General features: G+C 33.5%; 4 protein-coding genes across 5 annotated transcripts; 2 read left to right on the forward strand and 2 right to left on the reverse strand.

The window, feature by feature from the left end:
* Positions 1-20,000: 20,000 nt before the first annotated feature.
* Positions 20,001-23,317, forward strand: LOC144997059 (Pectin lyase-like superfamily protein). Its single transcript, XM_078956883.1, has 5 exons — positions 20,001-20,338; positions 21,402-21,564; positions 21,641-21,847; positions 21,943-22,190; positions 22,966-23,317. The coding sequence occupies exons 1-5, from the start codon at positions 20,052-20,054 to the stop codon at positions 23,123-23,125; spliced, it is 1,065 nt and encodes a 354-aa protein (XP_078813009.1). The 5' UTR covers positions 20,001-20,051; the 3' UTR covers positions 23,126-23,317.
* Positions 23,318-31,186: 7,869 nt separating this feature from the next.
* Positions 31,187-32,549, forward strand: LOC145031888 (DNA-binding enhancer protein-like protein). Its single transcript, XM_078980547.1, has 4 exons — positions 31,187-31,414; positions 31,512-31,567; positions 32,127-32,193; positions 32,344-32,549. The coding sequence occupies exons 1-4, from the start codon at positions 31,286-31,288 to the stop codon at positions 32,434-32,436; spliced, it is 345 nt and encodes a 114-aa protein (XP_078836673.1). The 5' UTR covers positions 31,187-31,285; the 3' UTR covers positions 32,437-32,549.
* A 1,745-nt stretch (positions 32,550-34,294) lies between these two features.
* On the reverse strand, positions 34,295-38,095 carry LOC145004594 (serine/threonine/tyrosine-protein kinase HT1-like). Its single transcript, XM_078963545.1, has 12 exons — positions 37,824-38,095; positions 37,149-37,729; positions 37,025-37,065; positions 36,613-36,681; positions 36,136-36,236; positions 35,859-35,937; positions 35,644-35,742; positions 35,460-35,528; positions 35,119-35,168; positions 34,946-35,027; positions 34,699-34,793; positions 34,295-34,573 (listed from the first exon to the last, which is right to left on the reverse strand). Exons 1-12 carry the CDS (start codon positions 38,093-38,095, stop codon positions 34,447-34,449), a joined length of 1,665 nt encoding a protein of 554 aa, XP_078819671.1. The 3' UTR covers positions 34,295-34,446.
* A 9,248-nt stretch (positions 38,096-47,343) lies between these two features.
* On the reverse strand, positions 47,344-51,475 carry LOC145031898 (uncharacterized). 2 transcript variants are annotated; one of them, XM_078980558.1, is made up of 13 exons: positions 50,739-51,469; positions 50,266-50,653; positions 49,653-50,157; positions 49,536-49,576; positions 49,379-49,447; positions 49,194-49,294; positions 48,992-49,070; positions 48,801-48,899; positions 48,632-48,700; positions 48,487-48,536; positions 48,312-48,393; positions 48,044-48,138; positions 47,344-47,909 (listed from the first exon to the last, which is right to left on the reverse strand). In XM_078980558.1, the coding sequence occupies exons 1-13, from the start codon at positions 51,098-51,100 to the stop codon at positions 47,789-47,791; spliced, it is 2,061 nt and encodes a 686-aa protein (XP_078836684.1). In that variant the 5' UTR covers positions 51,101-51,469; the 3' UTR covers positions 47,344-47,788. The 2 variants fall into 2 exon arrangements, 1 of the variants encoding a protein (XP_078836684.1); XR_013677051.1 differs by having other exon boundaries at positions 47,870-47,909; positions 48,312-48,401; positions 50,739-51,475.
* Between the last annotated feature and the right edge of the window lie 20,614 nt (positions 51,476-72,089).

Here is a 72,089-nt window from a genome sequence, read left to right on the forward strand (position 1 = left end):
TCAAAAAGTAAAAGTTTTCTTATTTGGAATCTTGATCAAAATTGATTGAAGTGTTCTTGATTCGAAGCAGACAAAATTTCGATACTGATAATGATTTAGAATCGAAAGTGAAAAAGGGTTGTATGGTTAGAGTCAAAACTGAAGGTTTGATGATGAACCAAAAGTTTCGATTGTATTTGATAACGAGTGATGGGTCTATTGCATTTGAACTATAATGTTTTTTATGCGAATGTTGACTTTTGATTGGATTTGTGGTAACGAAATTTTTGGAGAAACAAAAACGGGTTAAGATCGATAGGATATGGAAATCGAAGGGCGTAGCTGTTTGAGAGTTGAAAGATTGGTCAAGTGTTGATTTTTTATGGTTAATTGGTTCACACATAAGGCTTTTTGAGGTCGAACCTTGGATTTAGAGTCGATATTTAGTTGTTTCTAATCAAATGTGAGTTGCGTTTGAAGTTGGGTTATTTGTAGGAACGAAACTCAAAATTCGTGATCCATGGTCAAAAGATGGGAAGTAAATGTGATCATAATCAAAAAGCAAAAGTAATTGTTATCGGATCTTGGATTTCGATTGTGAAGTAGGAAGAAAAACAATCAAAAGTTGAGATTTAATTGTTGATGGTCGAAAGTTGTGGACTAAGCCTTAATAGTCGAAAGTTTTTGAGTCGAAAGTTGGATTTTTGTTTCGAGTCGAAAGAATATGAAGTTTCGACCGTTGTTATGTGTTGCGTTCGTTATTTCACTATATCTTGCATTTGATTACATTTGCGGAAGAAGATAACTAAATTTTCACATTTGTTCCATAAATTTTCAGAAAATTTACACTTTCTACCCATAAACTTAATTTTTTTTCTCCAAATTTTAGAGATTTTTTAGGGGATTTCAAGAATATTATTTTTGCAAGATGTTTTTTAGCAACATGAATAGAATTTGTTCATTTTTTGGTCCAAGGCAATCCGAGAAGTTCATTATTCGACTAGAAGTGAAAATTTTGTCGATTTTTTGGATTTGAAGTGAAACGTTTATGCCACATGTCAATGGGGAGGATTATATTGCATATTACACATTGAGCACTTTCTCATTCCCATTAGGGTTTTATAATCATATTTCGACTATAAAAAGGGAAAGAGATTTTAATATGGGAATTTGAAGTTGAAAATTTTGGATTTTTCATATTAGGCGAATTTGAAGACCAATGTGACCTTGAGGGGGAGTAAATCATGAAGTGAATCGAATTGGAAATTCTAAAGTGATATGGGTTTTACGTTCATATGAAGGGTAATGTTAGGTATAAAGTTCTCCATTAGATGCCTTGTGAAGGCTTGGCTTAAGAAGACCCGCTTGCATGTGTGTTGACATGAGATAGATAGATAAATAGATAGATAGATAGATAGATAGATACACACACACACACACACACAGAGAGAGAGAGAGAGAGAGAGAGAGAGAGAGAGACTAGTTGTAGCACCACTATAAACAGTGGTTTGCATATCACTATTAGAGTGTGCTTGAGAGATGTAACATTAAGAGTGTGAGTGTGAGTTATTTATTTGTCTAGATCTAGCTTATACTTTTTTGTAACTCCTTACATAATTGAGTACATCTCTTCAACACCCAAATCACCATGTTCATTGTGTTCTTTACAATTATGCTTGTCAAAACAAATGCTCATAACTTCTCATCTATCATGCAATTCCGCAGGATCCCTAGCCTACAAACTAGCATGCAATTCTATCGTAATCATGATAATCAAATAACAATGTGGGTATCTTGGGGTATACTTTCTTGCTCCCGCTGATCGTACACATCTCATCATTCTTTGGTTACCTTTGAAAAAAATTGAAAACTTTTACAGATCGTTAGTTTGAGTCTTGATTCATACGAATGCACAACCAATTCACTCAAACCAGGGATCTAATACTAACTTGTAACATCCAAAAAATCGACGTAAAATTTTCATTTTTCAAAAACAAACTAAAAACCAAAAATGTTTACAAACATAGTTTCCAAAGTGTCAAAGTCACAAATCAGAGTATCCCAAAATCAAATCTCATAAAACTGAAGGATGTGCACGATCAAGCCTTCGTCTTGTCCCGATCATTTGAAGTACCTGAAACATAAAACTTAAACTGTAAGCCAAAGCTTAACTAGTTCCCCCAAATTACCATACATAACAGAACATATATAAATAATACATATTGGGTCCACAACCTTCTGTTTGGATTACCCCGGGCCCATAACCTTTTGGTTGGATTACCCTAGCCCACAACCTTATGGTTGGATTAACCTTTTCTGGACCACAACCTCACGGTTGGATTGCCACCGGCCCACAACCTTTCAGTTGGATTTCCTAGGTTTGTTGACCGGCAGCACAAAGCATTACAGTATCAACCCAACCACACTATGTCGACATCTAAAACAAATAAAAACACAACAATAACCACATAATCATACCAATCTTAATAGTTCACTAAAGTATAGCAACATTCCAAACCAGAATACACAATCTACTAGGTCGACATTGGTTCCTTCGACCCATAACTACAGTGAGGAAAACCTACCTCACACCATGAACATATATTAGAAAAGAACGTTGCTCTAACTGCTGCCTCTATCGGTCACCTATACAAATAACAGTGACCTAAACTCAATCTACCACTCAAAATACCCAAAAATGACCCTAGGTCAACTTTGTCAAACCCCAGGTCAAATTCAACAAGTCAAGTAAATTCAAGTTTGACTGAGTATGCCTAGTGTATTCAGCCATTACACTGAGAGTAATCAAGATTTCATCTAATAATATGGGACACTAACCACGTATGCACAACGTACCACTTGATACGCCGTCTAAACTCATTCCTTCTCATTAAGTTCTTACTCCTCAATGACTTTCCATCCAAATCATATCTAGTCCCAAAACATTGTCTTAAGTTGTAACATTCCGAATTTCAGAAGTATGATTTAAGGGTTTAAAGTGTAATTTTGAAGAAGGGACTCGACGAGTAGGTACGCTTACTCACTGAGTCGGAGCAGGTTTGGGTCGCGAATTAAGTGACCAATTCACCGAATCGGAAGCTAGACTCGACGAGTTGGTGCTGGAATGAGAAAAACCCTAATCTTAGGGTTTGCACCCTATTTAAAGGACCTTATGTCCTCTCCTCAGCCCCCTTGTCGACCAGAAGCTTCTATAAGCGATTCCAAAACCCTAATTTGAGTAAGAGGTGGAAGAAAATGAGCTTGGGGCTTTTGCAAGAGGAAGATTTGGAGGTATCGACCACTAGGGAGCTAGAGGATTCAACTCTGTGGTTGTGAGCAACAGTTGAAGGTAACAATCTATCACTTTGCCTTTGTTACTTCTAGATCTTTCCTTGGATGATGTTTTGGGGCCATTTTAGCATGTTAAGAAGCCATTTCGAGTTAGAAGTACAGATCTGAGGTTTCTACTTCAGATCTAGTTTTTTTTGGTCCAAAAACCTATAAAGTATCAGCCTTTGGTGTGTTGGTGAGGCACGTTTGTCATAAACCCTAGCCCTAGGGTATTTTAAACCTATAGCTCCTTGGTTTCACATAAAGTTTGCAACTTTACGTGAAGGGTGGGCCTTAGAAGAGTGGATTTACAATTTGAAGCCCCTGCATGGCTCGAAAATCCACTGTATGGATTAAGAACTGAAGCGAATCGGCAAGTCACATGGGTGGACTCGACGAGTTGTATGACGATGGGCAGGAACTCGACGAGTTGGAAGAACAACTTGGTGAGTCTGTTGAAGATTGCCTTGGACTTGGCGAATCAGATAGCAGAACCCCCAACCTGTTTTGGTTAAGCCTTGGATTAGTGAGTAGGTTAGCGACTCAGTGAGTTGGGCAGGATGGGACTCAGAGATTGTTGGACTCAGCGAGTCTTGGGGCAACTCAACAAGTTAAGTGTGTTATGTGAGTTTTTTGGGTAAGGGAGCTCGGCGAGTCGATGGGGTGACTCGGTGAGTAAGGTTAACCAGGAAGGTTGACTTTGACTTTGACTTCGACCAAGAGTTGACTAGTTTGACTTTCAAGGGTATTTTGGTAATTTTGGTATTTATAGAATTGGTTCTTTGGTAGTGATTATGTGGTGAAGTTCATGTCGGTGGTTGGAGCAGTGTGGTCTCATCTCCTCAATCGGCAATTGTAGGTGAGTTATCCTCACTATATCGACAGGGTCTACGGCACCAAGGTCAGCCCTTTATCGGATGGAAATTCGGGTATTGCTTGTTATGTTATTGCTTTGCTAGATCTGCATCCTGGTATTTAGGGTAATGCTATGTTAGTGACCTGGTTAAAGTCGGTACCCGGTATATAGGGTAATGTTATGCTAGTGATCGGTTAGGTCAGTATCCTGGTTAGGATGTTGATATGTTATGTGATCTGTTAGACTGTTTGTCTGGTTAAGGATTTGTTATGTGATTAATTGTTTTATGTGCACATGGTTGTTTGATGGGGGTTTGGGTTGAGTTGGGTCCTGCTTTGTGCTGTAGGCCAACATACCCAGGGTGGACCAGATATTACGAAGGCCCAGCGAATGGTTCGGATAGGCTGAAGGCCCAAGAGGGCGGACCAGACGTGCCGAGGCTCGAAGAGTGGACCATGCCGACTGAAGGCCCGGTGTGGGCGGACCAGTCATACTGTAGACTCATAGAGTGGACCAGGTGAATTGAAGGCCCGGTGCAGGCAGACCAATTACACTGTAGACTTGATGTACATGGCTAGACTCAGAGGGTGGACCAGGTGGACTGAAGGCCCGGTGCGGGCGGACCAGTCACACAGTAGACCCGATGTGCATGGTTGTTCTATTTGTGATATGTTATGAGTATGTTTATGTGTGGTTGGTATTTTGGGGGTAACTCACTAAGCTTTTGGGCTTACAGTTCGGTGTTTTGTTTCAGGTACTTCAAGAGATCGTGGCAAGGCGAAGGTGTGATCGTACTGCTCCTCATGTTTTATGATTTATGTGATATGGTTCTGGGGAAATACTCTGATGTTTAAACTATTTTTAAAACAAATGTATGAACTTAATGGTTTTGAATGAATTAAAATGTTTTAATTTGGCTCAAATTTTATGGGTGTTACATAAGTCATAAAGTTTCCACATTTATGACTTTCCATGGCTAGAAAAGGTCCAAAAGCTAAAACCTTAACTTAATACTCCATTAAGACATCATAACTCTTGTATGGAAGGGATAGAAGAACCAATATCACATTTTTATGGTTCCTAATAGCTCCATAATGGATAAAGTTTCAAATTTTATCCATTAGGATGGTCCAAACAACCAAGATCTAGTCTTTAAGTCTTAAAGGGACCAAAAATGTATCTTTCTCAACTTAATCCATTAAGTCCAAGTCTCCAACCTTCAGATATGAATCAATATGATGTTTAGATGGATAAAGCTTCCAACTTTATCCATAACAAGGTTACAAACTTTTAAGTTCTACACTTTATGCACTAAAGTGACCAAAAAGCTCATAACACCCAAAACTAGCTAGATCTAACAAATGCATCATCAAGATTCGAGCTTTATACCTTATGGATTTGAGAAAAGCATTGTAGGTGTAACATCCCAAAAATCAGAGTAAAATTTTTGTCTTTCCAAAATAACACCAAGACAATAATTGTTTACAAAAACATTGTTTCAAAAGTATAATTCATAAATCAGAGTATCCCAGATTCCAATAAAATAAAATCTGAAGGATGTACAAGATCATGCCTTTGCCTTGCCCCGATCATCTGAAGTACCCGAAACAATAAACTAAAACTATAAGCACGAAGCTTAGTGAGTATCCCCAAAATACCACCACACAAACATATAACAATATAAATACTGGGTCCACAACTAACATACTGGATTACCTTCGAGCCCACAACATGAGTATGGATTGCCTTCCGGTCTACAACTCATGTCTGACTTGCTCCCGAGCCCACAACATAAGTATGGATTGCCTTACTGGCCCACAACTTATGTATGGCTTGCTCCAGATCCCACATCATAAGTCTAGCTTGCTTTACTGGCCCACATCTTATGTCTGGCTTGCTACCAGGTTTGATAGATTCCGCACAAATCAGGATTTCCTCAACCCAACCATACAATGTTGACATATACATAACATATAACATGTATCCAACAAACAGATAATTATATAACCAGTCAGATAAATAGGTATATCTACATATCACTAGATAAATAGGTATATCTACATATCACTACCGCATAGCAACATCCTATATACTAGGACATAGAGCTAACAAATCACTACAACAAGGTAACATCCTCTATATCAGGATACATAACCTGGTGGGATGAAATTGGTGCCTTCAACCCACAAGTACACTGAGCAAAACTCACCTCTTAGACCGAACATATAACTAAATAGGTCTCTGCTCTGAAACTCAGCGCTATCCGTCACCTATTCATCAGTTAGTGACCAATATAAAATAAAAATAAAAATACCCGAAATACCCGTAGGTCAAACATGGACAAAGTTAACGGTCAAGAGTCAAAGTCAACTATAGCAGATCGCCATTACATGTCTGTCCTTGGGAACACCGTGACGACTAAATAACAAAGCAAACGGGCCTCGACCCAGTCGCAACGTCGTAGTGACCTGATCCATGTCGTGGGGACTAGTCTCGACATCTTAAACCATTAAATCACTTCAAATTCAAGTTCAAGGGATCCAAAACTCATATTTGGTCCTTTCGAAGGTCCAAGTGGATAATGTTTCCAAATTTATCACTTTAGACCCTCTGAGAGATATAGATCTCATTCCAAGGTCTAAATAGAGCAAAAACATGACATGGCTTAATCAATAAGCATTTAACCTAAAATATCTATTGACCAACAACTCTAGAAGGGTTTCTAGCACCATTTCTATCATAAAAATTCGTGCTTTTCAGGCATGCATGTCCAATGCATGCCTTCAACTCTTATTAGGTCAAAGAAAGGGTAAAAAGGGAAAAGATTCCATGCATGGCCTCAACACTCAATTCTACTTCAGATCCAAAGAGCCAAATACTCAAAATAGATTGGGGATTCATAACGTTGCAAACTTTATGAGATCCTATCCTCTAAAATCCATAAGATATGAAGAAAAGGGACCAAAATACATTATGTACCAACTTAGCAAGGAAAAGATTCAGTATTGAACACTCTCCCAAGTCCAAAAGATGTTCTAGAAGATGTATATGTTGCTTACAAGGTGATAAACCACACCAACGACTTCCCTCACCTTCAAAGAATACTAAAAAAGCACCAAAAATGAACCTTCAAGAGTGATGGAGGCTAAGGTTTCGAGATGGGGAGGTGAAAGTTGAATTACATAACCTAGAGAGGGAGTTAAGGCATTTATATATAAAGGAAACCCTAAAAATCCCAGATTTAAGCTGCAACAGCTGCCACAATGTGGCCTCTTAATGCCACATCATGGAACATCCCAAGACACACGTTTATTAAATTCCACGCCATGTCGTGGGCACCATGCCCCACGCCTTGGATGAGCATCTCCTCCAAATCCTTATTATGATTTCTTAAGTATTTCCCAACCCTCTTAGGTCACAAGTGTTACAGTAGGCTCTGCATCCACAAGCTTGAGCTTCAACAATCAACAAGCTTGAACTTTTCTTTCATCCAAAATGCACTCAAAACACATGGAAAGGCTCAAGATTTGTTCTAGGGGGCAAGGGTTTCGAGTTGGAGGCTTAAGAGGTGGAGGTTGATGTTAAGAAGGAACTAAAGAGGTTAGAGTCCTTAAATAGGGCTCAAAAACCACAAAAATAGGGTTTTTTTACACTGCGGAGGTAAGCCCAACGTACTTAAAGTTACGCCCATCGTAACACCCTAAACTCACGATTACATATGCTAGTATGCCCAACATACTGCCAGACTCTTGTTTTCCAACTTAACTTCCAATATCCATAACTTATTCTTTCCAACTCCGTTTTTGACAAACTTTATATCCACGGAAATATATCGACGAGCTCTACAATTCTATCTTGATACTTATGACTAAAAACATCTCAAACTAAAATCCTTAATTATGAAATAATCTTGAAACATAACCCTTCCCATTTATCCCTCAACTTCCATTGAACAATCCAAGGTTTAAATCACTTATCCGACATCATACACATCCAAAAGAGTCTAAAATCCATTCCCTTGAAAACCAAGGCCTTACTTGGTCGAATTACGCCCCACAAACCTTGAATTAAGAAACGTACCTAAACAGGATGTTACACTCACAAGATGGATAGGGTTTCGAGTTAGAGGCTCAAAAGGGTGGATGTTGATGATAAGAAGGACCTCAAGGGGTTAGAGTCCTTAAATAGGGCTTAAAACCCTAAAATTAAGGTTTTTACTCTGTGCAATTTTGCCTTGTGTAACATAGGCTATGCCCTGTGTAGCCCAATAAAAATGTGTCCCATTCATCAGCCACTATGCCCTGCGTAGTGCAAAACTCCTATTTCCAGCCTAACTTCAACTACATTTCCAACGTTCTTTATATGCACATAAAGGTATTGAAGATCCCCAATATCCTATCAAATTAGTTTTGTCTTAACACATGTCGAACTAAAACCCTAGTCCATGCAAGAAACCTGACATATAACTTTTACCTTTCTACCATTCGGTCTAACACACAAATAAAGGTTTTATATCTCACAACCAGCATTATCAACCTTTAATAAGATCAAAATTTTACTTCCTTAAGGCCTAAAGCCTTTATATTATTGACATTCGGTCCACAACCCTGAATTAAGAAATGACCCAAAACCGGGTGTTACAAAGCCACTCACTTATATTCTTTAGAAGGACTCCTTACACCCATAAGAATCATAAAAATCTTTGCTTGATGGAAACTCATGTCTAATGGATGTCTTAAACTCTAGTTAGGTCAAATGGTAAAAAGGGGGTCAAAATCCCCATGCATGGAACCAAAACTCTATATAACTTCATATTTGGATCACTTGACTAAAAAAAGTACACAAGGATCCATAAAATTGCAAACTTTTTAAAATCAATCCACTTAAACCATAATAAACATGGAGAAAAGTGCTTAAAAAGTCTAGATCTATAAGGATTTCACACAAAAGGTATGAACTTGAGGACTTATAGGGGTTTAAAATATGTGTGAGAAGGTGTTGGATAGACTTACTAGCTGAATCTTTAGACAAAGTACAACTTCTTCTTCTTCAACACCACAAAACATTGTAACGTCACACCTTATGATATAATTTGTCAAACACTATATGCTATCTGTCAGCATCAACGTCTACAACATCGATAGTGCCAGCATATCAAGCTTATCAGCGTCAGTGTATAGCGTTTTTATTCTATGTAATCTTTTGTATATTAGGTAATAATATAGATAAGTATAATATAGATCACAAATTTGGTATCTTTGTGATAAGATCGGTTCTTAGTATAGATTACTTGCAATCCCTTTAATTAAGGGATATAGTTGTATAGATTAGTATATATACAACATTAGGGTAAACCCTAATGTTGTAAAACACGGCTTGGTGTCGTAATTGTGTTTGTGACAACCCGTCTTATTGGTGAAGACAAAACCCTTTCTTGGTGAAAGAAGAATTTGGAGAACTCTCTGTGTCATTTAATTTATGTTCTTTATTTTATTAGATTAAGCTTTACTTTCGTAATTATACTTGAAGTGTATCATATCGATAAAAACCTTCAATGGGTATCAGAGTGGGTTTGTGATACACTCAAGTAATGATGTCAACCTCCGTCACTCCAAAATGAAATGTCTGCAACAAGATCCCTCTGTTCGATAAAAAAAAAACTTTTCTACTTGGAAATCAAAGGCTATGGAAGCTCTCGAGTTCATGGAATTTGACGTGCTCGATGTCATCAATAAAGGTCCTATCACAGCTATGCATAAATCAACCAATGATGGTACATCTGGTAGTAAGTTGAAAGGGAAATTTGTCCTCGGATATAACAAGGAAGAGAAAAGGGTACCGAATCTTTACGTAAAGGCAAGAACTACTATTGGAAAATCACTTCCTTTTTTGTCTATCGTTTGGTCCAAAACTACTTAACTGCTTAAGAGGTGATGATCACTTTATCATCAACTTTTGAAAAGGAAAACTCCTCAAATGATGAATGTAAGTGTCTCATGGCTAAGATTGTTGAATCTCATGCTAACGATTCACATGACAATGTTGTAACCCTTGATGCTAATCTTCCACACAGTAATAAGGATCTCAAGTCAAAATGGGATGACACCTCAATGTATCAGGTAAAGAATCTTGTTGAATTTTCTTCTATTGATCATATCGACAAGGATGACACGGTTGATCTCTTGCATTTTTATTTATTTGTCTTAAATAAACAAAAATATTCTCTTAGTCTTGAGTTAAATAAACTCAAGGAAAAACTCTATTTTCTTAAAAAATCTATTTCTATATTTAAAAGGGAAAACACATGTATCTCCCTGACAAATGATTTTTTTCACATTGAAAAAGTAAAGGTTGTTGATCATTCTAAAATCATTCAATTTATTTTAAAAAATTAGGCATCTTCTCACTTTAATGTCACAAGAATTATTAATTCTCAGATTCCATATCAGTGTGAGAAAATTCTTGGAGGTGATATAGAATGTACTGTTTCCTTAAACAAAGTTGTTGAGACTAAGCAAATCTTTTATAAATCTGACTATTTGAAAGAAGATTTTAATAGAAGATTTGTGAGTTCTTTTTTTATAAATCAAACTTTAATTGATACTCACTGCTTTACTGATTATAATGTCATTACTGAATGTGTTTCTAAATTATCTGCTCTTGATCCTTCTCACTAACCTTTTCATCGTAAGTATGTTCTTCCCTCCATTAAGATTTTGATAAAGTTTCCTATATGTAATGGGGAAGTTCATTTTATGAACAAAATTCTTAGCATGTTTCCTCAGTGCTCAGTTAGCAATTCAGAACCTAAAGATTAATCACAATCTTCTACTTCTGATGATTCTTTAATTCATTATGAGCCTCATGAAAAAGTAATATCTGAGCCTAAAATCGTTGGAATTACTTCTTCCAAACCTAAATAAAAAACTCTTAAATCAAAAAATCAAAGTTCTTCAGATTCACCAGTTGAAAAGAAATCAATATCTAATGTTAAAGGATAGAAATCTGGAATCAAAGTTTGTTGTAGTTATGGTGATGCCTCTCATAAAGTCAGTGAGTGCACATTTGAAAAGAACTTCGTTCACGCCGACAACATCATGACTCGCAATGATAAGTGGATTAAAAAGGAAACTCGTTGAAATGTCTCCCTGATGACTGTTATAATATATTTTCTTGAGTGACTCTTTGCAAATGGATCAGTGTATATTGTGTACATTTTTCCAGGGCTTATTGTGTATTGTAGTTTCGGGGTAAAGAGCATATTTGGTATTTAGACAATGGATGCTCAAGACAAATGACCGAATTCAAGTCACTTTTGGAAGACTTTATATAGAAAGATGGTCTGAATGTTACGTATGGAGATAATGGCAAGGGAGCTATAAAGGGCTTTAGATCTATCAAGTGCAACTCTGTTGTTTTCAAGAATGTTGTAGTTCTCTTTAACAAGAGAGAAGGAAATGTTGGTGATCAAAAGAGTGTCATTGTTCTTACTGCAAATCGACAAATCGATATATATGTTCTGGATATGTTTTTTGCTGACAACTCTCTTCGTTTTTTCTTCTTTTATCGTGCTCAATCTCATATGAATTGGCTTTGGCACAAGAGACTATTGCATCTGAACTTCAAGAACATTTCGAAGGTTGCAAAGAATCAGCTTGTAATAGGGATTCCTAAAGTGCAGTTTTTCAAGGAAAAGTTGTGCTCAACATGTGAAAAGGGAAGAAAACCAAGTCGTTCTTCACGCCAAAGTCTTGCTCTTATATTGTCAAACCTCTTCAACTTCATCACACAGATCTATTTGGAACAGTTCCGGTTAATTCAAGGGTTCGAAAGAAATACACTCTTATCATTGTGGATGAATTTTCAAGGTTTACATGGGTTGCCTTTTTAAGAAATAAGAGTCATGTTGCTGATGAAATCATTTCGCTCATTAAATAGTTGGAAGTCCTCTATGATCAAAAAGTGAGTCAATTATGAAGTGATCATGGAACTGAATTCCAAAACTCCTATTTAGAAGATTTTTGCTCAATCTTAGGAAATTCTTAGAACTTTTAGGTAGTTAGAACTCCTCAATAAAATGGTATTACAGAGAGAATAAGTATAACTCCCATTGAAGCTTGAAGAACTATGGTTGTTGAAGTTGGTATTTCCTTGTCATTTTGGGCTGAAGTTGTCAATACAACTTGCTACACCCAAAATCGATATATCATTGTTAAGTGTCATGGGAAAACTACTTATGAGCTACTGAAAGGAAGGAAACCAGACATCTCTTATTTTCACGTGTTTGGATGTGTTTGTTACATCTTGAATCAAATAGATCAGCGTTCAAAGTTCGATGCAAAAGCCGATGAAAGAGTGTTTCTAGGTTACTGCAACATATCCAAGGCTTTCAGGGTATTCAATCTTTCAAGGAAAATTGTTAAAGAAAAAATTCATGTTACCTTTGATGAAGACTCATTCATTCATGATCGAGTAGATCACCCCTCATCAATTTTGAATAAACTTACTTACAGTCCCCATGATCTCCTAAGCTTTTTCCAAGTGACGCCGAGCCTATTGTACCAAAGGTTGAATAATTAATCAGTTCACAACCTATCTCTGAAGATCAAGCTGCCATCCAAGAAGAATCTAAACCATCAAATCAGGATGACTCTACTCAAAGTAATACAAACGAAAGTTCAAATCCAATAATTCTTCGAGATCATGCTGTATCTCAATCATTGGATATGTAAATTCTTGAATTCTCACCCGTTGTAGAGTCAACAACAACTTCTGCATGTTTTTTTAATTCCATCTCAATGATTGAACCAAAAAATGTCGCTAATACATTGAAAGAAGCAAACGAGATCAAGGCTATGCAGGATGAGCTGAATGAATTTCAAAGACATTGTGTGTGAACTCTTGTTCCAAAACCTCAAGGGAAGACTATCATTGGCACTCGTTGGGTTTTGAGGAACAAAATAGATGAGGATGGGATTGTTATTAGAAACAAAGCTAGACTTGTAGCTCAAGGTTTCTATCAGCTTGAAGGGTTGGACTATGACGAAACTTTTGCTCATGTTGCTAGACTTGAAGCAACTCGTTTGTTTCTTGCTTTTGCTTCTTTCAAGAACTTCAAAGTTTATTAGATGGACGTCAAGATTGCCTTTCTACATGGTGATCTTCAAGAAGAAGTTTTTATAAAGCAACCTTCATGGTTCGAAAGTGAAGAGTTTCCAAATCATGTGTATCGTCTTGATAAAGTTGTATATCGTTTAAAGCAGGAACCCAGAGCATGGTATGATACATTGGCAAGTTATCTTCTTTCAATCGATACAATTAAGAAAAGATTGACTATACTTTGTTCATAAAGAATTCAGGATCTCATATCATTTTTGCTCAAATATATGTGGATGATATCATCTTCGGTTCCACTGATGAGAAGCTAAGTTCAGAATTCGTAGAGATCATGTCCAAAAAGTTCAAGATGAGCACGATATGTGAGCTAACTTTCTTATTGGGTTTGAAGTCAAATAACTAACTGATGGTATTTTCGTTTGCCAAGCGAAATATATTGCAAATATGCTGATGAAGTATGAATTCTCTGATTGCAAGTCGTTCAAGACTCCAATGTCCTCATCAATGTCTATTGGCGTTGATCTTAATGGAGACGATGTGAATGCAACCCTATTTAAAGGAATGATAGGCGCTCTACTTTATCTTACCGTCAGTCGCCCTGACATTATTTTTGCTACTATATTGTGTGCTCGTTATTAAGCCAATCCTAAGGAATCTGATCTACTCATTGTGAAAATAATCTTTTAGTATTTAAAGCATACACCCACTCTTGGGTTATGATATCCTTGTGATTCTGAGTTCAAGCTGGTGGGATACACTAACTCTGATCATGGTGGATGTGGCATCGATTGAAAAAGTACTTTAGGTGGAACTCAAATGCTTAGAAATTGATTGGTAATTTGGTCCAACAAAAAGTAAAGATCAGTGGCTAGTTCTACCGCTGAAGCTGAATATATTGCCGCTAGAAGGTGTTATGCCCAAATTCTTTGGATTCAGAATCAACTCTTAGACTATGGTCTAAATTTCTCGAAGACTCCCATTTATTGTGACAACACCAGTGCTATTTAGATGGTACATAACCCAATGCGGCATTCCAAGACCAAGGATATTGACATCCGTCATCATTTCATCATGTAAATAGTTCAAAAGGGAAAATTGGAGTTGTTCTACATTCCATCCACTGATCAGCTGGCTGACATTTTCACTAAGTCATTGGATGAAAATACTTTGAACAAATTGATTGCAGATCTTGGAATGCTTTCAATGACTTAATTGCTCTCTAACTTTTAATTTAACATTGCTTCTGTTTGCTTGCTGAAAAACACAAAAAACAAATACTACTTTTATTATTTATAGACGTTTACATAGTATGTTTAAGCTTTGTTTATAATATTTACAAGTCTTCTTTTCTCTTTTATACATATTTCTGGCCTATCTAAGATTTATCTACATCTCCTTTCTTCAGATTTTGCAAGAGCTGAAAGATCTCAATGCTCTTGGTGTTGAGAAAAAGAGTGGCCTCATGTCCTTTTATTCTTGAGGATACCCTCTTTCTCCTCCACTCATTATTATGGATGCAAAGAGAAACCATTAATGAAGTAAGTCTTGTTTTCATCTACTGACTCATAATCTGATAAAACCTTGTATTCCCTCATGTTGGTCTTGATGACACAATGGTTTCATGGATTTGAGTCAGTTAACTCGTTGGTTATAAATAATGGTTCATGTTCTTCCTTTGTTCTTGGTGAGCATGAAGCTTGGAATCAATCTGCATAATCTCAATGATTAAAGGCATTCTCTCTCTTTGGTTTCTATGAATTGTGTTGTTTTTGTGTGATATGGTTGATCTTGTTTGTTCTCTTTTATATCTAAAATTTCCAGTGGTAGATATCTCGGAAAATGGAAGTGCATTTATGACCATTCAAATCCAAAGATTTGATGGATCAAGCCTTTATCACCCTTCTGAAAAAGTTGCACATATTTCGTTTTTTAAAACCATTTTCTTGTTTGACTAACTCTTTTGTCTGCATTCTTACATTGTTTATTCTTTTGTACCATTTTTTAAAGGAATCTGATGGTTGTGACTGTAATCCTAGTATGCAACTGTTAACACATCATCATCCCTATAAGCATGTTGTTGTATGTGACTAAATCTCTCTAAGTTATCATCAACGAGACCATTTGCTGAGAACATTGAGTCACCCACTCACCCTGATTGTCTAGCATTATCTAAACTTTCAAAGTGAGATCGTTTGGTCCTAATCAATAAAATTATTATAAGGCTTGGTTGTTTATCTTCTTGGTTAATCATCTCTCACCTAACCCTGTCCCTAGAAGCATGCTTTCCGTATGTCTAAGTCTCATGTTCTGCTGAAAAATTGAGCAAAACCCAATGGCTTACCCTGATTTCATAGTCATCAGCGTAAGAGATACTTGCCTGGTCCTTAAATGACAAAGGGTTGTTCATGTCCCTGACCTCCTAGTGTGAGGTATGACATGGTACCATTATGAATTAATGGTGAATCTTTGATTCTAGATCTCAACTTACTCTATGATACGAAAGTTTAAACCACTTCTTGTTGATGAGTTATACTGTTAATGATTCATGTTGATTTCACCTCAACGTGACTAAAACAATCCATTATCTCCACGGTTCTTCTAATATAGAACTTAATGATTCATTGTGTAAAACCACACATTGATAAAAGTTCGAAAGTCCGTGTCGATGGTTAGACTATGTGCCGTAGGCTATCACACACACCAATCCATTCTTGCCCTTATATTCTTATTTAAAGTTTTATGATTCATTGTAATGTACCATACGCTAATGAGATCTTGACAAATTTGTGTCGATGAGTATATCATTGTCCGTGATATATTACACGCACCTATCTAATCTTGCCATTTTTCTTCTAATAAAAGTGATTTATGATTCAACGTATGAAACCATACGCTGATAAGATCTCGCAATACTATGTCAATGAATAATAGTTTAAACCCACACTATCAGTAGACATCACAATCCTATGCTAGACTACAAAGCTGCATCACTGATATTCTCCTCTAGTTTTGTTCTTCTGCTTATGTCAAAAAGGAATAATCTTTCCTATGCTGAAGAACCTATTGGATGTTAAACCAAGCATAATCTAAGGGGGGAGTTAAGCTGATTTAAACATTCTCTGCTCATATTCCTCCTTAGCTCAACATTTCTTCGTCCGTCCACTGCAATTCATAACCGAGTTGGATCAGCTGTCTTAACTACTTGAAAATCAAAAAATAGGAAGTCATTCTTATTCTCAGGAGGAGCATTCATTATAGTTGAAGAGTTAAAAATTCATTCTTATTATCAAAGGGACCACAAGCTAAAAAATTCATTGAAGATTAGTTTTGACATCATCAGATAAGGGGAGATTGTAAGGCACACCTTATGATCTGATGAGTCAAACACTCTACACTATCTGTCAGGGTCAGCGTCTACAACATCGACAATGCCAACTTATCAAGCTTATCAATGTTAGCGTATAACGTTGTTATTCCATGTAATCTTTTGTATATTAGGTAATGATATAGATAAGTATAGAATAGATCGCAGATCCTGTATCTTTGTGATAAGATCGGTTCTTAGTATAGATTAGTCGCAATCCCTTTAATTAAAGGATATACTTGTATAGATTAGTGTGTGTGTGTGTGTGTATACACACACACACACAACATTAGGTAAACCCTAATTTTATAGAACACGACTTAATGTCATAATTGTCTTTGTGACAACCCGTCTTCTTGGTGTAGACAAAACCCTTTCATGGTGAAAGAACAATGTGGAGAACTCTCTATGTCATTTAATGTCTGTTCTTTATTTTCTTAGATTAAGCTTTACTTTCGTGCGATCGATACAAACCTTCAAACACTACAAAAAGCTTCAAGATATTAACAAGGGGGATAAGATTCGTTCTAGGTCAAGAGGGAGTGATGAAGGTTGAGGATGAGCAAATCCTAGCCATCACATTTACTTAAACAAGATTCTAAACCCAGAAAATTAAGGTTTTGCATATTGGTCGCTGCCACGTCGAGGATAGAACCTTGCCACGTTGTGGTGTCAAAAAGATGGCACGTTTCTTATCGTGTGAAACCATGTCGTGGTGTCTTCACCACCACGTCCTCAACACCTATTATTCCATATTTGAAACCTTAATTATTATGAACCCAAAGAAGTACATACCTAGAACTGGTGTTACAATATAGCTTGAAACAAATACTTTGTATAATAATGTGTCACAAGTAGTGTTGTGTTTACTACACTTTGTCGCAAAATAGCATAACCATTATATATATATATATATATATATATATATATATATATATATATATATATATATATATATATATATATATATATATATATATATATATATATATATATATATAGTACATGAATTATTATAATATGTGGTTGGATAAATGATGTCCCATTATAATCTATAAAATGTGATTATAAATAGAAGCATAAAACTTGGAATGAACAAAAAAAATTATAGTTAAAAGTTTATCTCATGGACCATGATTAAAGCTATGAAGTACAACATTGTTGTGTGGTACATCTTTTATTCTATAATACTCCTTAAAAACACAACACAAAACAAACATAATGATTAAATCAAAATTGTTAATCTAGGTAAAGCTTTATGTCTGTGCTTTCTCATGAAGATATTTCTTGCTTTTATAATTGATTTCTTCCATTAATAATACTACTTCATGGCGGTATGATAATTTCAAATTAGATGTGATAATTCATGAATGTCAATGTTTATACACATATTACATCTTGATTATCACATTCTTTGACTAATACATAAATTAGAATAGTGTGGGATTCCATTATTGTCTCTCATTGATTGATTCCATTCCTATTACGAGACAGGTGATCAATAACAAAATCTTGGAAATGTTGGATATACAAACAATAGGGATTATGTCCTAGGGGTTTTTTCGAGAAAGCTGCCATATTTTGGTTTTGGATGTTTAGCATTTTGTTTTGCAGTAGAGGTTAAGCTAAAACATGTAAATCATCAAAGGGATTTAAAACATATGAATGAATGTGTAGAAATTGCAAATAAGAGCATGGGTATTTTTGGAAGTTTTCTTATTTAATAGTTTTTATTCCACTTTTTGTGTCTTTTACTATGATTGTTTTGTGTTTAGTATAAATGGACCCTTCGCGTGGTATTTTTATGTAGCCCAGGAAATGTTTTCAATCAATAATACTTAGGCTCTAAGTATTTTTTTGCAATGTTTTAAAACCCGGGTTTTTAGTTGATCCGGTGTGATGACCGGTTCACGGGTCAACCGGTTCAACCGGTTGAACCGCCGGGTCAACCCGGTTTATGGTCTTTTTCTATTTCTATATATTTTTACTTTCATGCATAATGCATAAACATATAAAACCAATAATTTGATGTCCACAAAGTTTAAACATTGAAGAAACCGCAAACGGCTCGTTGTTTTGGCGTTCGCTACTTGTATCAAATCATCCAAACTCTATTGAAACGGGTCAAACCGGTTTAACCGGTTCAACATAAGCGGTCGAACCGCGGTTTAGGGGAAACCCGGCCGGTTCGATCCGGTTCGTATTTTTACAAAAAACCGGTCTAATTTGACCCGCCTTCTACCCCGGGTCACGGTCCAACCGGTTGAACCGGCCGGGTCGACCCGGGTTTTAAAACATGGTTTTTTTGTTTATCCTTTGTTTTCCCCAGTTTGTTAATTGAAGTTATCCCCTGTTTATCGCCTGGTGGTGTAACCTGGTGTCATTCACTTAGCTGATCGCTCAAAATTGAAATATAAACATACCCATCTATTGATGGCTTAACATATTTAAATGCTATGATGTTAGGAAACTAATTTTGGATGTTTTACGTATTTTCTTCATAATGTCATTTTTACATATGTTTCTTTTTTCTTTATAAGCTTAACAGTTAACATTATAAAAGTGGGAATTAGTGGAAAATTTAAGCATACCCATGTATTACTTGATCTCAACGAATACATTTTATTGGTGCCGATGAATTAGTGGGAAATTTAAAAAGATGCATGACAAAAAGCCAAAAAACACAAAAATGGTCCTTACAATTTAAATTAGTGGCTACTACTTATGGAACTTATAGTATCATACTATCATGAAGTAAAACACATGAAATACAATTATAACGACTCATTATGGAAATCATCACTAAATGAACACTTTGAACAAAAATTTTGCCAAATTTAAAGGTTTCGGGTTCCAAAATTCCGGTTCCAATCTTGGGTTTCCGGTTCCATTGTTCAAATTCCGGTTCCAACCGGTTTCATACCCATTTTATCCGGTCTGATATCCGGAACCGAATCGGAACCGGTTCCTATATACCGGTCCGGTTATCGGGTCTTATAATCCGTCAATTCCGGATCCGGGTCCAACGGTCCGGGTTTGAACCCACTTTCATCCCAAGCATGTGTTCCATTCATTAAATACTTATATACTTTTTTGTCGTATATTTACAATATCATGGCATCTATATATGATTATGATAGCCCTTAAAAACAAAAGAACAAAATATAAAACCTTAAAAACAAAAGATTCCTTAACCACACATAAATCTTAAAACCAAAAGAACATAAAAAAAATCAATATCAGGATATTCACCACACACGAATTACTGGAGGAGAAAATTACCCTTCTTAACACCCTACAAAATTTAAAACCCCGCCTTCAAAACCAGAAGAACCCTAAGAAACCAAACATTTTCTTACTTCAATTTCTTTCTTTTATCCCACAATTTTCTATATTTTGTTCACTATGTTTCGATTACAGTATAATCCTTTTAAAACAATTATAGTTCTATACGTACTCACATTTATCACATTTACGGTTTTTCTAGATGGTGTCGATGGCAAAGGTATTCTCAGGCTAAGGCCACAAGGGGTAGATGCGTCTTTTTTGACCTCACAAATCTTACCAAATCGAACCTTCATCGTTGACATTAATGGACCAGAAAATTATAGGTCGATACAAGGTGCCATTGATTCTGTTCCTGATAATAATCAAGATTGGGTTGTCATCCATGTCAAAAAAGGAATTTACAGGTGATGATTTATATTTTAATAAAGTTTTCTAAGTTATTTCTTACTATTTCTTATTTATATTTCGTTTTCCATATCAATATATATAATATAACTATATCGATTATCATGTTAAACATTATATTTTACAACATGCATTATAGATGTTTATGTAATTTTAATTTTTTTAGAACGGCAGATAAGCAATTAGTCTATTTAAGCGTACATTAATGTTTATTAGAGGCATATTATTATATGTGGCTAAACAAGCAATTAGTCTATTTAGGCGTACATAATGTCTATTAGAGGCATCGTTTTCGAATAAATCATTAAGTGAATATTGATCGATTTGGATTTGGATTTATCTATGACATGTCTAACTAGTAATTAGTAATTTAACATAAAAAATAGCTGAAAAAATGAGTTAAACGAGTTAGTCTCTTTAAGTATATTATTCAATACTTGCAATCTTCTAACTTAAAAAAAAAAAACAGAATTAGGTTATTATTATAACAATAAATTTTTACAAAACTATATTTATACTGTATAGGATTACAAAAGGAATCCCACATGTTTTTATAGGGGTGATAATTCTCAACACGATACAAACCTGATATGAAGATAAACGGATTTGGGTTGAGTTTTTCTAACCGTCAACCTACGAATCCGTTTATTATATGGATTGTGTTCGGGTTTGCAAATAATTTCACGGCTTGACCCGTAAACCCATTTATTTTATTATATTTAAATAAATAAAAATATATTTATTAAATAAAGAAAATAATAAGAACTAATAAGTAAATATATGATATTTAGACATTTTTTTCCTGAACCCACAAACCCTATTCTGACCCACTGAAAACCTGAATCCAACCCACGAACCCATATAGTTAAATAAACGGGTTACGTAAGTTGACCCGTTTATAGTTAATCCGAGTTAGAATTGAATAGGACGACACAAATAATTATATGAACTATGTCCGTGTTTAACACCTATGGTCCATCAACGTACCAACCCGAACACAAAGTTTTTGCCACCTCAAAATTATGTACATGATTATCTAATCATAATGGGGTTATAATGTAGGGAAAAAGTAATAATCCCAAGGGAAAAACCACACATTTATTTGAGGGGAAGTGGGAGCACTAAAACAGTCATAGTTTGGGCAGAAAGCTCTGAAAACAACTATCAATCTTCCACTTTCAAAGTTGAAGCTCCTAATTTCGTTGCCTATGGTATTAGCTTTAAGGTACAAGTTTTTAATTCACCAATTACAACACAACAATGCATAAAGTACAACCTTCTAACGCACACGTTTTCGACAGAATGATGCGCCCACAGGGATCGCTAACACCTCACATAACCAAACCGTCGCAGCATATGTGGGTGCGGACAAGGTTGCATTCTATAGTTGTGGATTCTATAGTTCCCATAACACTCTTCTTGATAACAAAGGTAGACATTACTACGATCATTGCTACATCCAGGGTGCGGTCGATATTATTTTCGGTCGCGGTCGATCCATATTTCATGTAAGTTTTCTATTTTAATTAAATATATTATAAAATATAGACCCTACAACTGTACCCTTCCAAATGAATTGTTATTGTTTATGGTACTCGTGCAGGAATGTGAGATTTTTGTGATTAATGATAGACGAATGGAGATTCAAGGGTCAGTGACGGCCCATACACGATCAGGTCTAGATGAAAATACTGGATTTGTTTTCGTTGGTGGGAGAGTTTTTGGCACTGGACATGCTTTCTTAGGTAGACCTAGAGGTACCCATTCACGAGTAGTTTTTGCAAAGACTTACTTGTCTAAGACTATAAGACCCGAAGGATGGAGTGATTGGAACCATCACGGTAGTACCGAGTAAGCTTCCTCTATCTTTCCCCTCTTCCCTTTTATCTTTTATACAATTCAGTATTTTCAGTGATCTTAATTTTCAATGATAATATCATAAAACTAAATAATTTTGATTGAATAAAAATATAAAATGAAACCACTAAAATGGCCATAAGGTAAATGTATGTTGGTCTCATAGAATTTGAAGATATGATTTTAATTATATTCTGTACATTATTTTTTTATAAGTAATGAACTTTTATTTATTACAATAAAAAATTATTAAATCTCAACTATTAAAAACAACATGCTTGTTTATTCTACAAAATAAAATTGCATATAAAAAATAATAAAAGTTTAAAAAATTGATGTAAGCAAAAACGAATTATAGTACTTTTTATTTATTTAATTTATCATATGATGGAATAAAAAATATAATGAGAATGAAAGTTATTTCTTTATGGAATGATCAATTTCATTTCACACAAAAGTGTTTTTCCATTTCCTCGGAATGAGTTATTTCATTATTTTCTATAATTTCATTGCAATAAATACAATTTAAAAAAAAAATCTACCATTAAATAAATCACAATTAGACATCCTATTTGATTTTTAAGGTTTTTTTATTGGTTGAATTTCATTAATTTTTTGATAAAGTAAATTATAAATAGTCTATTATAAGTTGATTTTTAATAAAAGTGTTCGTAGGGCGTTTAAGGGGTGTCAATTTAACAACATCCTTATATATATTAACCAGGTTTTACCTATTAGTTATTTCTTAATTTTTTCATTATTTTTACAGAAATCTATGCCATTGTGAATACAAATGCCATGGACCCGGAGCTGGTACAAGTGAGCGGGTTCAATGGTTGAAGAAATTGAGTGATGAAGAAGCTGCACCATTCCTTTCTATAAAATTTATCGATGGTAGGAAGTGGTTGTTTGTAGGATATTCTACATAAGCTTTCAAGGTTGCTGCATCCACATGTATTAAAAACTTGTACAATGAAGTTTTAGGTTGTTTGTACTATAATTATTAGGTTATGTGTGTTTTGAGTTTCTTCCTTCTATAAGACATGGCATAAAGGAATGAAACAATTGTAATTATTTTGTAAATAATGGCTTATAGGTTATCATTAACCAATATTATTGAGCTTGTGATTTTTGCAATTTAAATCCCCTAATCTAATAAATAAGTACATTTTTGCCACGTGATATTCTCTTAGTCTCCCCCAATCATTTTTTCCGCTCCTATCATCTAACTATCATCTAACTGAATTTCCAAAATTGCCCCTACTTCTTGTGAGTTGTATTACATATGATATTGAATAGTTTCCATAATCATTCTTTCATTTCGGCTAAAATATATCTCCTGATTTAGTCAAATCGAATCCCTACCAAATATACCCCTAGACCATTTCACCAAGATTTTGGTTTTCAAACGGAAGATCAGAGCAAATATGATTGTTAATCTATTCCAAAATCAACGCTCAACATTCCTAACTGAAAGCAATAAATCAGGAACTACACCAAACAAATTTGTGTATACTGATTTTGTCTCCTCTTCATTTGATTCAAACTCTTCAATCAACTTCTTCTTCTAGATCTCTGTTTTCATTTCTAGCTCTTGAGCTTCGTTGAATCGCAAACATTAATGATGTCTGGTACGTTGCTTGGTTTGGTTTCACGTCCTCTAGCTCTTCTGCTATCAATGTATTCCTTTATTACACTATTGTATCTGTCAATTTTGCTTGGTTATAATTGTTGTGTATGCTTTTCAGAATCAAGTTGTAGCTTTGAAGTTCAAAAATTCAGTCTTTATGTAAGTGATTCTGAATTAGAATGCATATAAGGATCATCAGAACCCTAATAGTGTTTGTAAGATGAAATTCGAGAGTTTGAATTAGAATTAGATCAAAATAATTTTTGAAGTTTCAGATTTCATCCATGATAACATCTCATACCCTTCGATTGATTTCCAAGTTGCAGATGTGAGCCTTTCATCCAAAACATTTACAATGTTCTTGGGTTTTGTAATATCGAAACAAAAGGTAATTAATGTACAAAAGTTTTGGTGCTTTATGTTTTTTTTATCTGGTGTTCTCTGTGTGTCTTTCATGTATTTGACCCTTAATTTTCATGTATTTTATTTATTGGATTGAACATAATTTTTGGATTTTTTAGTTTCCATAAACACCAACTGTTTGACAAAATGCCTCAATGACTAACATTTTCTATAAATATGTTATAGTTGATGACTATCTTTCAACGATTTTGTTGCTGGTATTCTCTTTTCTAATAGTGCATGTTCGTGTTTTCTAAAAAATATTGATTTATTTTACTCTATTGTAGGGAATTGGTTGTTATCTCTTGCATATGCCATTGCTCAATTGGCTTGGATAGCAGGCAAAAAAGCCAATCGAGAAATAAATCAATAAACAAGGATTCAGTTAGGATCAACAACGATTGCATTTGCACTTCGTTTTGGGATCTTGGGAGGATTCAGTGCATTCTTGTAGTTCTTATGTGATGAGGATTTCTAATTTCAGTTATGGTGTTATTGCTGAATATAGTTAAATAGTTGATAAAATTTTAATCTATTTGACCAACTGTTTAAAGTATATAATAATTAATGAAACCAAACATGTTTTATGTTTCTATGTTTGTTTAATAAAAGTGTGTAAACTTCTAAAAAAATTGTGTTGTTTAGATCTAGAAAGTAGTTATTGTTTTCTATCATTTTTTTACTTGAATTTTATAGCGAATTTTAAGATGTTGATATGAGCTTTTGTTCAAACAGACAGGAAATGATCAGTAACATCTTCCAAGATTAAATGATGGAGTCCTCATTTATGCTCCATGTAATATTACAGTTATGTTTTGACAATGTTTTATGGATTTGGGGATTACTTTTCACTTTAATGGATATTTTAATATATGTATATGATCAATTACAGATTACACCTCCTTCGTTCCAGTTTCATGTAGTTAGTTCAAATGGTGTTGTCATTAAAGCACCAATACTGATAGAGCTATTGTGACATCCCCATTTTCACGGCCAGAAAAGATTGATTTTGTTTATGCTTTATAAAAATCAGAGCACCTCTTTTAATAAAAATGTTGCGGAATTTGTTCCCAGTAAAACATAATAAATACGTTATCAAAGCATTTTCGAAAAAAAATATTTTTAATTCGTTTTAAAACATTTAGGATGTCATTGTCAATACAGAAACATAAGCATAAACAGAACTTACATTTATTTACACTAGTGATCTACATCTCTTTAATCTCTCAGTGTAATGTGACTTCATCTCAACACCTGTAATATAAATAAACTGAGTGGGTCAGGTTGGGAAACCTGGTGAGTACATATGGTTTTCAACCCACAATAATATAATTATTATGTTTAAAGAATCAAACAATCGACCCAATTACCCATCCCCATTATCTTCTTTACTCTTAAGGATCTATCCTAAGAGTCATCTATCCCGCATTCGTTCATTCTTAAGTCCTTTGCTTCCAGAGTTATAGGACTGGTACTAAATCCATAGATGTCAATGCTCGTTCGTAAAGCACTAATTCCATAGCTGTTAGGTACTAAATCCATAGCTACCAGGGTTTATCTAATAGGTACTAAGTCTATAGCTACCAATTCCTAATAGGTACTACCTCCATAGCTACCGGTGTTTATCCAATAGGCACTAAGTCCATAGCCGTCGATGTTATTTGTTAGGCACTAAGTCTATAGCTGTCAATGTTTACTCACATCATCTTTTATCTCTCATCATTCATCTACCCATCTCATACCCAACATACTTGTATATTTAAAATACGTATACAGTTCAAATCATTTAAACATGTATAAAAAAAACGTTCATCCAGCATAGATAGCAAGTATTCGGATAATATGCACACATAGCACGTAGTTTATATAAAATACTTCATATCTATGTGTAAGATGAAAGTAACTATGCACTCACTTAAGAATATGGTGATTCGGTACTCGGACAACGCTTCGTTTACTTTAAAATAATTTCATTCGACGAAACATAGTATTATTACCACTAGATTTTAGTCTAATATTTATCGTGACTAATTATTATTATTATTATTATTATTATTATTATTATTATTACTATTATTATTACTATTATTATTATTATTATTATTATTATTATTATTATTATTATTATTATTATTATTATTATTATTATTATAAACGTTTAAACAATACTTTCCAACCACTGTGTACAGACAGGGGTCAGACATAAAGCACCGGAGGGCAGGACCATTTTGGCGCATAGCACTTCTGAAATCCAACAACCCTATGCGGCCCTTTAAACCAGATTCCCTGTACCGCGAGTAGTTAACAAGATATTATAACGACACTTATATAAGTCATAATAATAGCTCAAATATTTATTATAAGTTCATAATAACAATATTAATTTTAAATATAAGCTACATTAAACTAGGGTAAGAATAACTTACTTACAAGGAGATTTTAGCTAGGAGTCGGGCTCTGCAGGGGCAAAACTTCATCGCTGAATCTTTCTAAGAAAGATTCGTGCAGCACTTCAGCGCTCACCTTACTATACTAAAAACTACATAAAAAGAAGTCGAATCACGAGGGACCGAAATGCTCGGGGGATAAGGAAAGAAAGACTATTGAATCAAGAGAATGGTACAAGAAATATGAGAGCTAGAGACCCTTATTTATACTAATTGAATTTTCAAAAACTACCCTCCATAATTACTTAATGACTTTATAGTTATATAAACAACAAAACACCCATTTATAATACTATTTTAAATAAATTTAACGATATTTGTACTAAACTAATGTCGAAAGAACTCAACATTAGTCTTATAATGACCGTATCGTCGATACCTTTCTAATGAGAGATATATATATATATATATATATATATATATATGTGTGTGTGTGTGTGTGTGTGTGTGTGTACGTATATAAGATTTATACTTTATTTTAATACGTAAATATGCAATTATAATTTGTAACTTGTTCATACAAACTCCGTTTTTGACGTTATTTATAACCACACGTAGGTGGAGACGTACTCTACAACTTTCATTTAGACTTCGTCAGCTAATTTTGACTTTATTTTTAAAGTTATATTTTTAACAAGCCGGGACAAAATTGGTCCGTTAAAATCTCATAACTTCTTCATCTGATGTCCATTCTCATCTATCTTTTTATCGTTACACTACTAATAACGAGATATTCGATTCTCGTTTAGGTTGTGTCGGCTAAAAACCACTCGATCTAATACTTGAACTTCGGGCTGTACACCGCTAAGCCGAAACTTCGAAAAATCATAACTTCCTCATACGAAGTTAGATTTGGGTGTTCTTTTTATGGACGCTCTCAGGTTAACATATTCTACGACTTTCATTTAGATTATTAAGGCTAAAAGTCGCTCTATCATAAATTCACTATTTACATCTTCCCGGTGTCGTGCCGGTTCCGTCGCGAAACTTCGACGAGTCATAACTTCTTTGTTATAACTCGGATTTCGGCGCTTTTTATATGTATGGAACCATTGAGACATATTCTACAACTTGGTTTAGATTATTTATTCTAAATAATCTTTTGTCGAAAATTCGTTTTCGACCTCTATTATCTTTAAATTGACTAGTCCGGATCTACAACCGTTACAGCTATCATTCATTTAGTACGTAAGATAAAGGTTAGTATATTTATTAGTGAATGTTAATGATTTAAATATTTCCAAATATCGGATAATGATTTGTGTATCAATTTTGTGTGGGTCAAAACATGCAAAGAGATTAGGACCAGTGGAATTGGAAAGGAACACAACCCAACAATGATCGAAGATACATTGGGTAACCCACTAAAGACGCTGCCACCTTCTTAAATAGCCGTTTACAAGTTAGAACATCAAATTCATGTTTTTACCCTTTTTAAAAAAAAAATTGATAACTAATACCATTTTGCCCTCATTCAAAAAACTGAAAAAAAAAAGGCTCTAAAAGATATGTATTATTTTTTCTGGTCGTTTTTTCTTCCTGTTTTATGTTTGTTACTTCATGTTCCTTCAATTGCATCAATTTTCTTACCTTATGTAGTTGATTTTGGATTTTCATTTGCCTACCAACTATTCGATCATTTGCTTGATTGAGTGATGGATGTAATTTTGGAATCAAGATATGGAAATTAGTCTTTGCAAATTATTCTATATATATTTATAATTTTTTTTGCAAAGGTTTGTGGGGACTCAATCTATAGATGTTGATTTCTTAACTATTTTCCCAGTTTTAATCAAGTAAAATGTATCGATTTTTTTTATTTTTTTTGTGATTTTGTCTGTTTTACAATTCAATTTTAGATTAATTTGTGTTTATTTTTGAATTATCTAGAATCCCTTTTGTGCATAGATAATGTTAATGAATAGTAGTTTATTAATTAGGTCAACGATTTAAATTCACAACATAGAGGTTCATATGGTCAAGAACTTCATGCTCTTAGATGAACGTGAGATTGACTATTGTAACGATTAATGTTGCACTTTCACTTTCAAATGGGAAATTTGGAAAGGTAGTAATTTCATTTTTGTAAATTACATTTTCCATGTTCATGTATATATCAGTATCTTTTTCCTATTTTCTTCTATAGTAAACCCTTAGCTGTTTGAGTAGAAACTTACAAAGTGATGATTTTTTTTCTTCAAATTATGAGATTTTGCTTAGGTAATATTGTTTTGATTAATCACTTTAATATTTTTCCTGTATTTCCCTTTCAAGTTAGAGACAAAGCTAAACCTTGTATTATTAATAAAACCTTGAGAGCAGCATAATTTTTTCAAAGTTTGTTTATTATATTCAAATTTGTTCTATTTTTAGGGATCTTTTAACCTGCAATGATTTTTTTAGAAAGAGATGTGGATGGAAGAAGACATAAAGAGGGTTTTATTGAAATATAAAGATTGATCAATTGCTAGATACATCTTGACAGATACATTTGATGTTTTATTAGTTTCAAAAGAAAATGATACATTTGATGTTTTATTAGTTTCAAAAGAAATTTTTTGGCAATATTATGCTCTAATGCAAAGGCTTTCTTATTATGTTGCATCAAATCTGTATCTTTTTCATTAGGTCTCCATTGATGGATGGAGTACTCTAAGTGATATGTTGCCATAACCCCAATTGGTCCATGAAGGTAATTTTAAGAAATCCATTCACGACATATCTTATGTTTTTATAACTTCTTGCTATTATATTTTCGTTCGACCTTTTATACGCTGCATTAAGTAATAGGAGATCAAGATATGGAACATGAAAGACAAGTTTATTTCCATGGTTCCACTTGCTACTAAAATCACATCACTCGTGTGGTCTCTTCGTCATTGAATGCTCTGAAAGTTTCAATATTTAGTCAAATGATGTAATAATTCAAGAAACTTTGACATTATGAATAGGTTTGTTATAAATTTGGTCAAATACCTTAATTCTTGAAAAAAAAAAGTTAATTCAAATTCAAGTTAGCAATATGCATGGCATCCAATTAAAGATGATTAAAACTCAATCTACTTATTTATCATCTAATGTTCAATTTATTAAATAAAGAATGATACAATGTTTCAAAAAACACGGTTCGAACCGACCAGGATGAAAGTGATTAAATAACGATCAATTTTATTTCAATTTAAAATGATTTGATGAATCTAAAAAATCATATACACACACACAAGGAACTAAGGAAGCGACATTCCATTTTTTGCCAACCAACCTATATTCAATATGTTAAACTGTAACATCCCCCTCTGGCACCCATTATAGGGTTCGACGTCCCCATCGAACACATCGACCCGTGCCCTAGCTCTGATACCATTTGTAACATCCCCCTCTGGCACGTATCACAATATTGTCCGCTTTGGGCCACTCGGCACGAGGACTTCCCAGGGGGTCACCCATCCCGGTACTACTCCCGCCCGAGCACGCTTAACTGCAGAGTTCTTATGGGATCTGCTGCCCTCACGGCTTTAAAACGCGTTGTGACAAGGAAGGTATCCACACCCCTTTATAAGGAAATGTTTCGTTCTCCTTCCTAGCCGATGTGGGATCAGGTGCAACCCACCTTCACCCCCCATTACAGGGTTCGACGTCCCTGTCGAACACATCGACCCATGCCCTAGCTCTGATACCATTTGTAACATCCCCCTCTGGCACGTATCACAATATTGTCCGCTTTGGGCCACTCGGCACGAGGACTTCCCAGGGGATCACCCATCCCGGTACTACTCCCGCCCGAGCACGCTTAACTGCAGAGTTCTTATGGGATCTGCTGCCCTCACGGCTTTAAAACGCGTTGTGATTAAATAAAGAATGATACAATGTTTCAAAAAACACGGTTCGAACCGACCAGGATGAAAGTGATTAAATAACGATCAATTTTATTTCAATTTAAAATGATTTGATGAATCTAAAAAATCATATACACACACACAAGGAACTAAGGAAGCGACATTCCATTTTTTGCCAACCAACCTATATTCAATATGTTAAACCAACCTCACTTGCTAAATCCGGATGATGAAGGAAACAAAGCATATAATGACTAATTGAATATTGTAATTTATTGTGTTTGTGTTTATGTATGTTTATTACATTGTCGTCATTTTTAATTTGTCATATAGCAATGTCATTTCCATATTTGATTGTGTTTTCCCACTCTATTCAAGTTTATATTGTATTTTACAAAATCATGATATTCATACAAAATGTATCTATTAATTTTAACTAATTAATAGTGTTTTTCTATTTTATCTGTGGTTTCTCCGGGTTGTAACCTAGTAATCAGAATAATAAAGAATGAGATGAATGATCCTATATGTTGATTTATGGTTAAAAATATTTAAAGAATTTTAGTTTTATTTTACATGTCATGAATATTTTAAGTTTTTAACCCTAAAATATAAATAACAACAAAAAATAAGAATGGGTTTGGGCCCATTATTAAAATGGGTTTCAAAGGGTTCGTCCATGGCTTATGCGAAAGAACCCGAAAACTAGAAACTTTTAGGGCAAACGATTTCGCCATTTGCAGAGCTTTGTGATTCGAAGGAGTGAAGACAATTATGGAGGCAGGAGACGAAGGGATTGAGAGAGTAGAGGACTCCAAGGACTTACAGCAACAGAGCAAAGCACTCGACAAACTTACCGACCATGTCGAAGATCGTCAGCTCGATTCGACTCGTGTTCAAGAGGTTTGTGTGTAAATTTAACTAATTGTCTGGTTTTATTATGGATTGATCGTATGAATCGGTTATTTAGGTTTTATTGCTCAAAATTTGTATTGAATAGGCTATGGCTTCGATCGCTGCATCAAAGGAAGCTGATTTGAATGCTATGAGATTGAGGTTTGCTATCCGTGTCCCAAAATTTATTTCTGCATGTTACTTTTTATGCAAATTTTATCAATCAACACACTGATGAAAGTTTATTTATCACTGAACTATCCATGTTCAATTACCATATGTATACTTCTATCAATCGTGTGATGATATAAGATGTTTTTGCATCTATAAACGCGAAAATAAGTTTGAAAAGCAATACCCTTCATCTATCTTTCTGAATTTAACTGATTACATAGTTATGTGGGCTACTAACCAAATCTGGTGTATCATTAACAACATTTTGAAGCATCAAGAACCTTATAAATGTCATTTGTCAAAAGTGATTGTTTTAATTTTCATCAAACAGAGGGACTATTCATATTGGTAATCCTGACTGTAGAACAAAAAGTCTATTTTCATACAGTAGTCCTTCATGACATTCTTAATGGGTATTATGATCCATCTTTAGTATTATTATTAATTTTATCATCTCTAGCTTAATAATCACACCACTAAACTTTATTTATGTTTCTTATAAATATATGCTTAATATCAATTGATGCTATTTTATGATTTTTTCAAGGGAGAAAGAGTTGGCTGCTGTAAAGATCAATGCTGCTGAAGTTGACATAATTGCAAGTGAACTAGAGGTATAACTGTCCCATTGTTCTCTGAAGTGACAGATTTTGGAAAGAAAAAAAAAAGAATCAATTGAAAGTTTAGTGTTTGTTTTCTTGGATTTTTGTGATGATTTATTTGCAAAAAAAAGGATATTTTACTCATATGACTTGTTATTGCAGATGGATAAAAAGGTGGCTGAAAGAACATTAAGGGAACACAAGGGTGATGCAGTTGCTGCAATAAGACACTTGCTTCATGTGGGTAATCTTTAAATTCAACATCTGTCTTATTATTTCTAAAATCTTGTTAAACATCATTTAGTTTATGTTACATTGTGTCACAACTTTTATGTTATGCAATTGAATCCAAATGTTCCTAATTAAAATGTTGTGAAATTGAAATGGATGTTTTGTGACAAAAGAATAGAAAACTGTAACATGATGCTGATATATTAAGATGTGACCTCATGGGAGAAATTAGATTACACTAAAGATAGATCACAAAAGAGTATTTTACTTACTTTTATTTATGCAGTGTTAGTGTATGGACAATTTTTTTTACAATCTTCCATTTTAGTATAACAACTCTTAACTACAAAATTCTGTTTGCAACAAATTTGAAACTTATCGTTATAATCACCAGAATAACAACCAGATCCATATTTAGCCTCTTTGATCCCGATTGTGCTACCTTTATACAAACAAAAAATCGTTGTTTTATGCACACATATACACACACACATGTTAGTTAACATGAAAAGCTATTGAATAGTTTACCTTTGACAATACAAGTCACAAGAAGAATAAGAAAGGTGAGCATATGAAAGTTCTTCATGTCAAATGCTTTCGACCTAGAAGTACATGATTAGAAAATCTTAAATATATTTTTAAGAAATTAGTTTGAAAACAGAAAACAAAACTAATAGTTTCACGAGTTTTGTATGAATGTATTTTAAATAATACATGTGGGTTGCATGAATTGGGAACGTGTTTTAAAGAGTTAGTAAATTCCAAATGATATTTAGGAATGTATTTACTCGACACATTTATGTTAGGTATAAATGTGTGATATTTCTTATGTTGATAATGTCTTTTATGTCATAAGAAAATGTGCAAGGTACAAAATATATAAGTTAAAACATTGCAAACCTAGACATTAAAATCTTGAAATATTGAAGGCATACATCACTTATTTATTGTTGATTGGAGATTATTTTGATATACTTATTGTCAACCTCTTGAAGTTTAATGTGTTTGTGCACGTGAGATGTAAGCTTGGATTAATGTTAAGCATTGTGCAATGATCCAAGTATATAACTAGGTTTTTTGTTGTGGTATATTGATATAATTGCATAATTTGATTTATTTATTGAATATGAGCATGAAAAAGGTTAGAAATTGTAATTATATGATGGGATCTACCATACATTGGAAAACTATTTAGGTTGTGTTTGGTGTATTAGTTGAAAAGTTAGCTATTAAAAATATTGTTTGATAAAACCGACTGAAAAGCTAAATGAAAAACATATAACGACATTTAAGAGAATGTGTTTTTATAATTAATTAAGGAATATATTTGGAAAATTAAAAAAAGCTCCTAAAAACTAGTCTAGGTTGTTTTGTAAAAAGATAGCTTATAATTTAACTTTTTGGTTTGTCAAACATAACAATATAAAAAAACTCGAAAAATAAACTAGTTGTGACACTAAAATGTGACACACAAAACACAACCTTAATATGGAATACCATGCTATAATTGGTAATTTTTCAAAAATAAATAATGCATAAAATAATGATTTTGGCAATGAAAGTGCTATTTTATCGGGGGTGAATAATATAAAGCATTTTTTTTTTTTTTTTTTTGAGTTTCTCTAAATGTAAACACTTCTTCATTTTCGTTTTGCATGTTCTAGCCGATTTACCGCTAATGTTTCTATGAATGGATTTCAAAGTACACACACTAGGTGTTTAACAAATGTTCTCAAAGTAATCAAGTTGGTGCTCTTAAGTTTTAAAGAACATGTTGATTGCCCATTTAAGTTGTACGCTTTCAAAATAATACTCCCATTCCGGTTTTTTTGTTTACTCTATTCTTGTACGCTTTCACAACATCATGAATAATAAAGCCATCTTTTGTCATCATTCTCGTTGATGACAAAACTAAAAAGAACAAGGTCATGCATCTGTTTTACATAATTTTCCACATTCATAGATTAACTAAGTTTCAACACAAGTGAAATCCTTGAAGTTCAAAACTAAAAAGAACAAGATCATGCATCTGTTTTACATAATTTTCAATTCCTTACTGCTCTTTGAGTCCTCATTTAGTGGTGGCATGAACTTGAACCGAATGTCCAACTGGTGTAGCTCTTCTAGAATCTCTTTGAATGTTGGCCTCAACTGTGGTTCACTAAGAAGGAAAAAAAGAAAACAAGAAACTTGTTGTTTTTTTTTTTTTTCAAACGAATTATCTTAAAACTTAAAGGATTTGTTATTAAATAACGAAGGTATTTTAATTGATTATGAAGAATGAACCTCCACAAACATCTTTGAATAAGAGAAGCCCATTGTGGATCCACATCTTTTGGAATATCTAACCCTCGATTCATGACTCCTACAGCTTCCATCACCTGAATATAATATATATACACACTGTTATTAGTATACAAACAAATCCTCTCAATTTAGTTCAAACTTTAATGTTTTATCTTTTAATGTATTCATTAATTTATATGATGTGATCATGGGTTCCACATTTACATGATGTTAGAAAGAAGAAAACCTGTATTGAGTTGAGATCATCCCAAGGGATCTTCTCTGTGGTAATTTCACATAGTACAACACCATAGGTATATATATCTGACCTACACAAAGCCACAAACATTTTTAAAAATATATAAAAACTGATCATAGATTTATAGATCAATCGTTAGGGATGCAAACAAGTAGATTTACCTTTCATCTGCTTCCTCATTTCGAAGAACTTCGGGTGCCATCCACTGAGGCTGAGGCTAACAAGAAAGAAAGACAAAAGATCGTCAACTCATGAAATAATTATATATATGGGCCCACAGAAGATAAAACATAACCAGTTTTGATCATTTTCCTTTTGATCAGTTATAGTGGAATAAAAGTATTAATCAAGAAGGATATATATATATATATATATATATATATATATATATATATATATATATATATATATATATATATATATATATATATATATATATATATATATATATATATATATATATATATATATATATATATATATATATATATATATGTAGTACCATTCCAATCCTTTCCTTTATGGTCTTATAAGTTTCATGCTTTGTACAACATAGACCAAAGTCGCCAACCTATTCAATTGTAAGTGACACAAGATCATTTTATTTGTGAAAAAAGAGAAGAAAATGCACAACATCAGACGGAATATGAACACAAATATGGTAGTTAAATCGAACGAAGTGTCACCTTAACTGTCCAATCCTTATCCACAAGAAGTTTTGAAGAATTCAGATCACGGTGGATGATGGGAGGGAGGCAATGATGAAGATAATTAATTCCTCGTGCCTATATAAAAAAGTATATAATGATGAAGATAATATCAATATATTTAATGGAATGTTTTTTTCTTGAAACGCGAAAGTTTTTATTGATAAAGTAGCTAGAGAGAAAACATTGATTACAATATCAATGGCCATACGGATTCGGCGTCTCCAATCCAATCTAGCTCTTTTTCGGTGAAGTAACTTGAACAAATTTCCACTTCACAAAAGTTATAAGAACATAAAAATCATCAAAGTCATATGTATGCATAAGATTAAAGGCATGTGCACTAGACAAGATAAAATATATAAGATTCCAACATTAGTTGTGTGAAATAAATCTACAATATTGTCTTCTCATACACAAACATATATACATGATTGAAAGTATTTGAGAAGGGGGAAAACGGATACTAACCGGCGAAGAAACTCGGTTACAATGCATATGTGCTGAGGTGATGCTACTGTACCCATGAAGAGCAAAATATTTGGATGCCGAAGCCTTTTCATAAGAGATGCCTTCAAATTGTAAGAAAAAACTGTTAGAAAAACATGACTACAAAAATATGATTTTCACCGACTTTGGACATGTGTAAATCTGGATATTTGTTATTTATTTGTATTATATTTTAATGGGGTTGCTTTCTTCTTGGAAAGAGCTTTAGTAACAATATACTACAAGAACATATCAAAGTTAAGATGAGAGAGATATCGACTCTCAAAGTGATGTATTTGGAATGAAAGATAACTTGAAAAGGAGAAAACCGATATGCATGAATAGTTGTGGATCAAGAAAATCTATAAAGATTGTGCAAAAGTTACAAATTTATTATAATTTTTTTTTTTCTGGGAGGCAGGGCTGAAAATGATATAACTTTTTCAAGATATAAAATACCTCATGCATAAATGATACTACAAAATCATGTGAGTGTGCCTCCTTGGAAAATAACTTTAGAGCAACATCCTGCATAACACGAACAAATACATTATTAGAATATACGTACAATAATGTGGCTGTAATTGTAAAACCACATATGTATTTAATTTGTTAGGGATATAATTATAATTTATATGACATAGTAAGCCATGATGACATAATTGGTCCTTCAATTTACGTGAGATGTTACTTGAATCTTTGATGATTCAAGTAATTATAATTCTTGTTACACGATGACATAATTAGTTCCGAAACTAGTGTTGAATTGGCTGTGATATTAATAATTCATGCTCGAGTTTAATCAACTTACATGAGATACACCTACAATTTTAACATCAAATATATTAACAAGGGAGAGATGGAAACATACAGATCCTTGCCACACTGCATGATATCGAATCCCACATGAACCTACCACAATGTACGTTTAAACGTAAAACATCAAAAACTTGCAGAAAAAAAAGACGTGAAAGTGTTGTAAAACATTAACATACCTCGACCAATCACTTCTCTAATCCTCAAATCCTCCCACTTGATTTCACAATCAAAACTGTGATTAAACAAAGACCAAGTACTTAAAGCCTTGTTATCACGACTAACACAATTAGTGTTTACCTTCCATTGTTGATTTTCTACATTCGCCCTCATTCTCAGACCATACTTATCTTGATCACTGTGTATCCAATGCCAGCAACAACGACTAGTTGAGGGATCAAAACAACCTCTTTGTTCATTTCCTTTCCATATAGATTTTGAAAACAAGGTATTGGTTTCATTTACGATAGGAGCATTTAGCTTTATTTGTTGATATGGACGTGGGGCAGCTGATACACTTATAATCCCTATAATCGTGCCATTTTCATCACGTAAAGGTTTAGTGGAACCGATGATAACAAACCTTTCTCCTCTCTTATTTCTAATAGGAAACTCCCCTGTCCAACATTCACCCTTTAACATTTGTTGTAGGATATCATTAGCTATATGGAGATCCTTTGGTTCTACTACAAGATCCAGAAAACCTTTTCCACGAATTTCCTCAGCACTATAGCCATACAAGTTTTCCCAAGCTTGGTTCCTGCATAAATCTCAAAAGCCGGAGAGAAATTTAGGTTAATATCATACAACAATCAGCCTCTACCTCAAATAGTATGAAGGTGTAAACAACTTGCCTGTAGATTATGCAACGCTTCAGATTGGTTATATGAATTGGCTGATCGATTGACTGTAGGATATTGAAATAATCAGTTTCTGTTAAGACGAGAGGTGAATGCTGAGTCCATTTTCGTGAAGATATTGAATTTGAAGTTTTCCGGTCACCGGAGATCATGAACTTGAACATCTTCTGTTTGAGGTGAGCATGGGCGTCTTCTAGATCTTGAATCCTCTTTGTCAGCTCTTCAATGGGTGGACTTCTAATTTTCTTGTGTATGTTGTTCTCCATTTTCACAGAAAAAACAAGCATCAAGAGTTGTTATTTAATCCTAAAGTTTTGAACAAAAAGACATTCTCATTATCTGATTATTGATCAGAACATTTGTCCTTTAAATTTGTACAAAGATCGCCTACAAACAAACCGTGTCATCATTCGTCGTTTCTGTCTTATAAAATTTCAGTTCCGAAGAAAGCAACAAGAACCCAATAAAAAACAAAATCTATGTTGATGCTCCAGCGTCATGTTTCAAACACCTGGAGAATATGTGTTGTTTTCTTATAGGGAAAATGACATATTACCCAACAAATTGCCTATTCATTCATTTAATTTATTTTTGTACTTTGAGGGAATAAAAGTATTTTTGTTGGCTCTAATTAGTCACTTTGCACAAAATAAAGAGGTCACTCAATTACCCCTTTGTCACTCAGTTACCCCTTTGCCACATAGATATGTGTTGACCAATTTTCATTTAACCCATATTAACTTTGAATGTACAACAACATAAACCCAATACTTTTTCTTCTTCCCCACCCTAAACTCACCTTATAACTCCATAATCAAGCCACCATTAACACCTGGTTCATCACCTTAGTACTATTCATCGTGGCATAGCATTTTCACCAAAGTCATCTTTGCACATCAGCCTTCAGCTTCTCCAACAGTTCGTTAAATGCTACAATTCCACTCGGAAGTCTGGGAACACACCAACCATACCTTTCTTGTTTCATGTTTTCACATCTCGATTATTTTGTTCTGAATGAAGACGATAGAGAACCATTGTGATTACAGACCCGACCTGTTCTTAGTAAGTTATCTTTCATTAAATCCGAAGGTAACCGGTCCATTTTCAGCTTTACAATGTTGACATTTAAAGTGCCTCCCCAATGTGTCAACTCTGGAATGCTTAAAGTTCGACTTGAAAGAATTGTAGCAACTTCTTTATGATATGCCACTTTACTTTCAAACATTTCTTAACAAGTTTTCCCGCTCCTTGGATTTCATGTTTGAGCATCTGCCACTCTCCCTCTTGATGATCTAGTTTATGATTCATAGTTATATAGTTGACGATCGGCATAATTCTTTGTTAGGTGATACAGAGTAGCTTCAGTTATGGCCTGAAATTGGATGTGATTTTTGCCACATATATTACCAGTCTAGTAAGTTTGAAGATGGATGACGCACTCAAGTTGTTTGGTGAACTATCTGAACCAGATAACTTTGTTTTTCGTTGCATGATTGTTGGGTTTTGCAAAATAGGAAATGTTGACCATGCTAAAAGTTTCTCCATGATGAGGTTGGCCATGTGTTCATACCATTGGTTGGTGAGTTGGAATTGAAAAGGAATCCATATCAACTTAAAACCTGTTATAGTAGATAGTAGTGATTAAAAAAGCAGGTCGACAACAACTTTATTCCCTCAAAAAGCATGAAAATAAGTTAAGGTACTGAATCAACAAATATGCAATACATTATAGCGTTAGTGTTGTTAGCCTATATGTAGTTTGCCCACTTGTTTATGTGCTTTTTAGCCTTTAGCCCATTAGGGTTTGGTGTCTTAGCTAGTATTTATTCTCATCTTTCTTGTTCTCAACTTTTGTACTTTTCATCTAGAACACTTGTAACTTTTCTCTCTCAATAATCATATGGCTCAATTATCATGGTATCAGAGCGGAGGTTTGATATGTTCGAAAATTTTTGTAGCAGTCATTTGTGGCGTAGATCAAATTTTTTTGAGGGTTTACTGTAACAGATGCATTTGACGTCCATTTGCTGTTGTTGTTCGTTTGCTTGTTAGTGTTCATTTGTCATTGCTGTTAGTTTGCTGTTGCTGTTCGAATTCTAGGGTTTTCTATTCAATTTTTTTGCTGCTGGATTGGTTGCTTCCACTGGTTTGTCGTTCTTGATATCTGATTGTTTGTCAATTATTGTGGTTATTTTTCTATTGTCATCATGACTGGGAAAGATGTTTCCCTTCAGTCAATCAATACTCGATTGGATGGAAAGAATTACACTTATTGGAGCTATGTTATGCAGAGCTTTCTTCATGGGAAGAATATGTGGGGCTATGTCATTGGGACTAAAGCCAAACCTTCAGTGCCTGAAGCTGAAATTTTCGATTTGTTAGTTGATACTTGAGAGAATGATAACTCTAAGGTCATTATTTGGATTAACAATTATCTTACTCATTCTATTGGTATGAAGTTGGCTAAATATGACACAATAAAGGAAGCATGGAACCATTTGGAGAGACTGTATTCTCAATCCAATTTTGCTAAACAATATCAGTTAGAGAAAGACATTCGCGCCCTTTAGCAAAATCATATCAGTATTCAATATTTTTATGTTGCTATGTCTGATTTATGGGATCAGTTGGGATCCAACTGAATATAAAGAGTTAACAGATTTTGAGCCTTATATTGCTAGGAGGGAAGAACAACGTTTGGTTCAGTTTTTGATGACATTGCATTCTGAATTTGAAGGCCTATATGTAACAATTCTTCATCGTTCCCCACTTCCCTCAGTGGATTCTGTTTTTTTATAAGCTTATTGTTAAAGAAACTCGTATCAAGTCTCATACGGATAAAATGTCTAAAGCAATCTCCATTCCTACTTCCATTCCTGTTGTGCTTGCTATTTCTACTAATCAGTCCCGACAAACTCCAAGGGTTGCATACGATAAGTGTGCCTTCTGCAAATAGAAAAATCACTGGAAAGATCAATGTCCATTGCTAGTATGCCAAGCGTGCCCTATGGTACGCCAGGCATACTAGCCACAAGGACCAAAATGCAATACTTTAAAATAAAAAGGGTTGAATATGGACATACCAAATCAAGTGCTACAATCCCCCCCCCTCCCACTTGAATCATACTTCATCCTCGAAGTCCGTTGCTCCAAATAATTTCAGATAGTGCTCCCTCGTCTCATCTTTCGGTTTCCAAGTCCACTCCAAACCCTTGCAATGCTGCCATTGCACTTTCACCAGCCCAACAACCTTGTTCCTCAAGGTTTTCGTCTTCCGATCAAGAATTACCACTGGCCTCTCATTATAATCCAGACATTCATCCACCTGAATATCCTCCAACGGTACCACTACAGAATCATCCACTAAACACTTCCACAAATGAGAGACATGGAACGCGCTATGAATCTGACTCAGGTCATCTGGAAGATCCAAGCGATATGCAAATTGGCTCACCCAAGCCAAAACCCTGAAAGGAACGATACACGTGGGGCCCAACTTGCCCCTCTTCCTGAATCGGATGACACCCTTCCAAGGTGACACCTTCAGTAAAACCATATCCCCCACCTGGAACTCAAGAGCTGATTGACGTCTTTCGGCATAACTTTTCTGCCGACTCTGAACTGTTTGAAGCCTACTCTGAACTTGCTGGTTAAACTCTGTGACAACCCGAAACTTTCATCCCATGTAATTGGTCCGCGTATTGTCTTTAAATCTTGAATTCATCACCCCTTTTGGAAATCTTGTGGTTCCGAATGCGTTTGGACACAATATAGTCTAGTTATGGGTCTTAGGAGGTGTTGGAAAGTGTTTTGCATCATGAAATCGAATTAAACACACCAAAAGAGGTGTGTGCGGCCACACTTTTGTGTGAACGGCCACACACCCATGTGTGCGGCCGCACACCCAACCACACACCCTCCAGCCTCACACTCAAACATATATATAGTTGGGTACCTTCTTCATTCATTCATTTGGATACTCCTTACTCTCTCCCTACTTTCTCTCTCTAAAATCTCGAACCAAGAACACCTTGAAGACCTTATATTTGTGATCTAGTACATCTTCAAGCTTATTAGAGGTAAACACTTGAATCCCAAGCCTTAGAACTCATCATGTTCATCATATTCATGGACCCTTGAAGGTGAACGGTCGCACACCTTCATGAGGGAGCAGCACACATTCAAAACCCCTTAATGTGAAGAGCAAACACTTCATTTGGACTCATAAGAGGTGTGTACGGCCGCACACACTTGTGTGCAGCCGCACACACACACACACATGGCCGCACACAAGTGCCGGCAGCACACTAGGCCGCACACCTGGCCACACACACACATATAGTGTGTATTTTGGCCATACACCCTCTTGTATAGCCTTATAAACCCTCATACAATCATATATGATTATAACACTTCATTATAAGTGTTTACTAGTCCCTATGATGGTCCCAAAATCATCAATTAGTTGTTCATAACACTAATTATATCCTAATTAGGCTTCGCGTGTGTACTCAAGTCACCACTTGACACCTAGCATCAAATCCAACTTTGTCATCAGAACCACTCACTACAGGTGAGTTCATACCCCTTTAATGAACCTTTCAATTGTTTTTATATGTTTTAGGGGGGGGGGGGATACAAGTCAATTATACATGTTTATGGAAATTAATCACATGTGATTCACTATTCGTAGTTCAAATCACATGTGATTTACCACTACGCCTTATAAAAGGATTTTACGTTTTCAAAACTATTTTGAATAAATAAACAACTTTTTAAATGTTCACTTTCGACAAGATTTTTCTTAAATAAATTTTCTTATAAAATGTAACCACACTAATATATTTATATAAGTAAGACTTGAAGGACTTAGGACCGATAGCTCGCCTTATTTCCTGTTCTTGTTTGATTGTGGGCTTAGGGTAGTTGTTATCGTTCCGACTGTCGTTGATCTCTTAGTTATATATCATGTATATTAGTGTCGGATACGAGCATTTTCATTTCATCCGATGTTTAAACCACTAAATTGGTAAGAACTATACACACTAAGTTAACTATAATAGGTATAGTTAAGGCCATTACTACTCGCTATCACTACCACTTTACACACTATAATACACACTATTACGAGACGATACATTAGTAAGAGAACACACTACGTGCTATACAAAAGACTACCACACTATAATACAAGAAAAGGCACTAAGCAGAAGATAACACACTAACTCACTACTAGATACTCTATTCGCTACATACTATGCCCAGAGTTTTTCCGACCGGAAGACAACACTACATGTATAGATCTATACGGGGCAGGTACTATTACATCCCGACTGTTAACTTCAGTCCGAGCCGTGCAGGCCCAGGGATGCCACTACTTCACTACACTGTGTATGACCGGGAAGGTCATGGGGTTCTTTATTGCTCACACTAGCGGTAACATACAAGGGATACACTATATCCACACTAAAATACTAAATTAAAGTCTAATTTAACATCCCGACTGTTAACTTCAGTCCGAGCCATGCAGGCCCAGGGATGCCACTATTTCACTACACTGTGCATGACTAAGGAGCATACTTGGACTAGAAAGCCTGATAGTTGACATTGGATTTGTTTTAAGTAACAAACTGTCATTAAAAACATTATGTGAAAGTATAGTCACGTTGACTAAGGATTCTTGAGATCACAGAAGGTCAATGCATAGAAGGAGGGGATTCCACTACATCCAAGATAAAGATGAGGATGGATTCATAGTTGTGAAATGAATATTTTTCTTGTGATTCGTTCACAATAGTGATAACCAAAGGAAAACATGATATGCATGTTAAGAGCATTGGCATTTTAGTCATTAAGTCGATTACCTCAAACATTTATACAATAGATAAATTTGTAATTGTTATGGTGATTAGATAATAGGGACTTATTTATATTCAAAGAGTGTGAAGCCATAGGACAGTTAGTTTATTATTGTGTGTTACTTCCTGGATATTAATTTATTCAAAATGCCACAGTTAGTCATACTTTTAAGAGTAAGTATTGATTTAATACTGTCATGAATTGATTGTAGATTGTTCATATGGATTGGATATTGCATAGGGATTACTGTAATATTCATGAGTACTTTGAAATAAGGATTTTAATTAATGGTTAAAGCCGTGTTTAGAGATTACTTCATGGATTCAATCACGAGTAATTCTAAGACGATAACATCTTTTATTTTTCAAAGAGAGATATATAAGTTGTATTTTTCAAATCTGTTGTGAATTGGTTTACACCACCGCATCTTGTAACTGAGTGTTATATAGTGTAATTTCATGCATGATTTGGTGAGTGAAATTGATAATTATATAATCAAAGTTTATTCGTTTCTTTTGCATTAATAGGAAAAGTGATATCTTTATGCCCCTCGATGATTTATTGTCGACCTCTGAAGTGTTTGGCCGAGCCCAAACTAAATTGATGTGTTCAATTAGTAGTTTGAATTCAGTCGTCATAAATTGGGAATGTCAAGAAACAAAATCCCGCACAATGAGATTGATTCTAATCCATGTCTTATGTCCATACGTTATCTTGTAGAATGAAGGGATAGGTGATCACTTCTCTTGCAACCAACGTCTAATCAGATTTTGGCAGTGTCTTTGGAAAACAATCTTTACTACTTATTTAGAGTGGTACTTATAATTATAGTTAGCGAATTATCCAAGTGGGAAATGTTGGATTAAGTGTCTAAAGTCCTAACTAAATTAGTATAATGTTGATGAATAAAAGTAAAGTTCCTTTTAGGTTGCCTTCATAACTAGGAAATGGCCTGGATTGATCAAAGGAGAGAGAAATAAAATGTTTTGTTAATATATTATGTGATTAATATATTAATTAGAAATTGTTAATTAATGATTTGTTAATTTATTATATGAATAATAAATTAATTAGAAATAAGTGAAAGTTCATTAATTATTAATCAGAACTAATCTGGAATTAATTCGAGATTAATTGGAATTAATTAAAGGTGCAAGAGGTGAATTATAATTGTTCAATAGTTGAGCAAAAGATGCAATTCTAGAATGGTCCATAGTATGGATAGTTTTGGAGCATTTCTTAGGGTTTCCAGAAGCCACACACACCTAATGGTATATAAGAAAAAGATTTGGATTGAGATTAAATCTATTATTTAATCATTCAAATCTTGTTTTGTCCATAAGTTACCTAGACTATAAATAGGATCCTTGGGCACCTAATTTTTGTGACTCTCACATACCTTAAGGAGGAGAACGAAATTCTCCTCCTCTCTCCCATCTCTCCTTCAATCCTATGGTTTCTTGCATTTTGGGTGTGAACCATTAAAGGCTCGCACACTATTGGAGCTAGGTTTTCCAATGAGACAAGAAGACTTTGATTAACTTAATTAGGATCTACAAAATGTATGTAACCCTCCATTTAATGTGAATTTCGATTTCATCTAGGGTTTATAAGTTTCGTTGTCCAATAGTATGTTGCTTCTATAATGTTATGACATAGATCTGTTATGTTGCATGTACCCTTAAGAATATAAGGATTTTTCTGCATTATTACATGTAAAACTCATCATGAATCGTAAATGCATGGATGTTATATCCATTGTCTCTCTCACTACGTAACACCATCGTCTTGGTCATCCAAGATTTTTCATTCTCCAGTTTCTCCGGTTATGATGTTTTGTTTCAACTTCTTCAAGTTCTACTTCAAAACCCATTCCTTTATTTTGATTAATTTACTCAGACTTATGAACATCCCTAGTTACAAGTCTTAGTGGATACAAATACTATTTTCCAGATGACTTTTTTCCTTTTCTATGAGTGTTTTCTTTACATGTTAAATCTAATGTTTTTACCATTTTTATACATATGTGTTGAACCAATTCTAAATTGAAGCTTCTATTGAAGCTCCATCTACGATACTTTCTCTTTTCTTGGATGAATCTAATGATGTGTCGTCTTCTCCTGGACACAGAACCTCTACAGGTACACAAAATCATACTTATGTCTCCACCTCCATAGTCCATAGATGGTCACCACATGACCACTCGTTCTCATATGAGGTCTCCTAAACCTAAACAAATCATCAATCTTTCTCTGCCACCTTTTGAGTTTTTTCCATACCCTGGTCTACTAATTAAGATATGTGTGATCCCAATTTGAAGTCTAACATGGATTCTAAAATGTCTTCTCTGGCCTCCAATCACACGTGGGATCGTTCACAATCCAGGTCTATGTGCTCTATGCTCTCGTGAAATACGCGGTTATTAACAATGTAGATATAAATCATGGTGTCACATATTAGAGGGATGCTTAAGCTCCATTAGTATCTTATTTAACCATGCTAGCTCATAATACACACATCGTATAGACCGACAACCGGTGAAATGGCTATGGCAGGCTATATTGATATACTTTGAATAAAAATAGTTGGTTACCTTTCAAAACAAATTAAATTAACAAAAATGACTTAAACATACAAATTAGTAGATTAACAGTTCATGAGATTACCTTATTTGATATTGTATTATCATTTTCAACATAGTATTTTTGTTAGAATTATAAATCAATACAAAAGTTGGATTGAAAGTCAAGTGTCATTAAGTAAGAGGCAGATCACCATTTAAGAACTAAAAATGATGTAGTAGAAATGAGATAGAACCTTTACAAGACTAGAATTATACATGATTTCTTTCCCATGCTGTGTATGGCCCTAATGGGCTTATGGGTAACAGCCTACCATAGATATTACTAGGGCTGACAAAATTGTACCACGGAAAACCAACCAACATGTTACCAACCGAACCAAGAAAGTTGGTAGCCAATTTGTTTGGTAGCCAACACCCTTGGTCGGTAGTACCGTACCAATTAAACAATCTTGGTACAGTAATGGTACAAAAATTTGAATACAATGGTAATACCGTACCAACCAATTCTATATATATATATATATATATATATATATATATATATATATATACACACACACACACACAATCATACGTATATTCCAATTAACAAGTGTGTTTAGTTTTTGCAGTTTTAAGAATATGATATAAGTCATTTGATTACATTAATTAATAGTTATTATCACGTTAAAACACAAAATTAAAATGTTACTTTAGCTTTATTTCAATAGAATTCTTTTGTAAACTAAAAGAGCTATGAAGCTAATTTGTTTATTAAACTAATTTATTTACTAAATGTCAAAATTACCAAATGTTTTTGTTAAATCTTACAATAAAAGATTAAAAGTTGGTATATACCATTACCAATCTGTATCAACCAAAATTGTTGGAAGCCAAACATGTTGGTACCAAGTATACTTGGTACGGTTCTGGTAGCAAATTTTGTATACCAACTATAATTGGTACGGTACACGGTTTAGAGAAAAAAGAATTGGTACCGTACCAATTCCACCCCTAGATATTACAACCAATCACGATTGACAACGATAAATAGATATACAAATAGCTTACATGAGAAAAAAGGAACACACATAACCAATGTAAGTTGTTTGTGAACGAATGTTTTCAATTAGCATTATACATAACAATGAACTAACCATTGGAAATGGATGATCCATCCACCTACTTAAACATAATGAAAACACATACATACATACATACAACACAAAAGATGCCTTCTACTTGTCTACCCTCATCTTATTTTGGCCAATCCTAGATCATTGGTAAATATACTATACAAGTGATCTCTAAGTTGTATCAAGATCACAAACCACATGATGTCCCCTATCCATGAACATGGTTCGTTCATGATATTTATATAAAACCAGCCAACAAAAACAAATAAGTAACAAGAACTCTTGAGTATCTTCTTCAATGTTAGCCCGATAATGCAACTTGTCAACCTCATCTCTAAAATCTTGGATGAGAAAAACCATTGAAGCCTCTAGCAATTGAAATCATCATGTGTTTTTACTTTTTATGTTCCCTTTTGATTGCTGTTAACTCTACCGGGAACTTGAGTTTGAATCATCAACTTCCTCTGCAAATCCTTGAGCTTAATTAGTATTTCTTGGAATGTTGGTCGGGATTTTGGTTCACTGAGCAACAAAGAAATCAAGAAAGTTGTTGGTATATTATGCCTCAAATATCACACATTGTATTTGGTGGTGAAAAAGAAACATAGTAAGCAAGGGTAAATTTGTAATTTTGCTACTAAGATTTAACAAAAGACCTGGACCAACAGCTTTCTATAAGAGAAGCCCATTGTGGATCGATGTCCTTTGGAATCTCCAGCCTTTTATTCATGAACCCTACAGCTCCAATAACCTGCAAGAGTCATTACTAATTAAAATTTAAGTTTTAATAACAACATGATATGCATATCAATATGCTATTAGAAAGAGTTAGGTTTGACCATACAACTTACAAGTCAAAGTTTTAGCATATATGGTTTCAAAGAGTAATAGAATGTTATGAAATAGATAGAAATTCATATATACCTGCATTGAGTTCAGATTATCCCAAGGAATCTTTTCAGTAGTAAGTTCCCATAATACCACACCATAGCTATACACATCCGACCTATAAATCTCCAAAAAATGTTCAATTTAAAAATCCATATTAATAATATTATTTTACATCAAATTTGAAAGAAAATCCATGTTATAAGCTTACTTTTCATCCACTTGCTCGTTACGAAGAACATCTGGAGCCATCCATTGAGGCTAAGAAAAAAAAAATTCTTAATTAGTTAATGATTAAATAAGTTTTTTTATTTAATATGTGTCGAAACAACAAGTCAAGAAAGAAATTGTCATACTGTTCCTTTTCCAGTGTTTGTTGACAAGTACGTTTCATGCTTGATACGCGAGATACCAAAGTCACCAACCTATTCAATTGTAAATTATTCAATACCATTTTATTTTCCTACTCATGAAAAAAAAAAAAAAAAAAAAAAAAAAATCTACAAAAGTAAACAAAACAAACACCTTCACTGTCCAATTTTTATCAACAAGAAGGTTCGAAGACTTCAAATCACGGTGAATAATAGGTGGGTTGCAATGATGAAGATAATTCATCCCTCGTGCCTTTACAAACAAAAACAATAAAGATTATTTAAAAAAAGTATATATCACTCAAAATCAATTGTTAATAAAAAGATTATTAACATGCGACTTACAATATCCATGGCCATATGAATGCGGCGTCTCCAATCTAATTTGGTTGAATTTCTTTGAAGTAACCCAAACAAACTTCCACTACATAAAAAGAAAAAAAAAATCGATTTTTATCAACTATGTGTAATCATCACACATCACTCAAGGGTATTATAGACATTTTGTAATAGTCAAATAACATTTTCATGGAATGATGTAACTAACCGTGGAAGGAACTCTGAAACAATGCATAGATGATGAGGTGAAGTTACTGCGCCCATAAAGAGCAAAATATTCGGATGTCGAAGTCTTTTCATGAGAGACACCTTCAATTAATCCACAACAAAAGAATATTATTTCACAAAAAAGAATAATATGGTCAACATAATTCATTGACCAAAAAAGATTACCTCTTTTCTAAAGGATAGTATCACATCTTCAGGGTATTCTTGCTTGCTAAATACTTTGATTGCAACATCCTACATAACATCAAGATATATACCTTAACTTTGTTACACTTTATAACAAAATTAATTAAGCTAAGAAGGGTAAAGATGGAAAAAGTACCGATCCATACCACAGTCCATGATATACGGTCCCACAAGAACCTACCAACATATACATAACAAAAAATTACAATAAAAAAAAAAAAAACTATAAAAATTAAGATTAAAGTATTTATACCTTGTCCAATTTGTTCGTTAATTACCAAATCGTCCCATGATACTTCAACATCCAAATTGTCGATATCAATGTCAATTTTATAGATAACATTACTCCCTAAGCTACTTGCACCACATGAAGAAGACAACGACTTTGGAGCCTCATTAGTATTAATAAAACTTTCATGCATTTGAGTTTCTACTTTTATAGAAGCACTAGAACTTGTTTGTGGACTATAATCATGATCTTGATCACTTTCATTTCCTTTCCATGGCCATGAAATTCCCTTTTTGCCCAACCATGCCTCTGCTTTTGAAGATAAAACTTCATGGATCCCTGGTTTGTTTTCCTTTTCACTACCCCTGCTAGAATCCGTTGAGGGCTTTACGCTAAAATGTCCATATGGAGATTTCATACCTTGAGTATGATCACAAGGGGCAATATCGTAATAATGATAGTCTCCACTCTTTGTGAAATCATCCTCGTTGTTCTCTCTTGTCTTTATTTTTGACTTGACCTTGGAAGCCTGTATGGAGGTTTTGAAGAAAAGTTACAACTAAAAGTTCGGAAATATCTAGAAATAAAGAAAAAGGTTAATACTTGAACGAGATTATTACAAGAACAAACAACTAACCAAATTTGAAATCTTTGAGGCGATTGTAGTTTGTAGAGGTTGTTGATCATCAAGACCAAATCTAGAGGAAGAAATCCTCCATGGCGCAATATTAACGTTTAATTGTGGAATTATTTCTCGAAATGGGCGAGAAGCAGTTGAAATACACATAGCGCCACGAATTGTTCCATTTTCATCGTGAAATGGCGAGACGTTAGTGATAACAGTAAACTTTTGCCCTCTTTTATTTCGAACAGGAAACTCGCCTGACCATCTTTCTCCCTGTAATCCTCTGTGTATGATGATAGTAGCCAATTCTGAATAATTAGGTGATATAATGATGTCGGGAGCAGTTTTTCCGATGGCTTCCCCGACTGTGTAACCATAGAGGCTCTGCGCCATTTGATTCCTGTACAATTAATGGTGCGAAGAGATGAAATTAGAAGAAATTGGGGGAAAACGAAGAAGAAATCAAACGAAATTGATCGAGTTACCAGTAGATTATGTGACCAGTGAGATCGAATACATGCAATGCTTGACCCATTGTCTGTAATATGTTCATATATTGATTTTCTGTCAGCTTCATTGCCCCACCACCGCCTTCATGGAACCTATCATTATTGTTTTCCCTTCTCGGTGGTAAAATTTTCCGGTAAGATGAAGATTCCGTTTTGGAGAAGGTCTGGGAGGCGCCGCCTCGCCCCGGTGATACTGATTTTTTGTAGTCATCGGAGATTATGAGCTTTGAAATCGATTCTTTGAGGTGGGCATGGCCTTTTTCTAGCTCTTGGATTTTCTTCAATAGCATCTCAATTGGTGGTCTTTCGATTGTATTGATGTTCTTATCGTTCTCCATTTCCACACAAATGACAAAACCAAACACTTATTTGAAACCCCAAATTGCGGATTAATCAAATAGCAAAAACCCAAGTTTCTCATGCAGTGATTATTTTATCAATCAGATTAATATAATTTGACCTCGTGAAAGAAACACATATCAAGAAAGTAATAGAAAATGTAAAACCAAGAAACAAAACAAGAAACAGAAACACTTTAACTTACACTACTACTTCATTTTCACACACACAAGCACACAATGATTTGAAGATCAATTGATTAATTGTTCTTCAACCTCTCTCTCTTCTCTCTCTCTCTCTCTCTCTCTCTCTCTTTGGGTTCTTACACGTAAGCATAAAAAGCAAATCCAAAATGCGTCTGATAAAAAGTTTCTAGCGAGTAGCGACAGCTGTTGGACTGTGTCTTCGTTCCACTTCCTCAAAATCACCTTTTTTTTTATTTATTATTATTTTAATAATTAATAATTTAAATAAGCTATATAGAAGTGTCCCCTAGACTATTTATCAAGGTACACTTTTGGTTTCTTAAGAAATATTTTTTCCTCTCCTCCGTGCACTGTTACTGATCATTTTCATAACCCTCTTATACAGTCTCTTCGGTTGTCTCCTATCGACATATGTGAACAACATAATCTTCATTCCCTTAATCTTTTGATATAATGGTGCCACTCTTAGCATAACTCTAATTGTCATGTTTGATATTTTGTCCAATAAACTTCTACACGTGTATGTATACACAACCTCCTTTTTCCCACAAACTCTATCTTCTTACGTTTCTTCGTAATTGGCAAACATTGAGATTTATATAATAAAGTTGGCCTTATATCTACTATGTAAGATTTGCCTTTTTAGTGTCAAAGTTGAAAGAAAAAAATAAATTTAGTGTCAAAATCGGAAAAAAAAAATGAAAACTTAGTATTTTTCGTGAGAAAAAAATTCAATTTTGACACGTTAGCATATAATGTTATCATGCCACATCATCAAAACTGTCACGTCAGCATGTAACCTGATTAATCGGTCAAGTGGTCAGAATTGTAACAAATTAAAAAACACAGTATTAAAATTGACACAAAAAATAACACGATGTCAAAATCGAATTTCTATGTAAAAAGAGTGTTTTTTGTGTCATTTACCCATTTATTTATGCAAATCAAGTGTCACGCTCATATTCGGTTTGGTCAAAATAATAATAATAATAATAATAATAATACAAAACTTTGTACCCGGCTCGTATTTGTAACTTTTTATCATAAGTCAAATTTTGCAATTTCTTGTGTCTTGTTTTGCCATTTCTGTAGAGTTCAACAAAAGCCGCTAATAATTATCAAATACATAAAAAGACCCAGAAAAATAAAAGAAAATGTTACCTTTTCGGAAAAAGAATATTACTTTCAATTATATATTCACATTTTGTAGGTATTATTTAACATGCCAATTGTCACATTTATCTAGTTTTCATCGTCTTTTATGGATTCAATTTCCAATGCGTATCCTATTTTGTTTTATAAGAGAATGCCTCCAAAGAAATGACGCCATATGTTGCGTCAAATTTTATACAATGACGTGTGTGAGGCGTTGGTAGATTCTTTTGGTATGAATGAAAACTGAACCGCAATTATAAAAACAAAAGAAAACCCACATCCAAATTGAATGATTTTTCGTTTTTAAAAACCAAATTTATTGGTTTGGGTTTGAGTTTAAGCCATAAACCCGATACAAAGTCTGTATAGGTTAAGTTCATTTTAAGACGGATATATTTTTGTGAGAACGTGAAACCGTTTTTTTCAAGTGAAATATTTTAGTATTCTATTATTAATAAAAATATAATATATGTAATATTCTAATATTATAATACAATATTGTTCCGATATTTTATATTAAAATATTCTAAAAATATATAATATTAAAATATTATTGCTAACACATTTTAAATTGAAATATTTTAAAATATATAATATTAGAATATTATGCATATTCTATTTTTCTTAACACTACAATATTATAATATTTATTTAGAAGGTATTTTTGGAAGTGCTTTTTAATCACAATAGTGTTTTTGGGGAAAAAAAAATATTGGTTTATAGTTTTTTGAAGAAAAAAAATTTAGAAAGTATTTGGATTAGTTTTTGTGATGGAAAAACTAAAAATTAATAAGTTGATTTTAAAAAATGTTTAACTTAGCTTTTTAGAAGTAAAATGATCAAAAAGGCAATAAGCCACTAAAAAACTAAAATTTTATGACTTTTTGAAACTCTTTTTTTTTTCCTAACCAAAAAGTCGTTTGAAAATTACTTTTGAAAAACCTAAACATTTTTTCAACTTATTGATTTTTTGAAAAACCAACTAGTAAATCAATTCGAAAAGCACTCTCAAACACCCGCTAAGATGAAAACAGTATTCGAATGTTGCATCATTATGAGACAATTATTGACAAAAAAATCACATACAAAAAGTTTATGTGCAGCCTGCCGATCTCGAAATGTTCTTGTATTACTAACGTTCGTATGATCTTCAACGATTATGTTTGCACAACATTAAATAATATCACGATAAAAAAATCACCTTTGTGTGGTTAATAATTATAAAAGATAATGAGGTTATATGTTCAAAAGTGGTATGATATATATATATATATATATATATATATATATATATATATATATATATATATATATATATATATATATATATATATATATATATATATATAGAGAGAGAGAGAGAGAGAGAGAGAGAAAGAGAGAGAGATGGTACGTTTTTTACTTTTATTTGGAAAAATGACCGTTGCACATTTTATGGAGGAGAGTTGTCGTCATTAGTCATTATCGTTCGTCGTCTACACCACATATCACCACAGCCACGACAAATCATGATCCATCAGTGTAGTGTATCTAATGCTCCTTAACAACCACTCCAAATGTCTAACAATTTATATAAGCCAAATTTATTGACAACCAAATAAAATGATATCAGGTATACGATATTAATAACAAAATTAATACCTTAAAAATAATATTTTTGATAAATTTATACGAAATTAATGTTTTAGCGGATACATTGAAGATGAACTAATACCTTTTGTCTTCTTGCAAAAGAAGATGTGTGGAATATAACCATCCGATCCTACGCATACGTAACGTTAAATTTAGCAAGTCAATCCTGTTAAGTAATATGCGATTTAAAATTTTGTTTTATATAAAACTTACAAAGATATTCACAAAAATGAAAAACATCATTAGAAATGGAAGTTTAATCAAAATATTAAGTTTTTTGTATTTTGGAAATTTATCACTTTGTTCGAAACGGATTATTATTTATTATCGACCACGCTTATATCATATTAAAAGTATTTTTTTTCTTATAAAAATATACATTTAAGAGTGTCTCCAAAAATACCATTTTGTTTGGAATAGGTTATTAAAGACCAAGTTTATATCATATTTAAAGTTTTTTCTTTTAACAAAAATGTATATTTTCGTATGTCATTTCGAACTATTTAGAATTCCAAACAGAATATATATATATATATATATATATATATATATATATATATATATATATATATATATATATATATTCAAATGTTTCTAGAAATTATTATGTTCCTAAATACAACAATGAAAATTCAAGAAATAATTAAATAATTAAATAAATCATTTAAGGGTATTTTGAATCTTTTGTACTTTTTAATTAAGGGATCATTTAATTAAAATCCTACAATTAAGGAAATAAAATTAATATATTTGACTTAGTCTCTCTTATATCACGCCTTATATCTTCAAGTCTTCACTTTCCCCGAACTCAAATCGGCCATCAATGGCTTCAACCAATCAACAAAGATCGGCGAAGGTGGTTTCGGGTGTGTCTACATCGGCGCCATTAAATCTGCTCGTCAACAGGTAGAAATGTTGAAACCCAAATCGGTAACACCAGGTCTTCTATCGTTGATTGATTTCGAACATATTTTGATTTCTCAACGATCTAGTTTCTTGCGATATAATTGATTGGGTAAGTTTCTTTCGACATCTATGATTGACAAAATGAAATTGATTTTATCAAGTCATTCAGATTTTATCTCGATTTTGATTCAAGATCGAGATTGTGTTCATCGTCTTATTAATTCGATTTCTTCAATGTTCTATTTCTGCTTTTTTCCAATTGAAGAAATATTCTGATACAACTTGCACTTCACGGTCATAAGTTGGAGTTTGTTTCGAAAAAGTCAAAATTGGTGTTCATATTTGTCGATTTTAAAGAACATATAGGTATAAGATGTCGATTTGTTGTCAAAGTTTGATGTGAATTGAAAATTGATTGAAGAAGGTATCTATAATCGCAGACAAATGAAAAGTCAATGTAGAAAGTCAATGAAGTTTGATGTGAAGAAGACAATGTATTTTTCATAGCCTATTCTTCTCTGATACATTTTCCTCTTATTGTGATTCTCTATGAAGTTAGAATATACACCATTCTTTTTATTCTAACCCTACATCCCTTTTTATCATAATGCGGTTGCTTATGCCGTGTTTATTATTCAGATGCTAAGTGTTTTATTGGTAGGAGATTCAGTGATGACATGGTTCAGGCTGACAAGAGTTTGTATCCTTTCAAGATCAATCACATAAAAATGATCATGGTAGAATCACATAAAAATGATTTTGTAGGGATTCTATTGCAACTAGTTTTCATGCAATGCAATTCTGATAGAATGTTAATTATTTATATGTTTAATGTGTAGTTGTTACATTGTATGATTGTGATAGAAATGGCTTGAAGATCAGATGGGAAAAGCTTGAAGAATGAATCAAAGAATGATCACACTCACTGTTTAAGAATGTTGTTATTTTTTAAGAATTACACTTGTTATTCTATTAGAATGTTGTTACTATTCAATAAATCACAATCATACAATGTAATTATTTGGTATATTATTAGTTCAAGAATCGATTTTATGTATTCTTTCAGGATGTATTTACTAGTTTATGGTTGGCATTTTGTCATTCTTACAGAACAAAATCGAAAATATATTTACTAGTTTATGGTTGGCATTCTATCATTCTAACAGAATAAAATCGAAAAAATATATTTACTACTTTAAGTTTGGCATTCTGTAATTCTGACAGAATAAAATCGGATTTTTAAATTTGAATTAATTTAAAATATTCAGATTTTTAAAAAATAAAGGCATTAATTATCCCTAAAAATCCGAAAATTTTCTTTTTTAATATAGGTTAATTGACTAAAATGCCCTTATGCTGAAATTTGTGTGATTATATGGTACATGTTATCATATTCTAATATCATAGACCCTCACATCATGACATTTGATTTTATTCCATCCGGCGGTCCGGATATGTGCATTTTGGCACACAATAGTTAGTAAAAACAAAATAATCTAAGCATATATATATATATATATATATATATATATATATATATATATATATATATATATATATATATATATATTGAAATTTCAATAACAAATTCAAAATTCGATTGAAAACTAGAGGGTTTGTTCGTGCTTCGCAATAGGTGCAGGGGTGTAGCTACTTACGCTAATTTACTACAAAGGTAGGTCCTAGGACATACCTAATTTTTTAATTTAATATTGTGTTTATATAGAAGAAAATAATAGTTACGTTGAGAAAAATTAGAACCTACATGTTACTATTCAACAAAATAAGAAAACTAATAAATAAATAAAAAAAGGTTGAAGGCTTATACTTAATTTTCAAAGCAAATGGTTAATATTTTCAAAACTTATCCGAAATGGATAGATAAAGAGAAAGAGATTTAGTTGTTTAATGTTATAAACATGAATGATGAATGATTATTAAGAACTTTAAAATGCAACACAACTCATTTGATATTGTTGGTTGTAAAAAATGGTTCTTACAAATGAAATCTTTAAAAAGAAAAATGGCACACGCCCAAACCAGAACGGCAGAAACATTCGGGGGCAGAGGATGTCATATACAGTATCATAACAATGCATAATAGTAAAACAAACAACAACATCCATTGCATTAATAGAATATTTAATACATGTGTGTTTTGCGTATAGTTGTAAGTCACTAAAACTATATCAAAATAAAAGACGAGTCTTAAACATGTTTCGTCTTCTCAAGACCTGATCCAATGTACCTGTCTACTGGTGACCTGAGAATACAAGTTATTTTGAAAGAGAGTATCAACATTTAAGTTGGTGAGTTCATAAGTATTTTAGTGTCAAGTGTTTACATTTGTTTCATGAAAATGTTTACATATCTATAGTGAAATTTTTTGTACCCTTATAGTAAATACGTTTGTACCTAACTAGTGAAAATGTGTGTATCTTCCCAGAAAATCTTATATTTTCTGCTTAAATGAAAAGTAGTCTTCTACCAAGACTCAACTGTTTTGTATGTTCTGTTATCTTGAAAATAGTATAAAATGTATGTTTGTACTTGAAATAGTAGAAATGTATGTTTTCCATATTTGTAAAACTATATTTACTCGAAAATAGTATGCATTTCTCGTGTGAGAATATCACTATATGAATGTAATAGAAAAATGAAGCTTTATACTAGTTTTGTATAAAATACACTACCGATGCATTAACTACCTTGAAAATCGAACTGGTAAATTAAGGTTAAAATGTGATAAGGTTATAACCATACTTGATCGATTAGTATAAAACATGACGTTCTTCTGACATCGAAATGGTATGACATTTGTCACCCGTAGACCTGCAAGTCCCACTGTAGTTAGCAGTAAGGTGTAGGATGGTCAATCCCGTATATATCTATACATAAACTCACGCTCTTCCTTTGGGAGACTTTGGTTATAAAACATGACATAGCAAGAATATTGCTATGCCATGAAATAGTATCTCACATTTTACTTATCTTGTGCTTGTTATAGTATGTAAGTTCCTTCTTGTTTCTGTGAATAGATAATAAAATTTGTAATGAATTGTAATAGTATGTATGTAGTGATGTACCACCCCCAAACCGAAATGGCGGAAACATACGGGGGTGAAGGACGTCATGTACAATATCACAACAATTGCATCATAGTAATCAAAGTAAGCACGACCATTACATTGAATAAGTAAAATCTTACATCTATTTGATACATGGTTTGTATACACCAAAAGTATAAAAAAATATAAAAGACGTGACTCTATATGCTCCGTCTTCTCAAAAGTTGCGGGAGTACTTGTTTACTAATTTCCTAAGAATACAAACAGTTTTGAAAAGAGTATCAGCATTAAAGTTGGTGAGTTCATAAGAATGTTTTTGAATGTAAACTTGTCTTTGAATCTGTAAAAGAATGTTTGTATGCTTTCCAAGAAAATCCAATATTTTCTAACATATGTGTTTGTCATTGTGTTCCATGAAGTATTAGTTTGTATGCTTGGTTACCACCAGCTGTATTTTATAATGTTGTTTTGAACGAGACCATTTGTAAGAAAACTCTGGCTACCACCAGTAATGTAAAAAATGTTCTGTTTTGAAAACCCTGGTTACCGCCAATAATGTATAGTAGTTTTATTATTTAAAATAAAACCTTGTGAAAAATGAAATCCCGTAAATAAAGGAAAGTTTATACTATTGTGAGTCGTATACCCATGCTTGATATGACTGATGACCTCTACGACGTTCTTCAGGCATCAGACGGTATGATATATGTCACCCCAGACATGCCTGCCTAACTGTAGCTAGCAGTTTAGGTGTGGGATTGTCAGTCCCGAATAGATCTATTCACAAATCTCAAGCTCTCCATCCAGGAGAATCTAGTTACACTAAATGATAGGATTTAACCTGTACCCCGAAAGGTACAATTGAAGAGTTGTCTCACAATCCTGTATTAACTAGTTTACGTGTAGTTCTGTATTATTCTATTGTATTTGAATATGTTTGTATTCTTTGTAGAGTAATAATTATACTTAAATAATTATTTAGTAATGTATTCTTGTTACCCGAGAAATATCATTGAATATCATAAACTAAGGCTGTCATAGTTTATATGCATGTAAGTGTAAAACCATGTATTGAAATCTCAAACTATACCTATTATAGTTTGCATGATTGTTATGTACTTGATTTGTGTATTGATCTGAAAACTATGCAATTATGCTTGTAAGTTGAAAACATCCCTTATGCTCAGCATGTTACAAAAGGGATAAATATCTAAACATTTTATGAAAATGTGGAAACCGTATGGTTGTATCAATTACATCAGTTTAAGCGTGTTGAGATCCTTTTGTATAAATTCACAAAATCATTTGTGTTTGGCTTGTATCCCCCCCCCCCCCCCCCCTTGAAAACGTTAAAATAGTAAAAGCATAGGGGTATAAACTCACTGTTAGTCGCGTGAAAGTGTCGGACGTTAAAACTGGAAATGAAGACCCTTGGGTTGATGTACGCGGCACTTAATGGGATCCTAATAACAATTAAATACATATATGCATTTTATTAATGAAACCATTAATTATATTGTTGGAAAAACAGTTGCTTTTGGTTTAGGAATGTTACCAGAACTCGATTGAATCGGAAAAAATGGGTTTTTAGCCAAGTTCACGACTTAGGAAGGTTTGCGGCCGTGAACTGTTCTCGGCTGTGAGCAGCCCTTGAATGGTTTACGGTTGTGATTACTGTTCTTGAAGAAAATATGAAGGTTTGACGGGTTCACGATCGTGAACTGATTTCGGCCTTTGATGATTTGAAGGGTTTGCGGCCGTGAACTCAAGAACAATATTGGATTCGATGAAAAACGTGTTTTAGATGCTCCACAATAACACCCAAAGGTGATTCTTGATGATTTTTAGAAGAAAAGAGGGTATTTTTGTATTTGCGGTTGAGAGGTTAGAGAGAAAACATGGGAGTTTTTGGTCAGAAAAAAGTGTAAATAAGGGGCAGGAACAGATATTTATAGGATGGGTTCATGGTTAGTGGTGGGGACCACCAACCGTGAACAGGCTTACGGCTGTGATCGGGTTCACGATCGTGAACACCAGTCAGGCCGATTTTTGCTGATTTTCGAAGTAACTCAGGTTTTCGTGCGATTTTGGTTTTGACTCATATATAAAAATCAATTATATAACTTAAATGATTTTCCAAACCCTAAGAATTTGACGGAACTAAATAAAAATTCAAAATTTATTTAACGGAATCGGCTAACGTTAACGGAAAAAGGTTCGGGTTGTCACATCATCCCCCCGATAGAGGGAATTTCATCCCGAAATTCTAACATAGAATACAAATCATGGACTCGAAAAAAGATGAGGGTACTTCTATTGCATTAAATTTTCTCGCTCCCAAGTGAATTCAGGTCCCTGCTTGGCATTCCACTAGACCTTCATTATCGATATGCGACTTTGCTTTGTTCGTTTGACTTCCCGATCCATGATTTCGACTGGTTCTTCCAAGAAATTAAGATTCTCGTTGATCTCGATCTCATCAAGAGGGATCAAGTCAGATAGACACTTTTCAAGGATCGACATGTGAAGATGAGATGAACGTTTCTAAGCTGGTAAACAAAGTTTGTATACGACGGGACCGATCCTAGAGAGAATCTCGAATAACCCAATGAATCTCATATTTAGCTTTCCATGCTTCCCAAAGCATATCACGCCCTTCCAGGGTGAGACCTTCAACATAACACGACCACCAACCTGGAACTCCAAGGGTTTTTGTCTTCTATCGGCATATCTCTTTTGTATATCCCTGGAGGCTTTCATACATTCTTTGATTTGTACGACCTTTTCTGTGGTTTCGCAAATGATTTTCGGGACTATGAGAGTGATGTCGGGGACTTGACCCTTAGTTACGTGTGTGTCATCCATCTCAGCCCAGCACAGAGGGGATCTGCACTTACAATCATAAAGGGCTTCACACGACATAACCTTGATACTGGTATGATAGCTGTTATTGTAGGAGAACTCAACCAAGGGAAAATGGGTGTCCCACGACTTTCCAAAGTTTATAATACATGCTCTCAACATATCTTCCAATGTCTGAATGTCCTCTCACTCTGCCTATCGGTTTGTGGATGGTAAGTTGTGCTCATATCCAGCTTAGTTCCAAGAGCCTTCTATAGTGACTGCCAAAATCTCGAGGTGAATCTGCTATCCCGATCGGAGATAATGGACACAACGTGACAACCGTCAAATTCAAGTCGAAGTCAAAGCCAACAAGTCAAAGTCAATATCAACAAGTCAAAATCAAGTCAACAAGTCAAACCGGTCAATCTTGTATAATACTTGTATGATTAAAAGTTATTCTATGAAAACGTACATTTGTGTGTCAAGAATTCGAGTGTCTCGGTAAATCTATGTGTCTATCAATGTGAAACCCTAAGAAGGGAGTTAAACGCATCAAAACACATCTATGAACCCTTTTGGGGACTTAAAATAATCATAAACGAAGTAAAACGAGGTCCACGGACCTTGCATTGCAAGATTATTCAATGAAAGTGGCTAAAAGTGGATCTTTCCCAAATCTCTCCCAATCTCTCCCAAATCTCTCTCAAATTCTCTCTCAACATTTTATAGTCAACCGGGTCATCCCGACCCTTAACTTGGTCAAAAATCACTCAAAACGAAAAGTTATATTGAAAAACGGCTAATTAGGGTCGAAACCCTCTTAGGAACCGAACCCTTTTAGAGGGAACCTCTCAAGGCCGAACCTCTCATAAGGACCGAAGCTGTCAGAAGCAAACTCTTCAGAAGTGAATCCACCCCTCGGACCAAACCCTGCGAAGCCACCTTCGGTCCCTCCTCCTCCCTTCTCTCGGTTCTCAACTCCTAAGGGTCGAACCTCGCATGTTCGCTTCCTTCTTCCGGTTTTCGACTACTTTCGCCTCCTAAGCCCGTTTTTGACGTTGTTGACGGGATTTTTTTCACCAAATTCATATTTTGACCATTTTAAACTCCCAGAACTCATATTATACTTATTTGTCAAGGATTTATTAATTTAAAATCATTATTTTACATTAAGAGGATATTTACCCCACAAGTGGGTCAAGTGTGCCCACTTGCCTTCCATGTGTCACCCTCTCACTTGCCACCTTATCCACATCACACAAACCAATGCACACATCACTTCAAACTCACAACTTGCTCCAGCAACTCCTCTATATAAATAAATCCCTAGAGGATTTCTTGATTCACTTTGATCATTCCCACACTTTTACACCTTTCTTACCACACAAAGAAGCTTATTTTCTCTCAACTTCCAGCCACTTTTAAAAGTGTTCTTGAGCTATTACTTCACTTTTTGGTAAGTATTTCCTCTAAACTCAAGTGTTATTCCATGTTTTCATAACATCCTTGAATCATCGACACACATTCTAACGCCAAAGAATTGTTCTTAGGATCATCCAAGCTTTTACGTGTTCATCAAGTGTTCTTGACTTGATACTCCTTGTCTTTGACCCTCCACTCTTCCAAGAATCACTAAAGGTGAGTTCATACCCCTAAATTTTCCAATTTTCTTTAGTTTTCGGGGGGGGGGGGGGGGGGATGTCACACCCCCAAACTAAGGATGGCGGAAACGTCCGGGGGTGGAGGACTTCATGTATAGTATCATAACCACAATAGCAATAGTAATGTAAGAAAACACGACCAATTTATATATAATTGAAAGAGTTACATCATTTTATGAATTACATGTTTCCAAATCAATTACAATATTTTGACAAAACATGAAATGTTGACACCTAAACGTCCCATCCTCAAAATGCACTTTGATACCTGTTTAGTGATTTCCTGAGAATACAAGTTGTTTGAAAAAGTGTCAACACAAAGGTTGGTGAGTTCATAAGCTTTTGTTTTAAAACTTGATAAAAGTATTTCTCTTTTAAATGTCATGTTTGTTCTAGAAAATCCGATATTTTCCTTAAAATGTGTAATGTAGTCTTGTGTCCGAAGACCGAAATGTACAAGTAACCTTCCTTACTGATAGAAAATGATATGTGTTTAAATCGACATAAACGCGTTTGAATTAAATGACATTCCTGTAAATTTTTATGTTAGTTAATACTTTTTGTGAGTTTATTATCACCATACTATGACCTAGTTGGCCTGATACGACGTTCTTCAGGCGTCGGAAATGTTTATGACATTTCTCACCCCAGACCTTCCGGTCTAACTATTGCATGCAGTTAAGGTGTGGGTTTGTCAAGCCCAATATAGATCTATATACAACTATCACGCTCTCTCTCCAGGAGACTCTGGTGACAATACATGACTTATTGGTAAATGTGAAGCGAATGTCTCACAAAGTCATTAACGAATTTACATGTAATGTAATGAAAATCCCCTTTCGTATAAATGTACCCTTTTTGTATGAGTGTATTATGCAATGTATCATAAACTATACCTATTATAGTTTATCAAAAACAAGGGTAGTAGTGGTAATGTACGTAAACTATATTTAACATAGTTTATTCAAATGTTTGTATGAAATGGATGTACTTTGATTATAACAATTTTGTTATCCTTTATATTCCATATATATATATATATATATATATATATATATATATATATATATATATATATATATATATCAAAATCCATTTATGTATTGATGCATGTCTATATACCAAGACAAAATGTTGTTTGTTTGCAATAACATACCTTCACATAAAGATATACACCTTGTCAACATGTTACAAGGTGAAATGAAATTGTTAACATTTTTCTGTTATTAACAGTTTCTATTACTGTTCTTAGAAAATTTATAGAAAATTCATAACAGATCCAAATCAAAATCCATAAATTCTCGGAGTTTGGAAAATGAGTCTAGTTTGTTCATAAATTTTCCCATGATTTTTATTGACCTCCAACTTAGGTGAAAACATCCATAAACCCAGACTGGTCCGGATTGGTTCTTGAAATGATAGACAGTTTTGTAAAAATCACCATAAATTATAGAAAAATCTTATGGAAATGTGCAAGTAGCCATTTAAAACTAAGACCACCAAAAATTATAAGAATTTTTATGAACGTAATAGACTCTCTTTCCAAACTCTTAGAGTTTACGGACTAAGTTTTCGACTTACGATGATTTTTCTATGCATATTCTGAAATAGGGATAATAGAGAGTAAAATTACCAAAAACAAGTTTAAGAGATATTCACACTTTGTAACATGTCGAGCAAATTACGTAATACTAGGGTTAAGTATACTTAGTATTTTATTGCCATTTTATTTCACTAAGGAATAAAAATCATAACTATAAAGGTTTTACATCATAATAAAACATTCATGTTAAACTATAATAGGTATAGTTTGTTAGTCACATTCACCCACACAAAAAGGAAAACACATACTTTTACAAACAAAAATGGATTTTGGTTGCTTAATACGTAAACTTGTAAATGAATAAATTTGTGAGGAATTCTCCTTCGGGGTACTCCTAAGTACCACAGAAAAGTCCTGTAGTTATAATCAGAATCTCTTGTAGGGAGAGCGTGATAGTTGTGTATAGATATATATTGGGTCTGACAAACCCACACCTAAGTTGCTTGCAATAGCTAGACCGACAGGTCTGTGGTGACAAGTGTCATAACAATTTCGACACCTGAAGAATGTCGAGTACGAGGTCTTCGAGTTTTAGCATGATTATAACGACTCACATGGGCTATTAACAAAACATAAAGTTTACGGAGACTTAAGAACCACACACACACACATACATACACACACCAAAAGGAGTTTTATACACATTTAAAACCATGTATAATATTTTAAGAACGAGAATTTACTTACATAAGTGGAGTCTCAATACATTAAAGGCTACAAACTATCTTTTTGAAAATACAGAATCTACCTGGTTAAGCGTCATCACTGGCAAAGTGAGGACATCTTCAAACTAGTTTTCTTAATTGCAAAACAACACACTTGTAAATTAAGTATGGTACTTATGCTTACATATTTCTAGCAGTGTTGTAAAAATCTCGATTAGGTCCCGATTAATCTCCGATTAATCCTTAGGCGCTACTCGACCGATTAGAGAGCGCCTAGCGATTAATCCATGCATACAAAATGATTGAAACAATAGAACTCGAAGAAATTTTAACACTTTGAAGAAGTTATATCTCAATAGAAACTATTTGAGGTATGATTAGTGTTGTATTTATCATATTAACCTATTTTGTTATGATATTAGTGATATTTATGAACTTTTATATGATATTAGTCATATTTAATTTTTTAAAATCTAACAAATTAGCAATTAATGGTCCCCGATTAATCCTCCGATTAATCTCCGCCTAGTCGATTAATCCCTTAACTCCAGTCCACCGACTAGCTAACGTCGATCGATTTTTACAACCTTGATTTCTAGTATGTAGGTATTCTTGTGTACTTCTTGTAAAATACTTAAATTTTAAAAGTATACTTTTAGTTTCAGAGCGCTTCGACCCCTTAGCGTTTATAGTTGTATACCATGTAAGGTTCGGTATACTTAGATCACTATAAACAGTAGCTCTGATACCAATCTGTCACACCCTCAAACCGAAATGGCGGAAACATTCAAGGGTGGAGGACGTCAGGTAGAGTGTTACAACAATTGCATCATAGTAATCAAAGTAAAGACAACCATTACATTGAATAAGTAAAATATTTACATTTGTTTGATACATGGTTTGTATACACGAGAAGTATAAAAAAAAAAAATAAAAGACGTGATTCTATATGCTCCGTCTTCTCAAAAGCTGTGGGAGTACTTGTCTACTGATTTCCTGAGAATACAAACGGTTTTGAAAAGAGTATCAGCATTAAAGCTGGTAAGTTCATAAGAATATTTTTGAATGTAAACCTTTCTTTGAATATGTAAAAGAATATTTATATGTTTTCTAAGAAAATCCAATATTTTCTAATATATGTGTTTGTTACCGTGTTCCATGAAGTATTATATATATATATATATATATATATATATATATATATATATATATATATATATATATATATATATATATATATATATATATATATATATATATATATCGACTATTTTGAAGTTTCTAATATTATCCGTTTTTAATCAAATGTCAAATTTTAAGTTTGTTTTATTGTATCTACTTCCTATTTGTTATGTTTCTTTATTACTTTACGTTAAATATTATTAAAAAAATCAAAGCATTTTCTCGAAATTGTAGAATGATCCATTGGATTTCAGAAATCCTTTGAAATTCCAAAGACTAAATTGTACAAATGGTTCTTATGGTTTGCTTAAAATTGCCACTTTGGTTTAAAAAGGTTTGAACTAGCACCAGATGTCCAAACTTTTCGTTTTGTTGCAAGTTTGGTCCAATTTGCTATGAACTTTTTCATAATGAGGAATTTGCCTTTGCTTTTTCATTTTTCAGTTTTTTTATTATTTAAAGATTTTTTCTGATTAAAAGAAAATTTTCCTTTTTTATTTTATTTTTATGATTTTTTATAACGGAAAAAAATGCAATCTCTCTCTCTCTCTCTCTCTCTCTCTCTCTCTCTCTCTCGTTTCACACAAAAAGTTGCTCATCTCCTTCACCACCAGCCACCACCACTAGCGATGGAGGCTTCCGACGAAGCGGGTTTCGATATTTGAGGCTAGGGTTTCTGGTGCCATAGATCTGAGAAATGGGCGAAGGGCGAAGGACGAAGGATGAACTGAGTCGGGTTTGCCAGAAATCTAGAAATCAATTGCAAAATCTGAGAAATTGTTTTTTCGACAAGCAAGAAACCCTCCTAAGGACGAAGTAGATCTGTCGGAAACCGGACTCAATCTCTCCCTCTTTCTATTTGCTTTTCGTCGGAACCATCATCGTCGTTGTCTTTTATCTTCTCACCTGACGACGCCTTCGATCTGTTCGTCATCGGCGATAACGATGACGTCTGTGGCTCGATAAAACTCTAGTTTTAGACGTCGGAACCATCAAACTACTCGTCTCTCTTCTTCTCCAATGAGGTGTCTACATAGTAAAAGCCCTAGCGCCGCCACCCTTCCAATTTTACGAAACCCTAAGTTTTCAGATCTGTTTTCACCCTCTTTCTCTCTCTTTTTCTTGTCGAACAACCAGCGAATCTAGATCTCTGTCGAGGCGGCGAGATGTTTAGATCTTCATCATCGGTGGTGATTTGGATGGTCCGACAGGCGGTTCATAACAGTAGAAGGGAGAGAAAGAGAGAGATGGCCATCGTAGCAACAAAAAGAAAGAAGAATGATGGTCTCTGGAGGTTCAGATCTCAGTTTTTTTTTCTCCGGCAAAGTCAGCGCCAGATAGTTCTAGGTTCTGACGTCGACGGTGGTTTTAGTGGTCGGACAACAGTGCTCCGACAGCCATCGGAATCTAGTGATGTTTCCTTTTTCTGAATGGGAGAGAGAAAAATATGGGGGTGGGGTGATAATACAAATAGTTTTTTTTTTTCCTTTTTTAGTTTTTGTAATTTAGAAAATAAATAAATAATGAAAATACAAAGGGCAAAATCAACATTTTATAAAAATTCAAAACAGATTGGACCAAACTCGCAAGAAAAGGAAAACTTTGGACCTGTGGTGTTAGTCCAAACCTTTTTGGACCAAAGTGGCAATTTTCGACATACCACAGGGACCATTTGTGCACTTTTGTCAATTCCAAAGTAATTTTAATTTGTTCCAAACTTATTTTTTTGTCAAAAAAAAACTTTTAATGTGATATAAACTTAGTAGAGTTCATTATGAACAAAATGTTTAATTTTCCAAACACATTTATTTTGATTAAATTCTCAATTTCTAATGATCATTTCTTTTTATATGATTATATCCCAAAAAAATTATATTCTTTTTTACTGATATAAAGTTATAACTTATTTTGTACTATACGAAAATAAACTCATAGATTTGAACTCCCATGATAGTGATTTCATGATCATCACTTAAGATTTTAACATTTTATAATGCAGTTATTTTATGTTCGAATCTTATGTTTCCATCCCAAAAACTAATTAGGTGGCACTTTTTTCCAAGTAAATAGGTGTAGATATTGTACTATTATTATGTAATTTTCCATTAAACACTTAGAAATTCAAATTATGAACTACATAAACCTTTTAATACTCACAAGTTATCTGTACTAAAAGGCCATATTTGGCCTTTTGCAAGTACTAAATTGGCATTGATAGACTTGGAACTTACGACCATACATCAATTCATATATAAAAATATTTGATATGCATACTATAAAAATAACAGTAAATTATTAATTAAATAAAAAAAACTTTTGGGTATCAAATCTTTTTGAGTATTGACAATCATTCAAATCAAATAAAATACGAATAAATATGTAAAACTTTAGATATCTATTTAAAGCCCTAACCGAAACTAATGGCATATATCATCGTATTGTATAAAGGAAATGTTCAATTCTCGTTATGTGCGAATAGATTCTTATAATATAACAATGAATTGGATTTATCTGATACATGAAAGAAACTGACATGCATACTCAGTTTGGATTTTTCTTCCTGAATGATTTAATTAAGTTTATTTGTCAATGGTATCGTCGATGAACACGTGAAGAATTTTCCATCACACATTATGATGATTAATTATTCAAAATTCCTTTACGTGGTAAAGATTAAAAAAACATATTCAAACTTATGATGAAAGAGTTTGCTCTAGTTTTATATATAAAAAAAACATAAATGAAATATAATTAAACTTTGTAGTAGTAATAGATGAATAGAAATTATCAAATTATGGTTAACTCTTAATGCGTTTTAAAAATAAGCACCACTGAATCTATAAGGGAAAATGACTTAAAAGCCCAATGAAGTTTCCAAACTATTCAAAAAACCTCAATCATGGTTTATCTGTTCAAAAAAACCGAACGAGCTTAACCTTTTGTCTAAAAAGTCCAACAAAGTTCCAAACCATTTAGAAAATCCCAATCTTGTTTTGTTTAAGTTCGTTGGATTTTTTTTGAACAGTCAAAACATGATTGGTGTTTTTTAAACGTTTTGGAAACTTCGTTGGTTTAACAAGTCAGTTTTCCGATACGGTAATAAGCCACGTTATTCATTTCTCTTATTTGACTTTCAGGAAAGTGTAACTTAGTTGGGCTTTTTAGACAAAATGTTAAGTTTGTTGGGATTTTTTGAACAGACAAAACATGATTGAGATTTTTTGAACGGTTTGGAAACTTCTTTGGGCTTTTAAGTCATTTTCCCAATCTATAAAGCCTTTGGTTAGCACTTAGGAGGTGTTTGGATAAATAGTTTTTAGCTTATTAGTTTATTGTTTATTTGTTTATTGTGGTGGGAATAAATATTTTTTTAAAATGTGTTTGGATTAACTTATTGTGGTGAGAATAAGCAATAAATAATAAGTATTTGAAATGTTTGGCAAATAAAACAGCTTATACAAGTAAAATGATCAATAAGCAATAAGCATTCTTCCTTGCTTATTAAAATCAGCTTATTTAACTTATTCCTACCGCAATAAGGGGATTTTTTAAGACTCTTATCCAAATATTTAAATTTGATTATTGCGGTGGGATTAAGCAATAAGCAGCCTATTTTTTCCTATCCAAACAACCCCTTAATTTATCATCTTAATTGGAAAAATATATCTGAACGACTCACATCTGAAAAAAAAAAAAAAAAAAAAGAGCACGCGTTTCTTTCCATCTCTACCCTCGTCTTCCTATTCTCTTTTTTCAGCCATGAACATTATCGGACTTCACAGAGGACCACTGATGTCTTCGCAGGACGCCGTCACATGCACACCGACCGCCGCATGCTGCTTCCCTGCCATCACAGGTCTCCTTTTCCCTCCCAACCCTCTCCGACGACCTACAACCCTCCACCATCGCTCTAGCCACTGCCGGTCTCCAGCCCCGTCAAACTTGTCGACAACAGCATCAGGTAATGGTTGTGTATTCGAAATTGACTTTATACCAGGGTTAATTTCTGAAATCAAATTTCTTAATCAAATTGTAAGCACGAGTCTTTGATTGAAATTTGTATGAAGTCTGAAATCGAATTTATTTACAGTTCTCTTCTCTGATCTGAAATTGAATTTTTTGTGAAAGAAATCTGAAAATGTAATCTGTATGAAGTCTGTTTATTGTTGTTGTTAATAAGGTTGTATGAAGTTCTTATATAAGGTGGATGGCTTTGTAGGTGAAAGGTCTTGAATCTTCTTCTGTCGGCTCGGGTGGTGCTATTGACCCAACTGAAGCTTATCTTCACAGGGAAACATCAACGGCTGACAATGACACAAAGATCCCCGATTGCAGATACAGTTGCGGTGACATATGGAGCAATCTCGGTGTTTTTTTATGCAAGAAAATATTGGTTGCTATTACTGCGGATCATTGGTAAAGTTGATTGCTATTATGAGGGTATTGGCGATTTACAAATAGTGGTTGCTATTTTTATTATTATATCTTTGTCGTTCTAAAAATTTTTATTGATTCGATTGTTGATGGTTTAACATTTGTTATTTTGTTTGTTAATTTTTTATTGATTCGATTGTTTATGGTTTAACATTTTTTATTTTGTTTGTTTATTGATTATTGATTTAGTTTTTATAATTTCTTATTTATTATTTATGGTTCAATTGTTTATTGCTTTTTGTATTTTCTTGCTTATTATTTATGGTTCGATTGTTTATTGGTTGTCGATTAATTTTTATATATATATATATATATATATATATATATATATATATATATATATATATATATATATATATATTTATATATATTAATATATATTCAAGAAGTTGGTTCAGTTATTTTATAAAATCGGAATGTTGAATTCAACAAAAAATAGTACATAAAGGTAAAATTATCATTTTTATCATTATGTACAACAATTCAAATGTTCCAACCAAACAATATGTTAAAATTCAGCTTTTTAAAATTCGGACCCTTTTAGAAAAGTCAGAACCTCTTAAATATTTAGATATTAAAAATTCAGATCCTACCAAATAGCCTCTTAACCATAAGTTTTCCGTACCTCATAAGTCATAAAGACATAATCTACAAGGCGATCCAAACCCGATAAGAGAAAACTATTTAACTACTTACTAGTTTAAGACTTTGTTACCACTAGGACGATATGGCATATATATGTGGGAAAATTTCATTAGGCCCGATTAATTCGAACATGACAAACATGATGCGACACTATAACAGAGTTAGGGTTTCTATGGATCCATCGCCCTCTCTCCTAAATGATCGTCCTTTTTCTTCTTTGTATGTCCAGATCTAGGGTGGTTTAGATTTTGAAACCCTAACTCTGTCCGGTGTCTCAAAATTGAGCAACATATGTGGGTTAAAGCACATTTTTATAAGGGAAGTACGTGAAAAAGAGATATGATGGTGTCGAGCTATGGTGGTGATGATGTTTACTGGTGACGGCGTTAGTGTTGACCGGTGGTGGTGTTGTTAACGATGGTGGTTGTCAGATCAATAAAGAGGAAGATGACAGGGTGAGAAAGAGTGGGACGAAACTAGGGAAAGGGAAGGGGAAGGGGTGGGTTAGGGTGTGGATATTTATATTCTTTTTTTTTTTAATCTAAAAATGTTAAAAAAAATAAAATAAAATTGAAAAAAAATTATTAAACGTAAAATAGTCATTTTATGTCCACAGGGACAACCTAAGTGAAAAAAGTTATAGAGGGACTATCCAAGTTAATTTTTGAAAATAAAAAATGAACGTGTTTTTTTGGCACCCACACAAGAGACTATTCGTGTAATTAACCTTTTTTTTTATTATTTATTTGAAATATATTTGACGTACTCTTTGTTAGTTGGTAGAAAATAATAATGTTTAGTAAAGTAGTTAATAAATTTATTGTAACATAATTTATAAAATGATATGTGTAATATTGATTTTTTAAAGTTAATAAATGATATATCTTTTATAATTTTTCAAAAGTTTCGTTGAAATGTTAGTTACAGTAGTTTTATTAAAAATTAATTTATAAGTTATTTTTTGGTTTTTCAAACATTTCAAACTAC

Source organism: Lactuca saligna, chromosome 1, assembly GCF_052625555.1.
Source record: "Lactuca saligna cultivar CGN05327 chromosome 1, ASM5262555v1, whole genome shotgun sequence".
Classification (NCBI taxonomy): domain Eukaryota; kingdom Viridiplantae; phylum Streptophyta; class Magnoliopsida; order Asterales; family Asteraceae; genus Lactuca; species Lactuca saligna.

What these genes read in the sequence shown, in the direction of transcription:
- LOC145031888 (XM_078980547.1), top strand. Translation starts at nt 31,286, where the DNA reads ATGGAGGCAGGAGACGAAGGGATTGAGAGAGTAGAGGACTCCAAGGAC. An exon ending in ATTCGACTCGTGTTCAAGAG is followed by an intron (nt 31,415 to 31,511) that starts GTTTGTGTGTAA and finishes TGTATTGAATAG; the next exon opens with GCTATGGCTTCGATCGCTGC. An exon ending in TTGAATGCTATGAGATTGAG is followed by an intron (nt 31,568 to 32,126) that starts GTTTGCTATCCG and finishes GATTTTTTCAAG; the next exon opens with GGAGAAAGAGTTGGCTGCTG.
- LOC145031898 (XM_078980558.1), bottom strand. Translation starts at nt 51,100, where the DNA reads ATGGAGAACGATAAGAACATCAATACAATCGAAAGACCACCAATTGAG. An exon ending in ATAAAAATTGGACAGTGAAG is followed by an intron (nt 48,701 to 48,800) that starts GTGTTTGTTTTG and finishes ACAATTGAATAG; the next exon opens with GTTGGTGACTTTGGTATCTC. An exon ending in CAAACACTGGAAAAGGAACA is followed by an intron (nt 48,537 to 48,631) that starts GTATGACAATTT and finishes TTTTTTTCTTAG; the next exon opens with CCTCAATGGATGGCTCCAGA.
- LOC144997059 (XM_078956883.1), top strand. Translation starts at nt 20,052, where the DNA reads ATGTTTCGATTACAGTATAATCCTTTTAAAACAATTATAGTTCTATAC. An exon ending in GTCAAAAAAGGAATTTACAG is followed by an intron (nt 20,339 to 21,401) that starts GTGATGATTTAT and finishes GTTATAATGTAG; the next exon opens with GGAAAAAGTAATAATCCCAA. An exon ending in CCTATGGTATTAGCTTTAAG is followed by an intron (nt 21,565 to 21,640) that starts GTACAAGTTTTT and finishes CGTTTTCGACAG; the next exon opens with AATGATGCGCCCACAGGGAT.
- LOC145004594 (XM_078963545.1), bottom strand. Translation starts at nt 38,095, where the DNA reads ATGGAGAACAACATACACAAGAAAATTAGAAGTCCACCCATTGAAGAG. An exon ending in TAGAGAAGTGATTGGTCGAG is followed by an intron (nt 37,066 to 37,148) that starts GTATGTTAATGT and finishes ACATTGTGGTAG; the next exon opens with GTTCATGTGGGATTCGATAT. An exon ending in TAGTATCATTTATGCATGAG is followed by an intron (nt 36,237 to 36,612) that starts GTATTTTATATC and finishes TACAATTTGAAG; the next exon opens with GCATCTCTTATGAAAAGGCT.